The sequence below is a fragment of the Pistacia vera genome, unplaced genomic scaffold (assembly GCF_008641045.1).
Source record: "Pistacia vera cultivar Batoury unplaced genomic scaffold, PisVer_v2 Contig402, whole genome shotgun sequence".
NCBI lineage: Eukaryota > Viridiplantae > Streptophyta > Magnoliopsida > Sapindales > Anacardiaceae > Pistacia > Pistacia vera.
The window spans coordinates 342,425-403,372 of record NW_022196227.1 but is presented as its reverse complement, the minus strand read 5'-3'; the positions used below and the strand labels follow the sequence as shown (position 1 = coordinate 403,372).

Here is a 60,948-nt window from a genome sequence, read left to right as displayed (position 1 = left end):
GATTGAAGGACCTTGGCTGCTATCCTAATTCCTCCAAAATGACCACCCACTTCCTTCTCATGGCAATGTCGTAGAATACTTTCCATTTCCTCTTCCAGGACACACCTACGTATCATCTGATCAACACAGTGTTTATACAGAAATAGCTCTTCCCATAAATAATACTTCAAGTCTGAGAAAAACTTCCTCTTTTGCTGGAATGTCATGCCAATTGGGAGCACTCTCGATGACAAGTAGTTTGTAATATCTGCATACCAAGGTGCTTCCTCAATTCTCATCAATTTCTTATCCGGGAAGGTTTCCTTGATTTGGGTTTCCTCTTCACTTCCTTGGGTTGGTCGTTCAATCCTTGACAAATGATCCGCCACCACATTTTCTAACCCATTTTTATCTTAGATCTCCAACTCAAACTCTTGTAGTAATAGGATCCATCTAATCAACCGAGGTATCGCTTCTTGCTTTGCCAACAGGTGCTTGAGTGCCGAATGATCCGTGTAGACTATCACCTTAGCACCTAGCAAATAAGAACGAAATTTGTCAAATGCAAAAGCCACAGCTAACAACTCTTTTTCAGTAGTGGTGTAATTCAACTGTGCATCAGTGAGTGTTTTGCTAGCATACTGAATTACATGTAACACTTTGTTCTTTCTTTGTCTTAGAACTACTCCTAGTGCAAAATCACTAGCATCACACATCAATTCAAACGGTAGTCCCTAATCGAGAACTGCAATAATAGGTGCAGACACTAACAATTTCTTAAGAGTTTGAAAAGCATGCATGCATTCATCATTAAAATCAAAAGGAACATCCTTAATCAGTAAATTGCAAAGGGGTTTAGAGATTTTAGAGAAATCCTTGATAAACCGTCTATAGAACCCCGCATGCCCCAAGAAACTTCGAACTGCCTTAACATTTGCAGGTGGTGGCAGCTTCTCATCACTTTTGTTTTCGCTCGATCCACTTCGATGCCGTTCTTTGAAATTCTGTGACCGAGCATTATTCCTTCCTATACCATGAAGTGGCATTTCTCCCAGTTGAGCACCAAATTCGTCTCCTGACATCGTTACAAAACTAATGAAAGATTAGATAAGCAATTGTCAAAAGACGAACCAAAAATAGAGAAGTCATCCATGAAGACTTCTATAAACCACTCCACCATGTCACCAAAGATCGACATCATGCATCGTTGAAATGTGGCTGGTGCATTGCATAACCCGAAAGGCATCCTTTTATACGCAAATGTGCCACAGGGACAAGTGAATGTTGTCTTTTCTTAATCTTCAGGCGCAATGGCAATTTGATTATATCCTGAAAAACCATCCAAGAAACAATAGTAAGCATGCCCTACCAATCTCTCCAACATTTGATCGATGAAAGAAAGTGGAAAATGATCCTTCCTTATCGTTTCATTCAATTTCCAGTAGTCAATGCACACTCTCCAACCTGTGACTGTCCCAGTTGGTATTAATTCATTGCTTTCATTCTTTATCACAGTGATACCTCCTTTCTTTGGAACCACTTACACAGGGCTCACCCATGAACTATCAGAAATAGGATAAATTATGCTCGCATCTAGGAGTTTCACCACTTCCTTCATCGAAGGATTCAATCTCCATTGTGGTTGTACCCTAGGCTTGACATCATCTTCCATGAGTATCTTATGCATACAAAATAATGGAGAGATGCCTCTAATGTCCGAAATAGTCCATCCAATTGCTGACTTATGCTCCCTTAACACCCGAATCAACCTCTCTTCTTCCAATTTACTTAACCTTGAATAGATGATCACTGGAAAGGTTTCTAATTCACCAAGATACACATATTTGAGATGAGAAGGTAAAGGTTTCAGTTCAAGTTTTGGAGGTTCTTCCTTTCTTACCTTTTCCTTCTCTATCTCAATATCAAACTCTTCAAATTATGGATCTTGGCTTGCATTTATCGGCTCAAGTGCTTCCAAAAATCTAGCACACTCATTCTTCACCGGTTCATCTACTTCTATTATTTTTTATTAGGTAATACATGCTTCTAGAGGTAGTTAAGGGGTGTTCTCTTCAATAGCCTCTACTACTAGTTTATCCACCACATCTACACTAAAACACGAATCCGACTCTGATAGAAATTTCATGGCTTCAAAAACATTGAACGTGACTGTTTCATCTTGAACCCTTAGCAGCAACTTTCCCTCTTGCACATCAATGAGAGCTCTTCCAGTGGCCAAAAATGGTTGCCCCAAGATGAGAGGCATTTCCTTGTCCTCTTCCATGTCCAACACAATAAAGTCCATAGGAAAGATAACTTTGTCCACCTTCACCAAAACATCTTTAACTATGCCCCTCGGATGCTTGATGGATCTATCTGCAAGCTGCAAAGATATGGTTGTTGGCTTCACTTCACCAATCCCTAATCTCCTGAAAACAGAAAAAGGCATTAGATTTATGCTTGCATCTAAATCACATAAAACTCTATCAAAAGTAATGTCTCCTATAACACAAGGAATAGTAAAACTCCCTAGGTCTTTAAGTTTCGGGGGTAGCTTCTTCTGTAGAATGGCACTGCACTCCTCTGTAAGCATCACGGTTTCCTCATCTTCTAACTTCCTTTTGTTTGATAAAATCTCCTTGAGAAATTTCGCGTAGCTCGGCATTTGTTGCAATGCATCTGCAAAAGGAATTTTAATATGCAGTTTTTTAAATATTTCAATGAATTTGGTAAACTGTTTATCCTGATTTTTCTTCTCTAGTCTCTGAGGAAAAGGCACATGAGGGGTGTGGTATACCAACTCTGGTGGTATCTCGGGAAATGGCAATTTCTCTTTCTTTTGCCTTTGCCTCTCTTCCCGCTTTTGTTTATCTTCCCTAAGACTGGTTGGTTTCTCTTCAGCAATTATCTCTTCATTAACTTCCTCATTGGACTCTTCCTTTTCTTTTGGTGGGCTTCCTTATTTCCTTGATTGTTCCACCTCTTCCAAGACTGTCCCATTCCGTAGTGTTATTGCATTTGCTTGTTCACTAGGGTTTGGCACTATATTGCTTGGTAGGGAACCCTGTGGTCTCTCATTGAGCTTATTGGCCAATTAACCTACATGTACCTCCAAGTTTCGAATGGATGCCCCTTGGTTTCTGAAATTCGATCTCGTCTCATTCACGAAGCCAACCCCGCGTTATTATTCCAATGCCTTAAGGTATGAAATTTACCTTTTCAAGTAATTTTCTTTTTTGAATGGAAGGGTAAAATGGTCAATTTACATGTATTTCGAGATGTGGCCATTATAAAGTGTAAAGGATGATGTCATTGAAGAGAAATGAGGGTAGAATGGTTATAAAGTTGATTGATAAGGTTAAATGGCATAAACGGTAACCAAGGGTATAATGGTCTTTTCATACAAAACCATATGATTTAAGTGTCCATAAAAGTGCACCAAGGGTAAATTAGTCATTTACCTAGTAGAATTACTTAATGGTTAAGTGTTTTAAAGAAGTCAAATGGCATTAAATGAGTACTTATCTTTATGTTGTGGTAGAAATGACCAAAACGCCCTTATATGAAAAATTTATGCCAAATGACCTTTATATCTAACTTTTATTGACCAATCACATTAGAGTATCAATGGAATGAATATTTACAAGGTTTAAAGAGAGAGTAGTCGGCCTTGGAGACCCCAAATATATCATCTTCTTCTTCATCTCTCAAATCCACCATAAAAGCCACTAATCCAAGCTTTTATTCTCAAATTTTCTTAGGATTTCAAGTTGATTTTCAAAGGAGATCACCATCCACCCTTAAAGAACTTCAATTTCAGGGTTAAAGGTGAGTTTCAAAACCCTAGTTTTTCTGAATTTTTTAGTTAAAAGAGAAATTCATAAGTGGTTATGTGTGTAAGGTAGAAAGGTGAAACTTTGGAGCCAAGGAGGAGTACCTTTGTGCTTTGAATACTAAGGTAAGGAAAAAATCTCCCTTATGACTACAATTGATAACACCTAGGGTTTATGAAACTTACATTTATTTATGTTAATATGAGTGTGATGCTATGTTTTGGTTATGGATTGTTTAAATGGGTGTGTTGATTGGTGTATGTGTGCATATGGAGGATGATTATGCCAATTAAGAGATTTGTAGTTGGACGATGTTTTGGCACTTTTTGGTTCTGTAAAAAGGGAGGTTTTTATGGCCTTTTATACTTAGAATGATATGGCAAATAATATGAATGTGCAAATGAAGGTGACATGGTTAAAATGAATAGAATTCGGATTTGGCTGTTTTAAGACTTATACTGTACATGCTTCACTGAATCAGTCATAACTGAAGTTATAGAAGTCCGATTGAGTTGATTCTTGAAGTGTTAAAAAGTTGAGAAACAGACCTAAAACGTTTATGTTTTAGCCAAAAATAAATTCGAATTAGAAGATAATGGAAAAATTGCTTGAAAGTAACGAACTGTATGGCATCCACCTTCTTAATGGAAATTCCCATTTGTTTCTAATTCTAGTAAACCCCTGAATAATCTTACTACTGAAATTCTTTGTATTGTATGAGAAATTGAATGAATTAAGTTAAGAAGTTTAGTAGGAGAATATAGTATGATTGAGCATGGAATATGTTAGTCCATATGTTTGCATTCATAATGGTAATGCATATAGCTTATTTAGTTGTCTTATGAAAAATTTATAAAATGTTAAAGAATGAATTCCATGAGTCTCTTGAGGTATAAACCAAGATCAGAGGAATGGAATTCTTATGGAAACCATGAGTCCTTTGAGGTGACGACCAAGAACAAGGTAATGGTTCAAATGAATCCGATCGGATAACAAAGACTAATGAAATCGTCAAGTATATAGACAAAACAAATAAGCATGCCATGTACATGAATATTTCATAAGTCATTTATGTTCTATGTTATATTATGTATGGTTATGTTATGACTTATGTTTATGAGAAAAGTCCAAAATGTATGATATGTTTTATGAACTTGTTATGTCAAAGAATGAAGGTCATGTTTTGTAGGTAGGTAAAGTCCTAAGTAATTTACTTGTATAATGAACCTTAATAGTTTATAAATGGCCATATTCCTTACTGAGCGATTAGCGCTCACCCCACGAAATGTTTTAAAATGTTTTGCAGGTACGGATTAAGGCATGAAGCTGGGAGAGGATTCCAAGGGACGCTATGAGCATGAGGGGATGCTTTAATGATGACTATTGAATGGTTTTGCTAATATTTAGTGTAGTAATTATGTTCATATCTCATAATGTAGTAATTATGTCCATGTTCTATAATGGAGTAAATATGTTGTATTAATAAAGGAAATCAAATTGCTAGTAAATTTTATAAAAGTGTGTATGTTCTAGTAAGTATTACTATGGATTTCATAATTTACTCCAAGAAAGGAAATTATATTTTTTGATTATACAATGAACTTATTATAAAAAAAAAAAAAAAAATTTAAACACATATATCTATATATATGTTTTAAACTACAAGTTTATTCTTTAAATAGGATTTTAAAATAAACTTCTTTCCTAGGCGTGCGTTTTCTAGGTTCTCAATGGCCAAGGGATACTTAGGAAATACCCGGCTAGGGAGGGGTTTTACACCTGTGGTCTCTTGCATAAATTTTTCGAACATATCTTTCAATTTTGTCAATCTTTGCTCCCATAGTTGATTGTTCATCCCTGCTTGGTTGTTCGGCATCGCTCTTTGGTCCCATTGGTTGTTCTGCTGATTATGTTAATTCTGATTGCCCCAAGACAAGTTCGGATGATTCCTCCAACTAGGATTATACGTGTTGGAGTACGGATTATTCTGTTGCCTCTGATTTCCTACCAAGTATTTAACTTGTTCTAATGATGAAAACGTTGAAGCAAACGTGTTCACCACTTGACATTCATTGCTCACATGAATACCTGCGCAAAGATCACAAGTTAGTTGAGGTGCTTGAATAGAATTTACTTGTATACTTCCCAACTATTTCTGAAGTACTGTAAGTTGGGCTGAAATAGTCGTGTATGCATCAACTTCATGAAGACCCATAGATTTCTTTGATTGTATCCTCTCATTAGGTCTTTGATAGTTGTTACTTGCCAAAACCTCAAGCAACTCATGAGCTTCTTCAAGTGTCTTATTTTGCAATGCTCCTCCCGATGTTGCATCCACCATTGTTTGCACATTAACCATCAATCCATTATAAAACGTTTGGACTTGCATCCAAACTAGCAAACCATGGTGTGGACACCTCCTTAGTAGTTCCTTATATCTTTCCCAAGCCTCATATAATGATTCAGACTCTTCTTGGAGAAACAATATGATATCATTTCTCATCTTCGCAGATTTAGCTGGAGGAAAGAATTTGGTCAGGAACTTCTATGCTAATTCATTCCATGTAGTGATTGTTCCTGGTGGTAGTACCATTAACCATCCCTTTGCTTTATCCTTTAATGAAAAAGGGAACAATCTCAATCTGATGGCGTCATCTGACACTCCGTTTGACTTGAAAGTATCACAAATCTCTAAAAAGTTTGCAATATGCTGATTTGGATCTTCCTTCAAATCTCCCTTAAACTGTACCGACTGCTGGATCATCTGGATGATTGCCGGCTTTATTTCAAAGATGTTGGCTTGTACTGCTGGTCTAGTTATACTTGACCCACTGCCATCAACCGTGGGAACTGAGAATTCCCTCAATGTTCTATTTTCTGCCATCTCAACAGCTATGGCCTCTCCTTCTCTTCTCTCTCTGTTAAGTCTTCTTACGGTTCTTTCAATCTCTAGATCTACAAGAACCACTAGCTGACGTCTCGCACTTCGCATAAACTACACAGAACGAGAGAAAATGTCAGATCATTAGCTAACAGAAAAGAAATACAAAAATTAACTAATAAACAATTAAAACAAAAATAAAACTCCAATCTAGCTAACTCAAGAAAATTTCAATGTTAACACAAAAGTCAATCCTCGGCAATGACGCCAAAAACTTGATGCGTTGTTACTATAACATGCAATATAACAAGTGCACTAGTCACACAAAGTAATAAAGTGATGAGTGAGTATCGTTCCCACGAGGATTGGTTGCTAAGCACTGATTTTCCTATTTGTTTTCAAGTTGGAGAAACCGAAAGTGTTTGGATTTATGGGAGACTCTAAACTAAATTGAAAGCAAAATTTACTATGTAATTAAAAAGCTAATTAATGAAAGCAATATTAAAGTAAGAGTAATATCAATTTAAGCAAACGGGTGGGGTTTTGACTTCATTAGGACTCTATGAATTAATTCCACGAATTATGCTACTTCTACACTCACATGCACGGATTGTAACTCGAATTCCCTAAATTGTAAAACATACCTTCTCAGGCTATGAATTCCTACTTTTCCCTATTAAGCTTCCACACCCAACAATTTAAAGATTAATAGATCCAAGTTCATTAAGCTAATGAAATCTTAGATTGAATTCATTGATTCTCAAACCTATCTCTAACTTTCAATACAACAATGGTGATTACCCAAGAAGCTCAACATGATTCATTTCTCAATCTCATCATGTTCAACAATTAAAATCAATAAAAATCAGAATAATCACACAATCCATGCAATATAATGTAAAAGTAACAATAATCTATTGATTACCCATAGAAATCCGAATTACATCAAAACCCTAACCCAAAGTGAGTTAGTTCATAATGAAATTAACGCAAATAGCAAGAAAAACAGTAAACACAGCAATCAACATGTTGAAACAAAGAGAAAAGAGTAAAAAGATCTCCCCTAATTGATGAATCCACAAGGTTAAATTTCCAATCTTCTCTTCTTTTCTCCCAAGATGTCAAAGCTCTCTCAAACAAGATGAACATAATGCGTTGTTACTACAACATGCAATGATTGCAAGTGCACTAGTCGCACAAAGTAATAAAGTGATGAGTGAGTATCGTTCCCACAAGGATTGGTTGCTAAGCACTGATTTTCCTAAGTGTTTTTCAAGTTGGAGGAACTGAATTTGTTTGGATTAATGGGAGAGATTAAAACTAAAACTAAAACAAAACTTACTAAGTATTAAAAACTAATTAATAAAGGCAAGAATTAAAACGCAAGAGTAATATCAATTTAACAAAAGGTTAGGGTTTTGACTTCATTCAGACTTTATGGATGAATTCTACGGACTATGTTAATTCCACACTCACATGCACAGATTGTAAATCGAATTCTCTAAGTTGTCAAACATACCTTCTCAGGCTATGAATTCCTACTTTTCCCTATTAAACTTTCGCACCCAACAAATTGAAGAATAATAGATCCAAGTTCATTAAGCTAATGGAATCCTAGATTGATTTCATTGATTCTCAAATCTATCTCTAGCATTCAATACTACAATGGTGATTACCCAAGAAGCTCAACATGATTCATTTCTCAATCTCATCATATTCATCAAATAAATTCCATTAAAAACAGAATAACCACACAATCTATGCACTAGAATATGGAAATAGCAATAATCAATTCATTAACCCATAGAAATCCGAACTTAATCAAAACCCTAACCCAAAATGAGTTATTTCATAACTAAATCAAAATACACACCAAGAAAAACAATAAACACAAAGTTCAACATATTGAAATGCATAGAAAAGAGTAGAGATCTCCCCTAGTTGAAGAATCCACAAGATTCAAGCTCACATCTTCTCTCTAAATATCAAATCTATTCAAAACTCAATGAGAACTGATGAAAACTGGACGACCCCCATGAAAATGGTAAAGTTTTTCTTTCATACCTCGCCCAAAGACCTAAAACTTTCCTAAAAAAATAATGTGTGTTTTGGAGAAACTAAAATTCGCAGACTTCGCCATGGCAAAGAAAGACTTTCGTTGCGGCGACGAGGTAAGTTAGAATCTCGTGCTTCACTTCTTTCGCCACAGCAAACCTTCATGAAGAATTCTGAAATTACATAATTGCCTTCCGCTTGCTTCTTTGCTTGAATCTTTGATCTCCGATGCTTTCTCATTGGAACAAGCTCTATAGTGCTTCAATCTGCTTCAGAACTCCTCCAAATTCTAAAATCCGCTCACTTCTAGGTCCAGAAACTCCAATTCGCTCATTATTTGCTCAAAATGTCCATTTTGGCCTGAAACACAAAATGTAAAGAATTAAGCAGCAATTCAGGCAAAAATGAACTAAGAAGTATCTAAAATCCGACCAAAAAGCCTAATAAAAACAGTATAATTCTCGGATTATCAAATACCCCCAAACTAAAGACATGCTCATCCTCGAGCATCAGGTACAAAACACAAAGAAAGAAAAACAACAAATGCCCAAAACAACTCAAAACTGCAAAACTGAAAATAAAATATAATAAAAACATTAGACTCAACTCAACACAATGAAATGCCTAGAATTTAAACAAGTCTCATAGATCGTTGAAAAATTATTACTAGAAAAATGTTCAACACTCCAAGAAGTTATAAGTTGCATCGACTATCTTCTCTATTGGTCCCCCGAGTAAGTGATCCCCACTTCAATCCACATTCCGACTTCCCGGATTATTTTTATGCAGAAAAACAAAGTTTATCAAATGGCGGCAGACTCCATAGGCCTAAATATCAAACTACTCTCCACTAATGAGGATTAGACATTACTAAATATCAGAAGGTCTTTACAGGCTTGTACCGTTAGGCTTGGTTAGTGGGCTTCAAAGAAATGAACAGGATTAACAAAGCAAGAGAACTCAATTTTCTTTAAGCAAACATCAAGACTCAAATCAACTTCCACTTTCTTCCTCAACCACCACTACAAAGTCAACCAATTTATAATCCTCAAGCATGTGCATTTCTCATTTTTTTTTTTTTCAACTGCATTGCAATTCTTAATTCTCAAATTTTGTTTTTTTTTTTGTTTTGGAAAAGACAATAATCATTTTATTGAGGTTAATTACCCCTTTTATTCTTCTTGCCCTTCTCACAACCCCCAAACTAATCTTTTAGTTCATTCACACAACTCTCCAAGCTCTTTATGTTTGCATTAGGTTTAGAATTCTCTTAAAGGTTGCGGACGTGTTTAGGGTGAAAGGTTTGGGCATTATTGGTTGCACAAGAACACAAAAAGGGACAACGATGATTTCATAAGGTTCAAATGGGTAACTAGGGATAGAATTCATGGTCGGCTGGAAAGGCTCTAACGTTCCGAAAAATCGCCTAAATCACTTCCTCAATAATGTCTATTCCTAGAATTTCGCCTCAAGCATTTCTAAACTAGGTTCTAGAGTCTACCAACATTATCAAGACTTTACCTAACCACATAAAATGAATCTAAGCATGCCGAAATAAATGAAAATGGTGGTTGAACCACTCAAAGAACCTTAAGCAAAATTCAGTCAATCAACATAAACTTGAAGCAATGTTTAACATTTCTCAATAATAAAATCCCAACAACCCTATTCTCATCATAGACTTATACAATTCATCATTGGCATACACAACAAAACATGAAAATAAAATAAACACAAATAAAAAAATTTCAAATTTTTCCTACCCCCAAACTAAAGATGACATTGTCTCCAATGTCACATTATGCACAATTTAAGAATAGAAAAACAGAAATCTACAAAGGTACGAGCTAGTTCCCTGATTAATTCGTGAAGTTGAAGTTTCGCTCAACAGCATGCGGCAAAGTTTGGGACTTTTCGACTTCCAATTCTTGCAAAATGTAGTTCGCCACGGTGAAAATTGGAAAATTTCCATTTTTCGCCTGATTCGATAATTCACTTGAAACACCCAAAACACACAAATTAAACTTCATCTAAAAATCATAAGAAAACTAAACAACTTCAAAACAATAAATAAACAACAACAAATGAAAACACTTGGGTTGCCTCCCAAGGAGCGCTTGTTTATAGTCGAAAGCTTGGCTTTCTCAAGTCTTTATGTTAATCCGGACTATCTAGATACATCAACTCCCGAGCATTGTCCTTGCATCGAGGCTTCAATTGTTGATGATTTTTGTTACATGGGGCCTTTGTTGAGAGCTTAGCCACCCATTCCCATTCCTTGGTCATTCCTTTCATGGCTCAAACATTCTCATCGACAGCTTTCCGCTTTCTTGACTTTCCCTCACCCTTTTTGAGTTAAGGAATCCATCCCTTGTGAAGACACATGCTCGGTTGTGGTCCGTCTCGGAATGGTGTAAACAATTCTGGGTTGTGGTCCTCATCCTTGAATTGCCTTGACTTGACCGTGCATCTTTCAATTGACGAATTAGGATCATTCAGTTGGGAAGGTTCAATTGTTGATTGACCCACCGAGTCAATTTTGAAACACGACTCTCGCTTAGGTGGAACTTTCAGAGACTTGAGGACATTGAATGTCACTTCCTCATCTTGTATCCTCATGATCAACTTCCCCTCTTGAACATTAATTAAAGCTCTTTCGGTAGCCAGAAATGGTCGTCCCAGGATGAGAGGAATCTCTTTATCTTCTTCCATATCCAACACAAAGAAATCTTCCGAAAAAATAAATTTGTCCACCTTGATTAGCACATCTTCAACAATGCCCCTCGGATGCTTTATGGATCTATCTGCAAGCTGCAAACATATGGTTGTCGGCTTCACTTCACTAATTCCTAATTTCTCGAAAACAGAAAAAGGCATAAGGTTTATGCTTGCACCCAAATCACACAAAACCTTATCAAATGTAATGTTCCTTATGACACAGGGATAGTGAAACTCCTTGGATCTTTAAGTTTTGATGGCAACTTCTTCTATAGAATGGCACTGCATTCCTAGGTGAGCATCACTGTTTCCTCTTCATCCAACTTTCTTTTATTCGACAGAATGTCCTTGGGGAATTTTGCGTAACTTGGCATCTGTTGCAAAGCATCTACGAAAGGAATATTAATGTGCAGTTTTTTAAATACATCAAGAAATTTAATGAACTGCTTATCCTGTTTTTCCTTTCTGAGCCTCTGAGGGAAAGGCACCAGAGGTGTGTGATGTGCCAACTCTGGTGGTATCTTGGGAAATGGCAATTTCTCCTTCTTTTGCCTTCGCTTCTTTTTCCTCTTTGGTTCATCTTCCTTAAAACTAGTTGGTTTCTCTTCAACAATTATCTTTTCATCTAGTTCCTCATCGGAATCTTCCTTTTCTTTTGGTGGGTTCCCTTCTTTCCCTGATTGTTCCACCTTTTCTAAAACTGTTCCACTTCTCAAAGTTATTGCATTCACTTGCTCACATGGGTTAGTTACCATGTTGCTTGGCAGGGAACCCAGTGGTCTCTCATTTAGCTTTTCAACCAATTGCCCCACCTGTACCTCCAAGTTCTGAATGGATGCCCTTTGATTTTTGAAATTCGTCCTCGTCTCATTCATAAAACTTGTGGTCTCTTGCATAAACTTTCCAAACATGTCCTCCAATTTTGTCACTCTTTGCTCTCCTGATTGATTGTTCACCCCTGTTTGGTTGTTTGGCAAAGCTCTTTGGTTCCATTGATTGTTCTACTGATTCTGTTGATTCTGATTGCCCTAAGATAGGTTCGGATGATTCCTCCAACCAGGATTATATGTGTTAGAGTATGAATTGTTCGGTTGCCTTTGATTTCCTACCAAGTAGTTAACCTGCTCCAATGATGAAGATGCTGAAGCAAACGTGTTCTCCACTTGACATTCACTGCTCACATGACCACCTGCACAAAATGCACAAGTTAGTTGAGGTGCTTAAATGGAATTTACTTGCATACTTCCGAACTGCTTCTGAAATGCTGTTAGTTGGGCTGAAATGGCTATATATGCATCAACTACATGAAGGCCCATAGATTTATTATGTTGCACCCTCTCATTAGGTCTTTGATAATTGTTGCTTGCCAAAACTTCAAGCATTTGCAGTGCTCCTCCCAATGCTGCATCCACCATAGTTTGCACTGTAAACCCCGCGTTATTATTCCGATGTCCTAAGGTATGAAATTTACCTTTTTAAGTAATTTTCTTTTTTGAATGGAAGGGTAAAATGGTCAATTTACATGTATTTCGAGATGTGGCCATTATAAAGTGTAAAGGGTGATGTCATTGAAGAGAAATGAGGATAGAATGGTCATAAAGTTGACTGATAAGGTTAAATGGCATAAACGGTAACCAAGGGTATAATGGTCTTTTCATACAAAACCATATGATTAAGTGTCCATAAAAGTGCACCAAGGGTAAATTAGTCATTCACCTAATGGGATTGCTTAATGGTTAAGTGTTTTAAAGAAGTCAAATGGCATTAAATGAGTACTTATCTTTATGTTGTGGTAGAAATGACCAAAACGCCCTTATATGAAAAATTTATGCCAAATGACCTTTATATCTAACTTTTATTGACCAATCACATTAGAGTATCAATGGAATGAATATTTACAAGGTTTAAAGAGAGAGTAGTCGGCCTTGGAGACCCCAAATATATCATCTTCTTCTTCATCTCTCAAATCCACCATAAAAGCCACTAATCCAAGCTTTTATTCTCAAATTTTCTTAGGATTTCAAGTTGATTTTCAAAGGAGATCACCATCCACCCTTAAAGAACTTCAATTTCAGGGTTAAAGGTGAGTTTCAAAACCCTAGTTTTTCTGAATTTTTTAGTTAAAAGAGAAATTCATAAGTGGTTGTGTGTGTAAGGTAGAAAGGTGAAACTTTGGAGCCAAGGAGGAGTACCTTTGTGCTTTGAATACTAAGGTAAGGAAAAAATCTCCCTTATGACTACAATTGATAACACCTAGGGTTTATGAAACTTACATTTATTTATGTTAATATGAGTGTGATGCTATGTTTTGGTTATGGATTGTTTAAATGGGTGTGTTGATTGGTGTATGTGTGCATGTGGAGGATGATTATGCCAATTAAGAGATTTGTAGTTGGACGATGTTTTGGCACTTTTTGGTTCTGTAAAAAGGGAGGTTTTTATGGCCTTTTATACTAAGAATGATATGGCAAATGATATGAATGTGCAAATGAAGGTGACATGGTTAAAATGAATAGAATTCGGATTTGGCTTTTTGAGACTTATACTGTACATGCTTCACTGAATCAGTCATAACTGAAGTTATAGAAGTCTGATTGAGTTGATTCTTGAAGTGTTAAAAAGTTGAGAAACAGACCTAAAACGTTTATGTTTTAGCCAAAAATAAATTCGAATTAGAAGATAATGGAAAAATTGCTTGAAAGTAACGAACTGTATGGCATCCACCTTCTTAATGGAAATTCCCATTTGTTTCTAATTCTAATAAACCCCTGAATAATCTTACTACTGAAATTCCTTGTATTGTATGAGAAATTGAATGAATTAAGTTAAGAAGTTTAGTAGGAGAATATAGTATGATTGAGCATGGAATATGTTAGTCCATATGTTTGCATTCATAATGGTAATGCATATAGCTTATTTAGTTGTCTTATGAAAAATTTATGAAATGTTAAAGAATGAATTCCATGAGTCTCTTGAGGTATAAACCAAGATCAGAGGAATGGAATTCTTATGGAAACCATGAGTCCTTTGAGGTGACGACCAAGAACAAGGTAATGGTTCAAATGAATCCGATCGGATAACAAAGACTAATGAAACCATCAAGTATAAAGACAAAAGAAATAAGCATGCCATGTACATGAATATTTCATAAGTCATATATGTTCTATGTTATATTATGTATGATTATGTTATGACTTATGTTTATGAGAAAAGTCCAAAATGTATGATATGTTTTATGAACTTGTTATGTCAAAGAATGAAGGTCATGTTTTGTAGGTAGGTAAAGTCCTAAGTAATTTACTTGTTTAATGAACCTTAATAGTTTATAAATGGCCATATTCCTTACTGAGCGATTAGCGCTCACCCCACGAAATGTTTTAAAATGTTTTGCAGGTACGGATTAAGGCATGAAGCTGGGAGAGGATTCCAAGGGACGCTATGAGCATGAGGGGATGCTTTAATGATGACTATTGAATGGTTTTGCTAATATTTAGTGTAGTAATTATGTTCATACCTCATAATGTAGTAATTATGTCCATGTTCTATAATGGAGTAAATATGTTGTATTAATAAAGGAAATCAAATTGCTAGTAAATTTTATAAAAGTGTGTATGTTCTAGTAAGTATTACTATGGATTTCATAATTTACTCCAAGAAAGGAAATTATATTTTTTGATTATACAATGAACTTATTATAGTTAAAAAAAAATTTAAACACATATATCTATATATATGTTTTAAACTACAAGTTTATTCTTTAAATAGGATTTTAAAATAAACTTCTTTCCTAGGCGTGCGTTTTCTAGGTTCTCAATGGCCAAGGGATACTTAGGAAATACCCGGCTAGGGAGGGGTTTTACACCTGTGGTCTCTTGCATAAATTTTTCGAACATATCTTTCAATTTTGTCAATCTTTGCTCCCATAGTTGATTGTTCATCCCTGCTTGGTTGTTCGGCATCGCTCTTTGGTCCCATTGGTTGTTCTGCTGATTATGTTAATTCTGATTGCCCCAAGACAAGTTCGGATGATTCCTCCAACTAGGATTATACGTGTTGGAGTACGGATTATTCTGTTGCCTCTGATTTCCTACCAAGTATTTAACTTGTTCTAATGATGAAAACGTTGAAGCAAACGTGTTCACCACTTGACATTCATTGCTCACATGAATACCTGCGCAAAGATCACAAGTTAGTTGAGGTGCTTGAATAGAATTTACTTGTATACTTCCCAACTATTTCTGAAGTACTGTAAGTTGGGCTGAAATAGTCGTGTATGCATCAACTTCATGAAGACCCATAGATTTCTTTGATTGTATCCTCTCATTAGGTCTTTGATAGTTGTTACTTGCCAAAACCTCAAGCAACTCATGAGCTTCTTCAAGTGTCTTATTTTGCAATGCTCCTCCCGATGTTGCATCCACCATTGTTTGCACATTAACCATCAATCCATTATAAAACGTTTGGACTTGCATCCAAACTAGCAAACCATGGTGTGGACACCTCCTTAGTAGTTCCTTATATCTTTCCCAAGCCTCATATAATGATTCAGACTCTTCTTGGAGAAACAATATGATATCATTTCTCATCTTCGCAGATTTAGCTGGAGGAAAGAATTTGGTCAGGAACTTCTATGCTAATTCATTCCATGTAGTGATTGTTCCTGGTGGTAGTACCATTAACCATCCCTTTGCTTTATCCTTTAATGAAAAAGGGAACAATCTCAATCTGATGGCGTCATCTGACACTCCGTTTGACTTGAAAGTATCACAAATCTCTAAAAAGTTTGCAATATGCTGATTTGGATCTTCCTTCAAATCTCCCTTAAACTGTACCGACTGCTGGATCATCTGGATGATTGCCGGCTTTATTTCAAAGATGTTGGCTTGTACTGCTGGTCTAGTTATACTTGACCCACTGCCATCAACCGTGGGAACTGAGAATTCCCTCAATGTTCTATTTTCTGCCATCTCAACAGCTATGGCCTCTCCTTCTCTTCTCTCTCTGTTAAGTCTTCTTACGGTTCTTTCAATCTCTAGATCTACAAGAACCACTAGCTGACGTCTCGCACTTCGCATAAACTACACAGAACGAGAGAAAATGTCAGATCATTAGCTAACAGAAAAGAAATACAAAAATTAACTAATAAACAATTAAAACAAAAATAAAACTCCAATCTAGCTAACTCAAGAAAATTTCAATGTTAACACAAAAGTCAATCCTCGGCAATGACGCCAAAAACTTGATGCGTTGTTACTATAACATGCAATATAACAAGTGCACTAGTCACACAAAGTAATAAAGTGATGAGTGAGTATCGTTCCCACGAGGATTGGTTGCTAAGCACTGATTTTCCTATTTGTTTTCAAGTTGGAGAAACCGAAAGTGTTTGGATTTATGGGAGACTCTAAACTAAATTGAAAGCAAAATTTACTATGTAATTAAAAAGCTAATTAATGAAAGCAATATTAAAGTAAGAGTAATATCAATTTAAGCAAACGGGTGGGGTTTTGACTTCATTAGGACTCTATGAATTAATTCCACGAATTATGCTACTTCTACACTCACATGCACGGATTGTAACTCGAATTCCCTAAATTGTAAAACATACCTTCTCAGGCTATGAATTCCTACTTTTCCCTATTAAGCTTCCACACCCAACAATTTAAAGATTAATAGATCCAAGTTCATTAAGCTAATGAAATCTTAGATTGAATTCATTGATTCTCAAACCTATCTCTAACTTTCAATACAACAATGGTGATTACCCAAGAAGCTCAACATGATTCATTTCTCAATCTCATCATGTTCAACAATTAAAATCAATAAAAATCAGAATAATCACACAATCCATGCAATATAATGTAAAAGTAACAATAATCTATTGATTACCCATAGAAATCCGAATTACATCAAAACCCTAACCCAAAGTGAGTTAGTTCATAATGAAATTAACGCAAATAGCAAGAAAAACAGTAAACACAGCAATCAACATGTTGAAACAAAGAGAAAAGAGTAAAAAGATCTCCCCTAATTGATGAATCCACAAGGTTAAATTTCCAATCTTCTCTTCTTTTCTCCCAAGATGTCAAAGCTCTCTCAAACAAGATGAACATAATGCGTTGTTACTACAACATGCAATGATTGCAAGTGCACTAGTCGCACAAAGTAATAAAGTGATGAGTGAGTATCGTTCCCACAAGGATTGGTTGCTAAGCACTGATTTTCCTAAGTGTTTTTCAAGTTGGAGGAACTGAATTTGTTTGGATTAATGGGAGAGATTAAAACTAAAACTAAAACAAAACTTACTAAGTATTAAAAACTAATTAATAAAGGCAAGAATTAAAACGCAAGAGTAATATCAATTTAACAAAAGGTTAGGGTTTTGACTTCATTCAGACTTTATGGATGAATTCTACGGACTATGTTAATTCCACACTCACATGCACAGATTGTAAATCGAATTCTCTAAGTTGTCAAACATACCTTCTCAGGCTATGAATTCCTACTTTTTCCTATTAAACTTCTGCACCCAACAAATTGAAGAATAATAGATCCAAGTTCATTAAGCTAATAGAATCCTAGATTGATTTCATTGATTCTCAAATCTATCTCTAGCATTCAATACTACAATGGTGATTACCCAAGAAGCTCAACATGATTCCTTTCTCAATCTCATCATATTCATCAAATAAATTCCATTAAAAACAGAATAACCACACAATCTATGCACTAGAATATGGAAATAGCAATAATCAATTCATTAACCCATAGAAATCCGAACTTAATCAAAACCCTAACCCAAAATGGGTTAGTTCATAACTAAATCAAAATACACACCAAGAAAAACAATAAACACAATGTTCAACATATTGAAATGCAGAGAAAAGAGTAGAGATCTCCCCTAGTTGAAGAATCCACAAGATTCAAGCTCAAATCTTCTCTCTAAATATCAAATCTATTCAAAACTCAATGAGAACAAACGAAAACTGGATGACCCCCCACGACAATGGTAAAGTTTTTCTTTTATATCTCGCCCAAAGACCTAAAACTTTCCTAAAAAAAATACTGTGCGTTTTGGAGAAACTAAAATTCGCAGACTTCGCCGCGGCGAAGAAAGACTTTCGCTGCAGTGATGAGGTAAGTTAGAATCTCGTGTTTCACTTCCTTCGCCGTGGCGAAGAACAGAACTTCGCCGCGGCAAACCTTCATGAAGAATTCTAAAATTACAAAATTGCCCTCCGCTTGCTTCTTTGCTTGAATCTTCGATCTCCGATGCTTTCTCATTGGAACAAGCTTCATAGTGCTTCAATTTGCTTCAGAACTCCTCCAAATTCTGAAATTCGCTCACTTCTGGGTCTAGAAACTCCAATTCGCTCATTATTTGCTCAAAATGTCCATTTTGGCCTAAAACACAAAATGTAAAGAATTAAGTAGCAATTCAGGCAAAAATGAACTAAGAAGTATCTAAAATCCGGCCAAAACGCCTAATAAAAACAGTATAATTCTTGAATTATCAGAACCCCTCTCGAAATGTCTAAGTTTTTCTTATTTAGTCCGTCCAAAAACCTAAAAACTTTCCTAAAATAAAACTGTGTTTTAATGAAAAACAGAAAATCGAAGACTTTGCAGCGGCGAAGAAAAAGCTTCGCCGCGACAATGAATTCCCAAGAGTTTATCACTGCTGCAAAGAAAGAACTTCGCCGGGACGATGTTAGTAAACGACCCGTTAACGCAGCGGAAAACAAAACAATAATTTCCAGGATCGTTCCCATTGAGCCAAGATCAAAGGTATAAATTTTACAGTTTATAAAATACAAGAATCTGCAAAAAATAAATCTGGATTTAGAAACCATACCACGTTGGAGGCTCCTCCAATTTTGTCTCTGATCGTGTTTTGCTACCGATCCAAGTGTAAGATCGAACCCACGAAGACAATCACAAGGAACTAAGGAGGGATTTGCTAGATCCTCCTTAGCCTTAAGAATCAAGAAGAAGAAATCAAAGGAATTTTGAGTTTGGCAAAAACCAAATCTGGCATGAGAGAGTGTTTAAGGGGCTACTGTGTTTGTTCTTTTTCAAAGAAAAATAACTAACGAAATCTCTTATCTTTTACAAATAATCATTTTCTTTTATAGTAAAACTTTAATGCCCTATTCCTATATGGAATAGCCTTGGGCTCCAACCCAAACACCCCATGTTACCAAACACTCCGAAATTAGATATTTTATTTATTTCATCATTATCTCAATTAAACTCAATTAATATATATTTAATCTATATATTAACATTTAACAATAATGATGATTTAATTAAATATATGCGAACACATATTTAAACGTAATTTCACTTATTTAATTTTTCTAATAAATTAAATAAAGGCTACNTTGCCCTTCTCACTACCCCCAAACTATTCTTTTAGTTCATTCACACAACTCTTTTCTTTGTGTTTGCATTAGGTCCAAGATTCTCCTAAAGGGTATGATAAAGTGTTTAGGGTAATTGGGTTGGACAATTTTTGGTTTGCAAGGAAAATAAAGCAGTGATGATCTCATAAGGCTCAAATGGGTGACTAGGGAAAGATTCATTCATAGGTCAGCTGGAAAGGCTCAAACGTTCCAAAAAATGCCTAAATCATTTCCTCAACAATGTCTATTCCTAGAATTTCGCCTCAAGCATTTCTTTACTAGGTTCTAGAGTCCACCAACATTGTCAAAACTTTACCTAACCACATAAAATGAATCTAAGCATGCCGAAATAAATGAAAATGGTGGTTGTACCACTCAACAAACCTCAATCAAAATTTAGTCAATCAACATAAACTTGAAGCAATGCTTAGCATTTTTCAACAATAAAATCCCAGTAACCCTATTCTCATCATCGATTTATACAATTAATCATTGGCATACACAACAAAACATGAAAATAAAATAAACACAAATAAAAAAATTTGAAATTTTTCCTACCCCCAAACTAAAGATGACATTGTCCCCAATGTCACATTATGCGCAATTTAAGAATAGAAAAATAGAAATCTACAAAGGTACGAGATAGTTCCCTTATTAATCCGTGAAGTTGAAGTTCCGCTCAATAGCATGCACACCCGGTCCTTGACTTTTTCATCACCAAAATCCTGTAAAAACAATTGAAAAACTATGGTGGCCACTATGCTAGAAAAGTTCATTGACTAATGTGAAAATATTATAACCCTAATCTCGCCTTTTCAACTGCTAGGAAACTAAAACAAAATTTAAACAATCCAAAACAAAAAGCAAATTAGTTCACTGTTCGAAATGAAAATACAAAAACAACTAAAACAAACAAAAGTAAAATACAAAATAGCTGTTCAGGTTCATTCTTCGGCATCCTCGTCTCCCTTGGTGTTGTCCTCTTCTAAGTCTGAACCCATCCATTCATCTGAATCCCAGTCAGCCCATTGGAATTCCAAAGTATCAACGTTGAGCTTGGTGAAGCAACTGTTTTGCATGTCATCCATCATCTGGGTCTGCTCTGCCAGCCAATCCTGACGTTTTGCCATCCGTTTCATCTGACCCATCATCTGCTGCATCATTTCCCTCATAGTGGATGTGGAACTGGATGATGTGGCAGTGCCTTGTGTGGTTCTCTGTCGTTTTGTCCCAACGCTGGGTTGCTCACTATTTGGACGTTCAAGATCCTTGTGATAATAGTCTGGGTCGAGAACTGGGGCAGCATGGATAAGTGGCTCATCATCAGCTGCCTCGACGCCTGCTCAAGTGCACAACTCTGTAATAAGATGTGGGAAAAGGTAACTCCCTCGCCCTGGTTTGGCTGCATGCTGAATGTTGTTCAGGATGATTTGTCCCACATCCATTCTCTTTCCTGTGGCAATAGAATAGAGCAATAATGCCTTCTCATAAGTCACCGCGTTATAGTGCATCTCCAGCATCATCCTCGCAGAAATAAAGTACTGCCACAATCGAGCTACCGGTGTCAAATTAGTTCCCTTGATGCTCCCCTGCCCTTTTTTGAAATCTCCCAAGTGGTATCCGGTTTTGTAATGATCGGAAGAATAATATCATCCTTAAACTGTGTCTTCCTAAAATCCTCATAATCATTACGATCAATTTTAGGCAGGTTATAAAAATCATTGATGACCTTCGCATTAAATGCCACATCAGTACCCCTCACAAACACAGCACTAGATTCACACTCCGGGAGGTTGGCATAAAACTCTCACAATATTGGCTCTACAATCGCATGTGTAGGTACACTCATAAATAATTCCCAACGTCTCCCTCGACTCCAATCCATAGCCTGGCTCGCGGTCAATCCATGCTCAGGAATAAATCCTTTATCTTTCCTTTGGATTGCCCCTTCATATCGTTTCCGAGCCTTGTCATTCACAAATCGGTTGTGCACTTTTTTTCCTTTTCCTTTCCCCTTGGACAACACTTTGAGCATTCTCAAACTACCAATCAACTTAACAATTCAACCCAAAATTTCAACCCAAAATTTCAACCCTAAACGCCTTACAAACAACCACAATCAATCCTGCAATAAAACAATGCTTCCAAAATTTTGCAACTAGACCCCCAAACTTTGATTCTTCCAAACTCAACCAAACACTCCAAAATTCAAAACCCAAACTCCTCAATATCACACAATTCACGATCCACACTTCCTTAATCACAATCAAAACAAAAACTTCACGAAAATCCCAAAACTCAACTCAACAATCAAATCTCAGATTCAACTCTAAAAATCGAAATTGGTTAAGTTAAAGTTTGGAGGGCTTGAAATCTTACCAATCCCAAGATGCTTTCATCACCAATTTCACCGATTTCAGCCTAGATCGCTAGATCCCCAAATTTTGTAAACCAAGGGTTTCCAAAAAAAATTCACAATTTTTCGCAGAAATCCTTGCTAAAATGAGTTGATTTTGTGTTTGGGTGAGTTTAGGAGTTAGAACAAGTGATTGAAGTTCACTGGAAAGGCTCAAGATTGAAGGTGGGAAAATTTGCTCTCAAAAGTGTTTGAAGTTTTTGCGTTGAATATGAAAAGTTGCGTGGGTATTTATAAAAAGCAGACTTCGCCGCCGCGAAGAACAAGCTTCATCGCAGCGAAGTTCTTCAATTCAAAAACCCTAATTTTTAACCCAGTCGATGCCGCGGCGAAGACAAATTCTTCGCCGCGGTGAAAAATTATAGAAGCTCATTGCCTCAGCGAAGAACAATCTTCACCGCGGCGAATTTTCCTTAGTGAATTTCGCCCAACTTTCTTCACTGCGATGGAAAAATACAGAGGCTCATCGCCTTGGTGAAAAAAGTTTCTTCGCCACGGCAAACTCTGGGACTTTCCGACTTCCAATTTTTGCAAAATGTGCTTCACCAAGGCGAATAAACTTCTTCGTCACGGCGAAAACTAGAAGAATTCCATTTTTTTTTTCCTAGATTCAATAATTCACCTGAAACACCAAAAACACACAAATTAGATTTCATCTAAAAATCATAAGAAAACTAACAACTTCAAAATAGTAATTAAACAACAACAAATGGAAACACTTGGGTTGCCTCCCAATGAGCGCTTGTTTATAGTCAGAAAGCTCGACTTTCTCCAATTCTCATGTCGGAATGTCAAGCCGGAGGGGAATTGACTTGCAACTCATCACTTCATCGATGTATGGCTTCAACATCTGGCCATTGACCTTAAATGTGCCTTTTTCTTCATGTGACACCTCCATCGCTCCGAATGGGTAAACTCTTGTAACTATGAAGGGTCCGGACCATCCAGACCTAAGTTTTCCAGGGAAAAGCCTAAGTCTAGAATTAAACAACAACACTTTCTGACCCACTTCAAAGTTCTTCTTCCTGCTATGCTTGTCATGCCACTTCTTGGTCTTTTCCTTGTACATCCTAGCATTCTCATAAGCTTCGTGATGGAACTCATCGAGTTCATTCAAAGTCAGCATCCTTTCTTCCCCAGCAGCTCGTAAATCCATGTTGAGCTGTTTCACTGCCCAATAGGCCTTATGCTCGAGTTCTACCAGCAAATGACATGCCTTCCCATAGACCATCCTAAATGGAGACATACCAATCGGAGTCTTAAATGCAGTGTGGTAGGCCCATAATGCATCATCCAACTTCCGTGACCAATCCTTCCTCAATGCATTGACTGTCTTCTCTAAGATTCCCATTAGTTCTCTATTTGACAATTCCACTTGTCTGCTAGTCTGTAAATGGTAAGGTGTCACAACTCTATGTTTCACCCCATATTTCCCCAACAGTGCATCCAATTGCCTGTTGCAAAAATGCAATCCTCCATCACTAATGATTGCCCGTGGTACTCTAAACCTTGAGAAAATGTTCTTTCTCACAAAATTAACCACCACCCGAACATCATTGGATGGCAATGCAACTGCTTCCACCCATTTTGATACGTAGTCCACCGCTACCAAAATGTACATATTCCCATAAGAATTTGAGAAAGGACCCATGAAGTCAATTCCCCATACATCGAACAGCTCAACAACTAGGATATTGTTCAGTGGCATCTCATCTCACTTTGAAATATTCCCACTTCGTTGGCATTGGTCGCATTCCTGAACCATCCGGAAAGAATCCTTGAAAAGGGTTGGCCAGTAAAACCCAGATTGAAGAACCTTGGCTGTTGTCCTAGCTCCTCTAAAATGGCCACCTACTTCCCTCTCATGACAGTGTCTTAGAATACTCTCCATTTCCTCTTCTGGAACGCACCTACGTATCATCTTATCAGCACATTGTTTATAAAGAAATGGCTCTTCCCAGAAGTAGTATTTCAAATCTGAGAAAAACTTCCTCTTTTGTTAGAAGGTCATGCCGATGGGGAGCACTCTTGCTGACAAGTAGTTTGCAAAATCTGCATACCACGGTGCTTCCTCCACTCTCATCAATTTCTCATCAGGGAAAGTTTCTCTGATTTGGGTTTCTTCTTCATTTCCCTGAATTGGTCGTTCAATCCTTGACAGATGGTCCGCCACCACATTTTTCATCCCTTTCCTATCTCGTATCTCCAACTCAAACTCTTGTAGCAATAGGATCCATCTTAGGGTTTAGGGTGTAGACTATCACCTTGGCACCTAGCAAATATGAACAAAATTTATCAAAAGCAAAAACTACAGCCAACAATTCTTTTTCAATGGTGGTGTAATTCAATTGTGCATTAGTGAGTGTTTTGCTCGCATACTGAATTACATGCAACACTTTGTTTTTCCTCTGTCCTAACACTACCTCTAGTGTAAAATCACTAGCATCACACATCAATTCAAATGGTAGTCCCCAATCGGGAACTGCAATAATAGGTGCAGACACTAATAATTTTTTTAGAGTTTGAAAGGCATGCATGCATTCATCATTAAAATCAAAAGCAACATCTTTAATCAATAAATTTCAAAGGGGTTTAGAGATCTTAGAAAAATCCTTAATGAACCATCTATAAAACCCCGCATGCCCCAAGAAACTTCGAACTGCTTTAACATTGGAGGGTGGTGGCAGCTTCTCAATCACGTCCGTCTTTGCTCGATCCATTTCTATTCCATCCTTTGAAATTCTATGACCAAGCACTATTCCTTTCTGGACCATGAAGTGGCACTTCTCCCAATTGAGCACCAAGTTCGTCTCCTGACATCGCTGCAAAACAAAAGAGAGATTAGATAAGCAATTATCAAAGGACGAACCAAAAACAGAGAAGTCATCCATGAAGACTTCTATAAACCGCTCCATCATATCTCCAAAGATCGACATCATACATCTCTGAAATGTGGCTGGTGCATTACACAACCCAAAGGGCATCCTTCGGTAAGCAAAAGTGCCATAGGGACAAGTGAAGGTCATCTTCTCTTGATCTTTAGGAGTGATAGCAATCTGATTATATCCTAAATAACCATCCAAGAAACAGTAATAAGCATGCTCTGCTAATCTCTCCAACATCTGATCAATGAAAGGAAGTGGAAAATGATCCTTCCTTGTCGCTTCATTTAATTTCCGTTAGTCAATGCACACTCTCTAGCTTGTGACCGTCCTAGTTGGTATCAATTCATTGCTCTCATTCTTTACCACTGTGATACCTCCCTTTTTCAGAACCACTTGCACCGGACTCACCCATGGACTATAAAAAATGGGTAAATTATTCCCGCATCTAGAAGTTTCACCACCTCATTTCTCACCACTTCCTTCATCGAAGGATTCAATCTTCGTTGTGGTTGAACTCTAGGCTTGATATCATCCTCCATGAGTATTTTATGCATGCAAAAAGATGGAGAGATGCCCCTAATATCCAAAATAGTCCATCCAATTGCCGATCTGTGTTCCTTTAACACCCGAATTAACCGCTCTTCTTCCATTTTGCTCAACCTTGAACTGATTATTACTAAGAAGGTTTCTGATTCCCTAAGATACACATATTTGAGTGGGAAGGTAAAGGTTTTAGCTCAAGCTTTGGAGGTTCTTCCTTTCTTTCCTTTTCCTTCTCCTTTTCAAAATCAAATTCCTCAAATTTTAGATCTTGGCTCTTATCAATCGATTGAAGTGCTTCCAACAATCTAGCATATTCGTTCCTTGCCGACTCATCTATCTCTATTGTTCTTGATTGGGCAATACACGCTTCTAAAGGTAGTTGTGGGGTGTTCTCTTCAATGATCTCCGCTACTTGTTTATCCACCACATCAACACTAAAGCACGAATCCGACTCGGATGGAAACTTCATAGCTTCAAACACATTGAACGTTACTGTTTCATCTTGAACTCTTAACAATAACTTTCCTTCTTGCACATCAATGAGTGCTCTTCCCTGTGGCCAAAAATGGTCGGCCCAAAATAAGAGGCATTTCCTTATCCTCCTCCATGTCCAATACAACAAAATCTACCGGAAAGATAATCTTTTCCACCTTCACCAACACATCTTCGACTATACCCCTTGGATGTTTGATAGATCTATCTGCAAGTTGCAACGACATGGTCGTTGGCTTAACTTCACCAATTCCCAATCTCCTGAAAACAAAAAAAGGCATTAAATTGATGCTAGCACCTAAATCACATAAAACTCGATCAAAGGTAATGTCTCCTATAATGTAAGGAATAGTAAAACTCCTTGGATCTTTGAGTTTCGGGGGTAGCTTCTTCTGGAGAATGGCGCTGCACTCCTCCATGAGCATCACTGTTTTCTCATCCTCTAACTTCCTTTTGTTGGATAAAATCTCCTTGAGAAATTTCGCGTAGCTCAACATCTGTTACAATGCATCTGCAAAAGGAATGTTAATATGCAATTTTCTAAATATTTCAATGAATTTGGAAAACTACTTATCCTGATTCTTTTTCTCTAGTCTCTAAAGAAACAGCACAGGAGGAGTGTGATGTGCCAATTCCAGTGGTATCTCGGGAAATAGCAATTTCTCTTTTCATTGTCTTTGCCTCACTTCCCGTTTTTGTTCTTCTTCCCTAGAACTAGATGGTTTCTCTTCAGCAACTATCTCTTCATCAACCTCCTCATCAAAGTCTTTCTTTTTCTCACCCTTTGATGGATTTCTTCTTCTCTTGATTTTTCCACCTCTTCCAACACTGTCCCACTTCTCAAGGTTATCGTATTCGCTTGCTCACGTGGGTTAGTCACTGTATTGCTTGGTAGTGAGCCCTATGGTCTCTCATTTAACTTATTAGCCAATTGACCCACTTGTACCTCAAAGTTCCGAATGGACACCCCTTGATTTCTGAAATTCGTTCTCGTCTCATTCATAAAACCTGTGGTCTCTTGGATAAACTTTCCAAACATGTCCTCCAATTTTGTCACTCTTTGCTCTCCTGATTGATTGTTCACCCCTGTTTGGTTGTTTGGCAATGCTTTTTGGTTCCATTGATTGTTCTGCTGATTCTGTTGATTCTGATTGCCCCAAGACAGGTTAGGATGATTCCTCCAACCAGGATTATATGTGTTGGAGTACAGATTGTTCGGTTGCCTTTGATTTTCTACCAAGTAGTTAACCTGCTCCGATGATGATGCTGAAGCAAAAGTGTTCCCTACTTGACATTTCCTGCTCACGTGATTACCTGCAAAAAATTCACAAGTTAGTTGAGGTGCTTGAATGGAATTTACCTACATACTTCCCAACTATTTCTAAAGTGTTGTCAGTTGGGCTAAAATGGTTGTATATGCATCAACTTCATGAAGACCCATAGATTTCTTCAGTTGCGCCCTTTCATTAGGTCTTTGATAATTGTTGCTTGCCAGAACTTCAAGCAACCCATGAGCTTCTTCCGGAGTCTTATTTTGCAGTGCTCCTCCTGATGCTGCATCCACCATAGTTTGCACATTCACCATCAATTCGTTATAAAATGTTTGAACTTGCATCCAAACTGGCAACCCATGATGTGGACACCTTCTCAGTAATTCTTTGTATCTCTCCCAAGCCTCATACAATGATTCCGACTCTTCCTGTAGAAATGATGTGATATCATTTCTTAGCTTTGCCAACTTTGTTGGAGGAAAGAATTTGGTCAGGAACTTTTGTGCTAAATCGTTCTATGTTGTAATCGTTCCTGTTGGTAATGCCATTAACCATCCCTTAGCCTTATCCTTCAATGAAAACAGAAACAGTCTCAATCTAATGGCGTCATCTGACACTCCGTTTGACTTGAAAGTATCACAAATCTCCAAAAAATTGGCAATGTGTAGATTTGGGTCTTCTTTCAAATCTCCCCTAAACTGTACCGACTACTGGATCATCTAGATGATTGCCAGCTTTATCTCAAAGTTGTTGGCTTGTACTGCTGGTCTAGTAATAGTCGACCCACTACCATCAACTGAGGGAACTGAAAACTCCCTTAGTGTTCTATTTTCTACCATCTCAACAACTATAACCTTTGGTTCCACTATAGCCTCTCTTTCTCTTCTTTCTTTGTTAAGTCTGCTAGTGGTTCTTTCAATCTCAGGATCAACAGGAACCACTGGCTGACGTCTTAGTCTTCGTATAAACTACACAGAAAAATAGAAAGAGTGAGATCACAAACCAACCTAAAAGAATACAAAAATTAAACAAACAACAATTAAGCGAAAAGAAAGCTCCAATCTAGCTAACACAAGAAAAATTTAATGTTAACACAAAACTCAATCCCTGGCAACGGCACCAAAAACTAGATGCGTTGTAACTACAACATGCAATGTATAGCAAGTGCACTAGTCGCATAAAGTAATAAAGTGATGAGTGAGTATCGTTCCCACGAGGATTGGTTGCTAAGCAGTAAGTTTTCTATTGTTTTCAAGTTGGAGCAATCGAAATCGTTTGGATTAATGGGAGAAAATTAAACTAAAACTAAACAAAATTTGCTAAGTATTCAAAACTAAATTGTGAAAGCAAGATTAAAAACAAGGGTAAAATCAATTCAAACAAACGGGTAGGGTTTTGACTTCATTTGGACTCTATAGATTAAACCTACGGATTATGTTGTTTCCATATTCGCATGCATTGATTGTAAATCGAATTCTCTAAGTTGTGAAACATACCTTCTCAGACTATGTTTTCCTACTTTTCCCTATTACACTTCCGCACCCAACAATTTGAAGATTAATAGTTCTAAGCTCATTAAGCACATGGAATCCTAGATTGATTTCATTGATTCTCAAATCTATCTCTAGCATTCAGTACTACAATGGTGATTATCTAAGAAGCTTAACATGACTCATTTCTCAATCTCGTCATGTTCATCAAATAAAAGCAATAAAATCAGAACAACCACACAATCCATGCAATAGCATATGAAAATAACAAAAATCAATTACTCAATCCATGGAAATCTGAATTACATCAAAACCCTAACCCAAAATGGGTTAGTTCATAGCTAAATCGACACAAGAAGCAAGAAAATTGAATAACCCTTCAATCAACATATTGAAATGAGAGAAAAAACAAGAGATCTCCCCTAGTTGAAGAATCCACAAGATTCAGCCCCAAATCTTCTCACTTTTCAACCCAAAATTCGTCAAATCTAAAACTAAGGAAAATAAGAATAAGTTGCTCTAGACTAAAAACGACCAACCCTCTCAAAATGGCAAAGTTTTGCTTTTATAGTTCGCCCAAAAACCTAAGACTTTACCTAATATGAAACTGTGCGTTTTAGAGAAAACTGGAATTCGCAAACTTCGTTGCGGCAAATTAGGAATCTCACTGCGACGACGAAGTAATAATTGACTCTTGTGCGTAAATCCTTTCACTGCGGCGAAGAACAAACTTCACCGCGATGAATCTTCATGAAGAATTTTGAAATTACAAAATTACCCTCCGCTTTCTTCTTTCCTTGAATCTTCGATCTTCGATACTCTCCCATGGGAACAAGCTTCATAGTGCTTCACTCTACTTCAGAACTCTCCCAACTTCTAAGATCCGCTTACTTCTGAGTCCAGAAACTCCAATTCGCTCATTATTTGCTCAAAATGTCCATTTTGGCTTGAAACACAAAATGTAAAGAATTAAGTAGTAATTCAGGCATAAATGAACAAAGAAGTATCTAAAATCCGGCCTAAAAGCCTAAATAAAATAGTATAATCCTCAAATTATCACTCTACCAGTGGTGGTTCAGAGGACGAGCCGAATCGGCCGGTAACAGGATACTTAATATAGATTATCCGCCTTTACTAAAGGAGAATGATGTGCTTAGAATCAGGACACTGTATCATATTCCTAAGTCGGTCGAAATAAGGTACCTTAGTCATACGAGAGGGTCAATTGGGAAGCAAAATGCTAGGTTAGTGTTTATGAGAAGTGGTTCCATGACGAGCCGAGACTTCCAATACCCCATCTTGACTGGGAAGTGTTGAACCACTTTATGATTGCGCCAACCCAAATTATGTCAAACGGGTGGACGCTGCTGGTGGCTTTGGAAGTTCTTTGTGTGTAGAACCAAGTCATGTTTGGGTTGCATGAGTTGTTGCACTCGTATTTTTTGAAGGAGTGGGAGAAGGATAAGGGTAGATACACGGTGACTCTCAAGCACGATCGAATCCACCTTGTAACCAACCTACGATCCAGTGATAAAAACTTGAAGGAGCGCTTCTTCTTAAGGGGATAAAAACTGGAAGGAGTGCTTCTTCTTAAGGGGCGAAGCAGTCATTGGAGAGAGAAGCCAAGGCGAGATCCCCTATACTTGGCGAGCAACCGGTGAGAAACTTATTCTTTACTAGTACTTTGATTACTAAAGTCTTATTCTGTTTTTCCTTTGCAGATCCTGATGCCAACTAAGCTGGTCATAGTGGATACAACTTAGAAGTGCCGACTAGAGAGGTTCTTACCATACGAATGAGCAAAGAGACTGGCAAGTGGTGTTGCAGCCAATTTGAGGGCAAGTCACCTGTGGGCTAGTATTGGGGCGATTTAGCGAGGTATCCCCTTTCCTTTATTGAAGCAGACGTGGCACATGCTGCTCACTTGCTACTACAATCATATTTTGTTTGATAAGTCACAACTGAACCCGCTAACTATTGAGGAATTTACGATTTCAAGACTTATGAAGAAGCTAACTATCTCGAGTACAAGTGAGTCCATCGCGAGGCGTCGCGAGAAGAGGAAGAGGGACTCTTTATCTAGGGAAGAGAAGAGGGTGAAGGATGTGGTTTTGACTCCTCCCAGCCGACCGGTTGTGATTGAGGCCAGGTCGTCTAAGATGGTAGTCTTGGACAAGGAGAGTGAGATGTTGACCTTCAGTGTCCCCGCTTCAGCATCAACATATTCTGATATAGCTTCGATAAGTAAGTTGGCTAACTCATTCATGTTTCCTGGGGACGAGAGTCGGTTGAATCAGATAGGGGTGGCCGCAACTACTAATTAGGGGGTTTCTTGTGCCTTCCAGGTATGAACCGGGCTTTTTATTTGATTATGTTTGCTATGTGACTTAACACTGATTAAGTGATTTTGTGTAGGCTTTCATAAGCAGTTTGCATCTTAGGAAGTCCGCTATGGTGCAGGAGAAGAAGATACAAGAAATCTCCAAGTCGAACACCAACCTGTGAATGAGAGAGGCGATGGTCCAAAAGGCCGAGAGGGAGAGCCAACAGCGAGTAAAGGAATTCGAAGCTAAGTTGGAGCGACTGAAAAACGAGTTGGCCAAGAAGGATGTAAAGATTGACTCGCTAAAGGGTCAATGCCTCACCCTTGTCGATGAAGCAATCATCAGGGCCAGAGGAGAGTTGATGTTGGATTACAAATCCAAAAACAGTACCCATTGGAATCCGGATGAGGACATCCAACTCTGGCCCGAGATGGAGGAGGAGGAGGAGGCGGCTGGGCAAGGCGATCATACGGAATAGCAGGTCGAGGACTAGATCCTTGATTTTGCTAGTCAGTTAGGGCAGACGACTACCGAGTCCAAGGATGGAGCTTATGGCAATGACCAAGCTAGAGGAGCGACTTCCAGGGGAGATGACACTCAGACCGAGTTAGTGATGGATGAGATGACTCGTACTGATGACATGGGGCGTGATGCTCCTTAGACTTGTATTTGTTTTTTCTTTTTTGTATTTGGAGGCCTGAGTTGGAAAGTGTTCAATTGGAACATGAAAACGTGACTGAATTGGTCCTAGTTACTCTACTTGGCCATTTGAGGCTTTATGTGATTCAACATGTGTTTCCATTTTGTTTCCTTCATTGTGGGCGACTAAGTTGATTGATAGTTGATGTTTGAGGGTTTGACCCTCTTTTCTTTATATTGCTTTGTAGATGTAATTTGTTTGGATAAGTCATTGCAGCTGAGTAGGTGTAGGTTGACCGAGTGTATGCCTTGCTGAGTCGATCTGAGCCGACTAATTGTGTTTTTATAGAGTAAAAGCCAAATAGCTGAGTTGACAATGTCATTTGAAGGTGATCATAGAAGCCTTAGAATGTTGTGGTCTGGTGATCAAGTTAGTTTGACTCATTTGAAGGTGAAAGCATATGTGCCGAGTCGATATGAGCCGACTGAAGGTGAAAGTAACTTCTTGTTGAATATTTCTTTAATTGAACCAGGTCATGAGGCCGACTAAAGGTGAATTGAGTGGCCATGTGGCCAAGTCGATGTAAACAGAAAGTGAATGCAATCTTTTTGCTGAATAGTACTTTTATTGAATCCAGGCCATGAGGCCGACTGAAGGTGAAGGAAGAGGACAAGCCCACTCATCCTTTTTGAACAAAAACAAAAATGAAACTGAGACAAATCTTACTAGAAGTAGTAGCGTTTGAGGTGGATTGCATTCCAACTATTACTGATGTCCTTGGCTTCAGGGGATTGGAGTTTGTAAGCACCATTTCCTACCTCTTTTGTGATCTTGTAAAGCCCCTCCCTAGTAGGGCCAAGTTTATAAGAGTTGATCTCCTTGGTGTTTTGAAAGACTTTGCGGAAGACCCAGTCACCTTCTTTGAAAGTTCTCATTCTAACATTATGATTATAGTGTCGAGAGGCCTACTGTTGGTAGATGGCATTACATATGTTGGCTTGCTCATGGAGATCATCGACTGTGTCCAGGTTGCGGCAAAGGTTTTGGTTGTTGGCTTCATCTAACCATTGAAGTCTTATGGAATGGATTGATACTTCGGCTGGGATGACTACCTCAGATCCGTATGTAAGGGAGAAAGGAGTTTGGCCAATGGATGAGCGGGTTGTTGTTCGATAAGACCAAAGGACCCCTGATAGTTCATCTGCCCATGTGCTCTTGCGCCCTTAGCTTGCTGTAGACGCTTCTTTAAAGTCTACATGATCGTTTTGTTGGATAATTCAACCTGACCATTCGACTTAGGGTTGCGAGGGGTAAAGAAGCTGAGCTTGATTCCCCACATGTCACAGAAGTCTCTGAAACCTGAGCTAATAAACTAAGACCCATTGCCGATGACTATTTCCTTCGGTATTCCAAATCGATAGATAACATGTTTCCAAATGAAGGCTTTTACCTCTCTGTCTCTGACTTAGGTGAGTGCCTCGGCTTCAATCCACTTAGTAAAATAGTCGATGACTGCCAACATGTAGACTCACTACCCGAGTGCGATTGGGAGTTTTTCAACTATGTTCATCCCCCACTTCATGAATGGCCAAGGTGTGAGGATGGAATTGAGTCGTTCCAGCGGGAGGTGTGAGACATAGGCAAACCTTTAACGACTATCACATTTCTTTACATAGGATGTTGAGTCAAAGCATATTGTGGGCCAATAGTATCCAACGGTGATCACCCGGTGGCCAAGGCTATGTCCCCTACATAGTTCCCACATTCGCCTTCATAAAGTTCGACGAGAAACATACGTGGCTTCCTTTGGAGTTATACATTTGAGGTAGGGGTCGGAGAATGACTTCTTCAAGAGTTGGCCTTCGTAGATGGTGAATCTTGCAGCTTTGGCCCTTAGACAACGTGTTTCATTCTTGTCGGCTAAGAGCTCATCTTGTTCCCAGTACCTGATTATGGGGGTCATCCATGAATCGTCTAGTTCAACATCCATTACTTATATAGGTTCTTGAGGATTGGGCGACTCGTTGGTTGCGGATTCTTTCTGGTCGGCTAGCCATTGGAGGAACAAGAGTGGGATGGATAACTCGAAGGAGCCTTGAAGGGCTAAGCCAATGTTGGCAAGTGCATCGGCATGAGTGTTTTTTGTTCTTGGAACTTGGGTGATTGAGAATTCTTTGAAGGCTTACTGGAGTTCTTTGACCAGGTTTAGGTAAGTTGTCATTTTTTAGTCTCAAGCCTAGTAAATACCTTGTAGTTGGTTGACTACAAGTTGAGAATCAAATTTCACCTCTAACATTTTTACTCCAATCTCCTTGGCCAAGGATAGACTAGCAATCAAGGCTTCAAATTCAGCTTCGTTGTTTGTGCACTTGAACCCACACCTAATGGCCCGCTTGATAATATCCCCTTTTAGTGTGATCAGTACGATAGCCAATCCACTTCCATTCACATTGCTTGAGCTATCCACCGAGAGAGTCCACTTCGAAGATGTCCCGCTAGTCATGCAGAGTAGCTCTCTCTCCGCCTAAATGGAAGTGTTAGGAGTGAAGTCTATGATGAAGTCTGCTAACACTTGAGACTTGATGACGGTGCGTGGTTGGAAGGATACATCGAACTCACTAAGCTCCACTGTCCATTGCGTGAGTCGTCCATATAATTCTGGCTTATGCAGTATCTTTTTGAGCAGGAAGGAGGTGAGGATGACTATGGAATGGCACTGGAAATAAGGCCTGAGCTTCCTGGATGCATAAATGAGAGCGAGTGTCAATTTCTCCAACTGGCTGTACCAAGTCTCAATGTCAAAGAGTGATTTACTTACATAATATACTGGTAGCTACTTCGTATTATCTTCTCGGACTAACATTACTAAGATGGTCATCTCCGAGACTACCAAATAGGTGTAAAGCTTTTCTCCATTTAAAGGCTTGAAGATAAGTGGGGAGATGTCAAATGCCTCTTCAGTTGCTGTAGGGCTTCTTTGCAGGTTGGGGTTCACTCAAACTTCTTGGATTTCCTGAGTGCGACGAATAAGAGGTGGCACTTGTTAATAGATTGAGAGATGAAATGGCTCAGGGCAACCACTCGACGCTGGACATCTTTGATGCAAGTCGATGATGGTATATTCAGGACCACCCAGATCTGATCAGGATTGACTTCTATCCCGTATTGAGTCACCATTTATCCCAAGAATTTATCGGATTAGACCTCGACCGAACACTTGGCCGGGTTAAGTTTCTTGTTGTATTTTCTGAGGACAACAAAAGCTTGGCTGAGGTGATCGAGGTACTGCTCGGCTATGAGAGATTTGACGAGGATGTCATCAATATACACTTCCATGGTATTTCCTAGGTGTTCAACAAACATTTTGTTGACCAGCCACTTGTAAGTGGCTCCGGCATTCTTAAGACCAAAGGCCATCACTTTGTAACAATAGGTTCCCTTCTCTACGACGAAGGCTGATGCAAATATGCCCACCAATACAAGCCAAGTCAAGTCCAAGGAGAAATTAACCCAAACTTGTGATGTAGGTTCGGCCCAAGCCAAGGGAACAACCCGCATTGCGTCCCACATTGATAAAAACCTACAAAAAGAGTTAAACCATTCGACCCAACTCAAATTGACCACTCAAGGTGGGCCTGCGTGGTCCAAGGCAAGCCTAGTCCAATTCCTAAACCCTAATCCAACCTTTGGGTATAATATTCTATCATGGGAACCAATGAGTCAAAATAAGGGGAAAATTCAAACTTGGGAGAAAGTTCAAGTACATGGGGTCAAGAATTCAAGGAGACAACCTATGACAAAGGCAACTCAAGACTTTCCCTTTCGAGAAAGGACAATCCATGACAAGCGTTGGCTCCTTGTCCCCCTTCCTCATTTGGAAAGTCAAAGATTTTCTCAAATCAACTTTTGTTTTGTTTAAGGAAGACTTAGACTAGCATTTAAAGCACCCATGTGCTCTTGTAAACATGTGAATGATTCTCTTTTCTTGGGACGTCACATGTAGCCTTTATTTTATTATTTTATGTCTTTTAGTTTTTATTGTGAGCACAATTTGTAAGGCTATTTAAAGCCAACTTTGCATTGTAATGGGAGCTTTTGATGAATGAAAATTGAACTCTTGACGAGTCTTCCCATATCCTTTATCCAAGCTTTGGCCGAACTTAGTGGTGGAATATCCAAACCGGTGGCTTTGCCTTTACATTTGGATCTCTTAGCGGGTGGCTTTGCCTTTAAGCCTTGAGGTTGGCTATTTGCTTTCTTTGTTAATTTATTGTTGTTATGAATTATTGAGGCTCGAATGAACTTGTTCTTGCTTGTTTTGTGTTGATTTTTTGCTGGAGTTTGGACTTGAAGTTTGATAATGATTGTTGTGTAGAACCGTGGGTGGAGATGTTTTTGTGTTGGTTGATTTGAACTAGCTTGACTCACTCACACTTAATACAATCAAATCAAAGGTTGTTATCTCTTGGTCTCCTAGATGCATCAGAATCTGGTTGTAGCCCAAGAGGGCATTCATAAAGCTCAAGCGCTCATGTCCTGTTGTCGCATCGACCATCATGTCTGATGCATGCAATGCAACACCTAATTTTACCTCACTAAATTCTAGTGCAAAGTCGTGTAGTAGCAAAGAGCAAGTAAGGGTCTTTCCCGCAGAGGATTTTTGAACTTAATTAATTATGTACTTCTAATGGAGTTTGTCACGAATTATAAAATCTCAACAAAAGCTAAAAAGAACTCAAAGCAAACAAAGTAAATCAAGCAATTAATGACGATAGAGAAATCAATGAGATAAATGAGATCGAAGGTTTATTCGCCACCACTAGACACGGATTGCATATAATAAAAGCATTCTTTAACTTTCTACCCTGTTGATCACATCAGCTCAGAAAATACCAAACATTGATGAGTCTCATCTCTCCTTATTGAGTCGTTGGACTAGACATGGTCATAACCCAATTCCCTATTTATTAAATAACCTAGGATACGATCTCTAGATTCAAAGTAATAAAAGCATTAAGTTGCAAGAGACCTACTGAATCAAGGCTAAACTCATATGGTCAGTTTAGTTATCTTGAGTGATTACCCCCCATGTATGCAGGCATACGCTTTACCACTAGTTATTTTGGTTAATAAAGAGATTCCGTACTAAACAACCTAAATTGGCATTAATAGATTAATCCTAATGATTTAATTGGCCACTTAAACAATTAGAAAAATCTAGTTAGACCCTATTTTCAGAGAAATAATCACATAACCAAGAAGGATCAAAAGATAAAAAGATGCAGACTTTATTAATCACAAGACATGTCTAGGGTATCACAAAAGAATTAGTTCTTCATGAATAAATATGAGAATATCATTGTATTATTCATAACAAATAATAATAACAAAGAAGAAGAAAAACTTAGTGAAACTTGGTTGGATTAATGAAGTTGATGATGATCTCCTCCAATTCTTCTTTTCCAAGCCTTCTTTAATCTCCCTTTTTCTTCAGTTCTTGAATAATCTTTGTTCTCTCTTTTTCTTTCTCTAAAATAATTCCCCTCAAATAATGCTAAAAGACTTCTATTTATATTCCACAAGGGTTAGGGTTTTGTTTTCCTTAATTCTAGTCAGTTTAGGACTCTTAAAACCTTATTTTCCTAGTCAAAAATGGAGAAAAAGTTCCCAGCTGTTGTGACTGTGCCGCGGCACTGTGCTGCAGCACAGTAGCTACTGGAAAAAGTGTGTCGCGGCATAGTAGCTACTAGTCTTCTTCCCGCATCATTCCACTATTCTTCAAAGATGGTGATTTTTGAACTTGATAACGATGAAATTTGGAAAAGTGATAAACATATGAAATGTAGCCCTTTGAATCAGCTTTCCAACAGTTTAAGAATAGTCTTAATCCAAGTTCTACAGCCCAAGATATTATCAAAATATCGAGGTATGCTCAAGCTGGAATGTAATCTAGAATCTTCTCTTTACTTCAATTTCCATAACTTCTTCAATTCAACTCCGATTCTAGATCCGTTTGTTTCCAGTCGTCATAAATTATCTCGCCAACATTATCTCTCATCCGAATATAATTTTTGAGCCTTATTTCCTGAAAACACAACAAAAATACCCGTGATCCCGAAAAGTGCGTTTATGAAACAATTAAGTTAATTCATGCGAATTAATCCTAATTTCCCACAAATGATACCTATAAACCACTAAGTATAAGTGTATTTTCAAGCACTTATCACAACCCCCAACCAACTTCTTGCTAGTCCCTAGCAAGCTAAGCGATAAAAATATGTCTTCTAGCTTGAAAATTAAAATAAAATAAACATAAATCTAATCTACCCCAAATCACTTCCGTAGATTGTCACGGTTGCATTTAGCGTATGCAACAAGCCTTTAAACCCCTAGGTGGCCCTAGTTGGATGAGTTGTAGTCTCGTGAGGGTTTCCAGCGATGATAACCACAAACATCCATACTAAACCTAACCTAGACTCGAAAATTAAAAACAAACAAACAAAACATTAGTCTCTGGATATACATTCGTCTCAAAAATTGCATACAACACATAACATAAAGAATAGTTAAACATCACCCAAGCCCAAAGGTAACTCAAAAATCAATTTCATTTTCATTATCAACTCTCACACATCAATCATTCCACAAACCCGTTAATCTCAAAACCCGGATGATCACATGTACAAACTTCACAAACAAGAATTGATCTCAAAATTTTAAAAATATAATATAATGTATAGAATCAAATTCCATAGGCTCACTTTTCAAACTACTCTCCGCTAATGTAGAATGATCACACTATCTCGGATCAATAGGTCTATATTAACTTGTTACGTTAGGCTAGGTTATAAGGTTATGAAAGAATGGAAAAGATAAGCAAAAATAAGAGACTCAATCCTTTCTTTCAAACACTTTCATTCAAGCACCACCATTCTTCTTTACACCCCACTTTTTCCACCCTTATCAAAATAATTTAATTGCATCATTTATACTTTGCAATGTTTCTCAATAAATTTCGTTTTTCTTTCTTTCTTTCTTCTCTATTTTTCTTTTCTTCTTTTTTTTTTTCAATTTTTTTTTTTTTTTCATTCAGAAGAAAGAAAAGAAAGCTAAAAATGCTACCCCAACTCTTGATTAAAAAGCACTCCACAATCCCCAACCTATTCTTTTGAGCACATTTGGAATAAATTGACAATTTTCACAAACCTTCATCCTCACTTCTTAATTGCTCTCACCAATCTTGTACTTAGATTAAGTCTCTTAAAAATTAAAGGGTAGGAATGTGTTTTTGGCTCACAATAATGGTGGGTTAATGTAGGTTCATGAAAGAAAATCAAGGCTAAATGTATTTAATAATGGCTCAAAGGGGTAACTAGCGATAATTAAATAAAGGGTTGGCTTGAAAGGCTCAAATATCCAAAGATAGCCTAAATCATATCCTAAGTAATGTGCATTCCAGGATTTCGCCTCAAGTAGTTATTAAGTGAGTTCTAGAATTTGTTGAGATCGCAAAAATGTCTATGAAATTCATTCAAACGAACATCACTAAGCCTTAAGACTAACCAACCAAATCATACCACATAGCATGAGAGTCTCAAACTAGATGAAACTAATTATTCAAAATTACCCCTAAACCTAAGCAACATTTAACATCTTCTAAAACTCACATGGTATCACAATTATAATCATATCATTGACACATAAATTAATCCAAAAACTAAAAAAAAAAAAAAAATTAATCCTAAAAACATGCAAACACAAAAAAAAAAAAACTACAGCAACAACAATGCAAACACACAAATGTAAACACATACTTAGACATACCAAAGAATTAATATTTCTATGTCCCACCCCCACCTAAATTGGGCAATGTCCTCATTGCTCTATTAATCGGTATTAAAAAAATAAGTAGGAAAAACGAAAACTAACACACCAATGGGTTCCTCCCATGTAGCGCTTTGTTTAACGTCGTTAGCTTGACATTGTTCTTTGCTTAACCATCCATGTCCGTTGGTTCATGGAGAGGTACTTCACATTGTTCCATGAATAGCTCATAGTATGGCTTTAGACGATGGTCATTGACCTTGAAGTCTTCCCAGTCTTCATGCTCTTAATTTCCACTACACCATTGGGAAAAACACTTATAATCACAAAAGGACCAACCCAACGGGAACGTAACTTACTAGAAAAAGTTTAAGATGTGAATGGAATAGATAACTTTTATCCAGCTTCAAAATGCTTTCGCTGGATCATTCTATCATGGAAGGCCTTTGTTTTGTCCTTGTAAATGCGTGAACTTTCATAAGCTTCATTCTGTATCTCCTCAAGTTCATTCAATTGCAATTTTCGTTGTTCTCCCGCTGCATCTAGTTTCATATTGCATTGCTTAATTTCCCAATAGGCTCTATGCTCTAATTCAACGGGAAGGTGACATGGTTTACCATAAACCATTCTAAATGGGGACTTCTAATTGGTGTCTTATATGTTGTCCTATACGCCCACAATGCGTTGTCAAGTCGCAAGCTCCAATTCTTCCTATTTGGATTCACGGTTTTCTCTAAGATGGACTGATTTCCCGATTAGAGACTTCGGCTTGTCCACTCGTTGTGGGTGGTATGGCGTAAGAGATCTTATGGGTGACGTTGTATTTCTTCAAGGTAGCCCAAAATGTACGGTTGCAAAAATGAGTGCCCCCGTCACTAATTATGGCTCTAGGTGTTCCAAACCTTGCAAAAATGTTAGATTTTACAAAATCTACAACAACTTTAGAATCATTAGTCCGGGTGGCCTTTGCTTCTACCCATTTAGACACATAATCAACAGCAAGTAAGATATAAAAGTAACCATAAGAAGACGAAAAGGGTCCCATGAAATCAATACCCCATACATCAAAAATCTCAACAAATAAAATCAGATTTTGGGGCATTTGATTTCTTGGGCCTAAATTACCTAAGTGTTGACATCTATCACATGTTTTGCAAAAACAATATGCGTCTTTAAAGAGTGTAGGCCAATAGAATCCACTCTCAAGAACCTTGAGAGCTGTCCTCTTTGCTCCGAAGTGTCCTCCACATGCATAGGAATGGCAAAAAGTTAAAATTGAATTAAATTCACTATTGGAAACGCACCTTCTTATGATTTGGTCAGGGCTATATTTCCAAAGATATGGATCATCCTACACGTATTGCTTGGCAATCTTCTTCAGTTTGTCCTTGCTAGCACGCGGCATGTTGGGTGGGGTTCTCTTGGTTACTATGTAATTTACTATATCTGCATACCATGGTCCCGAGGATGTCATTGCAAGTAATTGTTCATCCGGAAAATCATCTTTCAATGGAAGAGCATCTTCTTGGTTTATCAACCTACTTAAATGGTCTGCTACAACATTCTCACTCCCTCTTTTGTCTTTGATTGTTAGGTTGAACTCTTGTAGCAATAGAATCCACCGTATAAGCCTTGGTTTAGCCTCCTTCTTCGTAAGCAAATATCGAAAAGCTGCATGGTCAGAAAAAATAGTAACTTTAGTGCCAATTAGATAGGAACGAAACTTTTCTAATGCAAAAATAACCGCCAAAAGTTCTTTCTCAGTTGTGGAGTAGTTAAGTTGAGCGTCATTCAATGTTCTTGAAGCGTAATAAATGGCATGTGGTAACTTTCCAACTCATTGTCCTAACACGGCTCCAATGGCATAATCGCTTGCGTCGCACATCAACTCGAATGGAAGACTCCAATCGGGTGGCTGAATAATTGGGGCTGTGGTTAGGAGTTCCTTTAGTTTCTCAAACGCCTTTATACACTCTTCATTGAACTCAAACGCTACTTCTTTTTGTAACAAACAGCATAAAGGCCTTGCGATCTTGGAGAAATCCTTGATAAATCTCCTATAAAATCCTGCATGTCTGATAATCCGAGGATTATACTAGTTTATTTAAGCTTTTAGGCCAGATTTTAGATACTTCTTAGTTTATTTATGCTTGAATTGCTACTTAATTCCTTACATTTCGTGTTTCAGGTTAAAATGGATATTTTGATCGAATAAAGACAGATTTGGAGTTTCTGGACTCAGAAGCAAGCGGAGGGTGATTCTGTAATTTTAGAATTCTTCTGGAAGCTTCGTTGCGGCGAAGGTTGTTCTTCGCCGTGGCGAAATGAGCCAATCACGCACCAGATTCAGCTCATTTGTCGCTGCGGCAAGATTCCTTCTTCGCCGCGGTGAAGTCTGCATTTTCCAATTTTTGTAAAACACACAGTTTTACTTTTTAGTGTTTTCTTAGGATTTTGGACGAGGTATAAAAGAAAAACTTAGTCTTTTTGTCAGGGTTCGTCTTCAAGTAGGGTTTTGAGCTATGTACATTTTCTGAGATTCATTTTTGAGTGATTTTGGATTAAACAAAGTGTGAAGATTCGAGGTGAAACCAGTGGATTCGTCAATTGGGGAGATTCTTTTCCTTTTCTCTTGTTTCCATGATGTTGAACTTGGAATTTTTTTCTTTTAATTGTATTATTGATTTAGACATGAACTAACCTAATTTGGGTTAGGGTTTTGATTGTAGTTCGGAATTTCATGGGTTAATTGATTGAATGATTTTNGTCGGTAGTCACTAAGAATGGGTTGGTGCTGTGTGAATTCCACCCGATAGTCATAAAGAGTGAGATGGTGCTGTGTGAACGCCATCCGGCCGTACCTCCAGTAAGATGACGCCATGAAGTTTAGTAAGAAACAACAGAAAGTGTGAGCAAAGAATTAAGAGTAATACATACGGGGATAGACAGATAGAGGGTTTTACTTACTGAGCATTATTTTGTGCTCACCCCGTTATTTTCCTTTGTGGATGCAGGATCTAGGTGATGATGCAGTTGGAGGGCGTCGGCAAGCGAGGAGCAATAGCTACACTGTTTTTCCTGTTTTGTCCTTTAAAATGGCATTTTTGTAAATGACGTTCTTTGTGTATAAAAGATGTATGACTTATAATGAAAAGAAAGTTTTTGGGCCCAATTTTCTATTGTTATTATGCATGCATTGTCTTAGTTTACAGTAGTTGTTACAAACATCTAACAGCTTGATTATTTCCTTCTTCACTACTTCCATCATTGGTGGATTCAACCATTTTTGCGTTTCTCTTGTAGGCTTTGATCCTTCCTCTAATAATATGCGGTGCATGCACATGGAAGGACTTATTCCTTTAATGTCAGCAATTGTCCAACCAATTGCCATTTTGTACTCTCTCAACACACAAACAAGTTTCTCTTCTTGCCCCTTTGAAAGTTTGGCCGCTACAATCACGGGTAATGTGTCTCCTTCTCTTAAGTATAAATACTTGAGATGACTTGGTAAAGGCTTAAGCTCCAAGGTAGGGGCCTACACAATGGAAGGTAAACGTTTCTCATTAGATATGGGAAGAGAAATATAGGAGATTTCATACCTTGGGTTTTTCTTTGGAAGCTCATCCAACATTGCTATAGTTTCATTTAGCTCTTCTCCCAACTCTACGTCTTCATTAAAACTTTGAGGTTCCTTAGTTGACAACCTATTCCATATTGCCACTTCCAATGGATCTTTACTCTTAAGCTTGAACATTTGCTGCGTTAAAGAGTCAAGTACATCAATGGAAAAGCAATCATTGTCATCATTAGGATACCTCATTGCGTCAAAGATGTTAAATTGAATGACTTCCCCATCAAACTCCATTATCAACGTCCCATTATGCACATCTATTTTCGTACGGGCTGTTTTCATGAATGGTCTCCTCAAAAGCAATGGTGTTGTTTTCACAATTGTTTCATCTTTCATGTCAAGCACATAGAAATCCATTGGAAAAACAAGCTCGTTTACTTGCACCAAAACATCTTCCATAACTCCCTTTGGATAGGCATTAGATCAATCAGCGAGTTGAATAACTACGTTGGTCTCTTTAAGAGTACCAAGATTCAAATCAAGATAAATTGAATAAGGCATGACATTAATAGAAGCACCTAAGTCTAACATTGCTTTCTCAAACCTTGTGTTGCCTATGACGCATGGTATGGTGAAACTGCCCGGATCTTTGCACTTTGTTGGAAGCTTCCTTTGCAAAACCGCTGAGACATCTTATCCCACGCTCACCACTCGTTTCCCTTAAGTTTTCTCTTGTTGGTGCATAGTTCTTTTAGAAATTTCGCATAACGCAGCACTTGCTTTATTGCATCCAACAAAGGAATGTTGACTTGTACTTTTCTAAAAGTGTCCAAAATTTCTTGTTCATGTTCCTCCTTCTTTGATGTGGAAAACCTGCTAGCAAAAGACAAAGGAGGTTCGTAGGTATTAATAGGAACTTTAGATTGTACCTTAGGTGGATGTTTTGCATTGGAAGAATCAGTTGGCGAATTTTTTGCACTTTTGGGCTGCTTTGTTCTACCATGAATCAACTCATCTCCAACTTCTTTCTCATCATGTGGCTTCTTGTGAGTCTTCTCAAGTTGTCTACCACTTCTCAAAGTAATGGCACTAGCATTCTCCCTAGGGTTAACCAAAGGTTAGGAAGGAAGTTTTCCGGACCCATGTGCCTCTAATCTTCCAAGAGTAGTAGCCAATTGACTAACTTGGCTTTCCAAATTCTTGATTGACATTTTTGTTTCTTGTTGGAACTTGAGATTCTCTTGCTGAAATTGAAGAGAGCTAGTTATTAATGAGTTTACCAAGTCCTCCAAAGACTTACCTTGAGGTTGGGAAACATTTTGGGGTCTTGCTTGGTACGGTTGTAGAGCTCGTGGGTAAAGGAAACCAGGTGGATTATTAGTGATAGCAACTTGTTGATTTCCTCCATAGCTAAGATTAGGGTGATCCCTCCATCCTAGATTATAGGTATTAGAAAATGGATCATACCTTTGCCTTTGTTGTCCTTGGTATCCTCCCATGGCATTTACTTGTTTTGCATTTGTCTCTTGAAAGGTAGGACACATATCGGTAGGATGTCGCACATTGGAGCAAATTCCACATGTCTTCACTTGTCCAATTGCAATTTGTTGCACAAGTGCAGTCAAATTATTCAATTGTTGCTCAAGATCATTGGATATCCCCACTTCATTTACCTTCCTTGGTGGTGGATCGGATTAAGTACCAAATTGTTGAGAGTTTGCCACCATGGTTACAATTAAGTTCCTTGCTTCTGTAGGAGTTTTATCAACTAACTCTCCTCCACTTGCTACATCTATCATACTCCTCTCCATTGGCATCAATCCCTCATAAAAATATTGGAGAAGTAATTGCTCACTTATTTGATGATGCGGACAGCTAGCACACAATTTCTTAAACCTTTCCCAATATTCATATAAGTTTTCCCCATTGTATTGCCGAATCCCACAAATTTCTTTCCTAATGAGTGTGGCTCAAGATGCTGGAAAATACTTCTTCAAGAACAACCTCTTCATCTCATTCCAAGTAGTTATGGTCCCGGATGGTAGGTAATAAAGCCATTCCTTAGCGCTATCTGCTAAAGAAAATGGGAACGCCCTTAACTTCGCTTGTTCCTCCATTGTTCCATTTGGTTTCATACTCGAGCACACCACATGGAACTCCTTAAGGTGCTTGTTTGGATCCTCTCCCGCTAAACCTCTAAAAATTTGGTAGAAGATTAATTAGCATGGATTTAAGCTCAAAAGCTCCCCCTACCGTATCATTGTATCGAGAGTTGATCTCTTTGAGAGTTAGATTAGCCATCTCCTCTTGATCAGAAAAATCAGAAGAATCACTTGGGAGTGGAAGATCTGTATGGATTGCTTGATCGAGAGTTGATCTATGCAAAGGTTGTTTTGAATGAGTAATAGGTGGAATTCGATCAGAATGCGGATTCGATCTCAAATTGTATCGCGAGCTCATTCACCAAAAACACCTACAACTCAAAAACAAAGAACAAATAAGATTGAAAAATAAACAAGAAGTAAACAAATAATTAAGTTAATAAAATCCTCGGCGACACGACGCCAAAAATTGATGCGTGCAAATGCAACACCTAATTTTACCTCACTAAATATGCAAAGTCGTGTAGTAGCAAAGAGCAAGTAAAGGTCTTTCCCGCATAGGATTTTTAAACTTAATTAATTATTTACTTCTAACGGGGTTTGTCACGAATTATAAAATCTCAACAAAAACTAAAAAGAACTCAAAGCAAACAATGTAAATCAAGCAATTAATGACGATAGAGAAATCAATGAGATAAATGAGATTGAAGGTTTATTCACCACCACTAGACACGGGATTGCATATAATAAAAGCACTCTTTAACTTTCTACCCTCTTGATCACATCAGCTCAGAAAATACCAAACGTTGATAAGTCCCACCTCTCCTTACTGAGTCGTTGGACTAGACACGGTCATAACCCAATTCCTTATTTATTAAATAACCTAGGATACGATCGCTAGATTCAAAGTAATAAAAGCATTAAGTTGCGAGAGACCTACTAAATCAAGGCTAAACTCATATGGTCGGTTTAGTTATCTTGAGTGATTACCCCCATGTATGCAGGCATACACTTTACCACTAGTTATTTAGGTTAATAAAGCGATTCCGTACTAAACAACCTAAATTGGCATTAATAGATTAATCCTAACGATTTAATTGGCAACTTAAACAATTAGAAAAATCTAGTTAGACCCTATTTTCAGATTAATAATCACATAACCAAGAGGGATCAAAAGATAAAAAGATGCAGATTTTATTAATCACAAGACATGTCCAGGGTTTTGAAATCACCCTCAATAACAAAAGAATTAGTTCTTCATGAATAAATATGAGAACATCATTGTATTATTCATAACAAATAATAATAACAAAGAAGAAGAAAAACTTAGTGAAACTTGGTTGGATTAATGAAGTTGATGATGATCTCCTCCAATTCTTCTTCTCCAAGCCTTCTTTAATCTCGCACTTATCAGTTTACTCACCTTGAATGTGTGTTCCTTTTGCTAAAAACTCTCTTCCTCTGGGACTTAGATCATATAAAAACCATAAGAATTTAAAACTTTAATGTTTAATCACACTCTTTTTGCTAGAATCTTACCTTAGGATGCTTTAGGATTGAAAATCTCCAGAAATCCAAGCCCAATCCTATGATTTCCCTTTGAAATTTAGTGAAGAAAATTGAGAGAAAATGGGGTAAAGGTGGCATGAACAAGGGCTGAAGGTATGTTAGGGTTTCTTCAAATGAAGCCTTATATCAAATAATATAAGCATGTATTCCCATTTTGCCCTTGCACTTTCTATGAAATTCCATCTATGTCCTTTAATCAATTACTAAAATACCATCTTTTTTATCATCTTCTTCACATTATTTTGCTTCCTTTCACTTCCCACTTTTTCATGTAATTATGAGTGAAAAGACGATTTTACCCTTAATGAAGTTTTAAGGAATTTTCTTCACATTTGTCTAAGGTAACTTCAAAGAAATGCAACTAAGGGTATTAGGGCATAAATAAAATTACATACCTTAATGTGGGTGTTACAAAACCTTGCCACTGGAAGAAACATTGCAAGACCTTCCTAGCGAGTAAGAAGAAGAAATATGCATCTTCTAAAGGTATGTATATGATTGAAATAAATATTTCTCCTATTACATCTTAGGTCATTGACACTAGATGTGGTTATCATATTTGCACTTCTATACAAGGGTTGCGCCAGAGTAGATTACTCAGTCGAGGAGAGGTAGACCTACAAGTTGGAAATGGAGCGCCGTAGGAAATTATTATTTGTCTTTACCTTCGGGACTTGTTTTGGAACTTGCTAATTGTTTTTATGTTCCTTCAGTTTCAAAGAATATTATTTATGTGTCCGCTTTAGACAATAGTGGATATCAATTTATAATAACTAAAGTATTGATGACTATTAGTTTATATGGTATTCATTATGGAACTGCAAGCTTACATAATGGTTTGTATATTCTAGATTTAAATAATAATGAAATTTTCAATCTTGAGAATAAGAAAGCCAAAATTGATGGCTTTAATCGAAATATCTTTGGCATTGTAGGCTTGGTCATGTGAACCAGACTCGCATTGCAAAACTTCACAAGGATAAAGTTTAGGCATCATCTATAATGATGTATGTGGACCTCTAATAGTACAAGCCAGAGGTGATTATTCTTACTTCATGACATTTTCTGATGATTTCTGTAAATTTGGTTATGTCTATTTAATGAGACATAAATCAGAATCCTTTGAAAAGTTCAAAGAATTCAAGAATGAAGTACAAAATCAACTAGGCAAGAATATCAAGGTTCTCTGATCCGACAGGGGAGGAGAATACTTCAGCTCAGAGTTTGATGCATACCTAAAGGACTATGGGCTAGTATCTTAACTTACACTTCCTTATACACCTTAACATAATGGAGTGTCTGAAAGGAGAAACCACACCTTGTTGGATATGGTTCAGTCTATGATGAGTTTTACAGATCTACCCACACCGTTCTGGGGATATGCCCTAGAAGTTGCGACTTATACACTGAATCGTGTATCATCTAAATTAGTAGATAAGACTCCATATAAACTATGGAATGGGCAAAACCTGTTTTGTCTCATCTAAGAGTTTTGGATTGCAATGCTTATGTCAAGAAATTAACTTCAAACAAGTTGGCCTCAAAGTCTGAAAAATGTAATTTTGTGGGGTATCCAAAAGAAACTATAGGATACTATTTCTAAAATCCAGTTCAGTGAAAACTTTTCGTTGGATGAACTTGATTTTTCTTGGAGAAGAATTTCCTTCTAAAAGGAGATGGTATAACAAAGGTAGAACTTAAAGAAGTTCAAGATAGATTAAAAGACGGACAGGATGATGGGCCAAAAAAAATGGTTGGACATCATTATAAAGTCACTCTACAGAGAGTGGAACAAAGTGAACGACCTCAAACAACACAAGAGCCACGTAGGCCTAGGCGAATACGTTGTGAGCCCGAGAGATATGGTTTTCTCATGACTCAGGACGACAACATATTAGTCTATCAAGACAATGAGCCTAGAACCTACAATGATGCTTTGTCGGATCCAGATTCTACAAAATGGTTAGAAGCCATGAAATATGAGATGGACTCCATGTACCAGAACCAAGTATGGGATCTGGTGGATCCACCCGAAGGGGTAAAACCTATAAGGTATAAATGGGTCTTCAAGAAAAAGACTGACATGAATGGTAACGTGCAATCCTATAAAGCATGACCGGTTGCTAAAGGTTTCAAACAAAAGCATGGCATTGACTATGACGAAACCTTTTCTCCAGTAACGATGTTGAAGTCCATCTGGATTATGCTAGCAATTATTGCATACCATGATTATGAAATTTGGCAGATGGATGTCAAAACTGCTTTCCTAAATGAAAACCTTGAAGAGGACGTCTACATGATGCAATCCGATGGTTTTGTTCTTGATGGACAAACACAAAGAGTATGCAAGTTGAAGAGATCCATTTATGGACTCAAGCAAGCATCAAGTAGCTGGAATATTCATTTTGATAAATCCATAAAGGAATTCGTTTTTATAAAAAAACAAAGATGAGTCTTGTGTATATAAGAAATTCAGTAGGAGCACAGTAGCATTCCTAGTATTGTATGTCAATGACATACTAATCGTTGGGAATGACATACCCAACTTGTATACGATAAAGACTTGGTTATCCAAGTGCTTCTCCGTGAAGGACTTAGGAGAAGTAACCTACATCCTCGGTGTAAAGATCTATCGTGATAGATCTTATAGGTTGCTAGGCCTAAGTCAAAGTATATGCATAGACAAAGTACTAAAAAGATTCAGTACGAAAGAATCCAAGAAAGGATTTCTTCTAATGTAACATGGCATACATCTCTCAAAGCATATGTGTCTACGGACACAAGAAGAGAGAGATAAGATAGGTCATACTCCTTATGCCTCGGCAATAGGATCCATCATGTTATGTACTAGGATTGATGTCTCATGCACCTTGAGTATTTGTAGTAGATATCAATCGGATCTAGGTGAACAATAGTGGACGACAGTCAAGAATATCCTTAAGTACCTTAAAAAGACTAAGGATATGTTCTTGGTTTATGGAAGGGAAGATGAACTCACTGGAAGAGGATACAGTGATGCTAGTTTTCAAACTGACAAAGATGATTATCGATCACAGTTAGGATATGTGTTTTGTCTAAATAGGGTTGCAGTGAGTTGGAAGAGTTCTAAATAGAGCATTGTAGTAGATTCTACAATAGAAACTGAGTACATAGCATTGAATGATGCAGCCAAAGAGGCAATTTGGATCAAAAAGTTCATATTAGAACTTGATGTGGTTCTGAGCATTGTTGATCCAGTTGGGCTTTACCATGACAACAATGGTGTCATAGCTCAGGCTAAGGAGCCATGATCTCACCAGCCATCCAAACATATACTCAGACGATACCATCTGATCATAGAAATTATGAAGAAAGGTGACACAAATTTGCAAAGTACCTGATGAGTGGTGAAATGATATATATATTCCGTGATTTTATTGGTAGATTGTAGGGAATTCACAACTTTAATAGATTCTTTTTATGTAAGTTTCTTTATATATTTCTATTTTCAAGAATCACGGGTATGTGTATGAGTTTCGGGTTTTTAGGCAGAAAAGTGATGATTTTATGCTCGCACGATGGTTGGAGGCCTTGGACATGCTGAGAAAGAGAAACCAGATTGTCAAGAGGAGGAAAAATGTGAAATTGATGGATGGCGTCACAACGCGAAAGTGTGATTTGGGTAAAAGGTTGATGTCGCGGCGTGACAGGGTTTTTAGCGATTGTGGATTATGGGAGAATTATGTGCTGCAGCGCCATACAATCATGCCATGGCATGGATTGCAAAGAAAGGAAAAACATTTACCTTTTCCAACTCCGACATGAACTTGTACATTCCCAAAAAAACCCCTAGCAAAGAAAAAGTATAAATAGGTCATTGTAAATTATTTGAGGGATTCTTTTTTACCTAAATTGAGAGTTACTTTTTAGGAAAAAAGAGAAGGACAATCTTCCTAGGGTTTGGATTATTCATGGTTTTGGGGGAATTGAGGTTTGCTTTCTTTTATGTCAATGTGTAACTAAATTCTTCTCTAGCGATCCAATGTAGCCTAATTGGAAGGCTCTATGTTTAAGCATATATTTATTGTTATCACTTTAATGGAAATCTTGATTCATTCATGGTATTTATTAGATCTTTAATTTTCATTATTGTGTGATGACACTTAGTGTGAATTATTAGGTTGTATGTATTGAGATTAGACATATTATGTTTTAGTTTTGAAGAGCTCATGTGAATGGATGATTAGAATTCTGTGCATATGCCCTGACAGACTATTAGTTGGTTCATGATTTCTTGAATGATTAGTGTTTGTTCATACGCCCTTATAGATGCGCCTCTACTCTTGATTGTAAGTGCTCTTGTGTTTAATGGATTTTTAATTCATAGGCTAAACTATACGCCAGAGCTTGTCTCGTGTTAAAGATACTAGGTTAATCCCAAAAGCCTTATGGTAATACCTTGATTTAGTAAGTGCAAACCTTAGAGAGTGTATTGATAAACAATAGATAGATGGTTGACATAAAGCTGGATAGTTATGGTGAAATTGGAACCCTAAGTTTTGGTCAATTGGGATAATTTTTATAGTGGTCTAATTTTAGCTTTAATCAGTTGTTACTTTTCAAGTGATTTTCCATAAGTCTTTTATATTAATTCTAGTTGTTAGTTTTAGTTGAAGCAAAGTTATTAGGATTAGTAAATTGCTTACAAATCTCTGTTGGATCGACCCTTGCTTTTGCACACTAGACTACGATAGCAATTCATGCACTTGCGAGGTTGTAAAATTGTTCATCAAGTTTTTGGCAATGTTGCCAGGGATTTGACTTAAGTTATTTAGTTTTCTTGATAACGTGTGCTTTAATTACTGTTATTTTTGTTATTTAATTTAATTTGTATTATTTTTATTTGGGTTATTTTTTCTTGTTTGTATTCTTCTTTGGTGTGTTAGTTTTTGAATGCAAGGTCGTCGATCACTGGATAAAGAATTAGTTCCTTACGTGGATAGAGTAGATTTGATCAGTAGAAAGAGGATGGAACTAGAAATTCCAAAAATTTATCAGATTCAAGCTCAGAACTAGAGATAATGGCTAAATTACCTTGTCCTATGAAAGAGTATGCACGTCCTACTATAAGAACGTCACCATCTTGCATAGCTCTGAATGGTGTTGCAAGGAATTAGAAGTTGAAGAACATTCACTTTTAGATGTTATCTTCATTCCTTGGCATAGCCACAGAGGACCCCTTAATGTTAAGGTATTGTGGTAAAATGTTGCACTTGCATAATAACAAATCTGCTCATCTTCATGCACTGATGTAACTTTTGTCTCCATTTTTAGTCATTCTCTAGGTTGAATGGGATCACGATAAAACAGTAATTTTTATCCCTGTATCTTAGCTTTACAACGCCACCAAAATCAGGTCAACCGGAGTTGTGTAGATCAAGTTATGCCTATTTTAGTGCAGCATGTTCTGGCAGAAAAAATTCCTGAACATAAAATTCACGCATTGCGCCGTGACATAATTTTGTGGCGCCATAGCGCCAATTTTCCACAAAATCTCCTCCGCTAAAAATCTAATCACATTGCAGCACAGGAATAGTTGTGCTGTGGCATGAAGTTTTTGTCCACTTTGCAACCTCTTTACACTGCGGCATGGGAATAGTTCTACTGTGGCGAACAATCTTCAAAACTTCTTCGTTTGAGCTCCGATTCTCAAATTGTTTGTTCCCACATGATTTTGATTCTTTACTCTTCAACTTGCATACTTTAGATCCTCATTTCTCAGCACTTAAATACCTGAAAATTCATAAAACATACCTATGATTCTAGAAAACAAAAGAGATACAGAAATTAAGTAAAATAAACTAATTAAACCTAATTCACACACAAAATACCCTTAATATCACTAAGTATAAGTGCACTTCCAAGCACTCATCATACTCTTATGAATGTGGTTTGTCTGGTGGGTTAGTTTTAGCATTTAGGAATGATTGGTATGTGCATATCCTAAGGCATAATTGAGATCTCCAAACTGTAGAACCTATTTGATGACCACTTGATGCGAAATCCTAGATAATACATGACTAAAGAAATGACTTAGGCCATATTTGGACCGTTTGAGCCTTTCAAGTCAACCCTGTATTTTATGATTATCACTAGGCCTTTGAGCCAATATTGAATTTAAGTTAGCCTTGAATTTTTTTATTGACCCCACAATAACATACCCTTTTTAACCCTAAACACATCACTCCACCTATGATTTTAAGAGGATTGAATTTAAACATTATTCAAAGTGAAAGTGGGAATGTGTGGCTGAGAGCGTGTTCTTCAAAATTGTGTATTTTGAGAGTATTTAAAAGAATGGGTTGGGGGCTATGGGGTTTTGAAAATAGCAAGGTGGAGAGGGAAATAATGTAATATCAATATCCATGCTTCCATTCATTTGATTCATTCATAGTAAAAAGAAAAAAAAATGAAAATTGAATCAGAGAAGTATGGAAAGCATGTAAATGCGAATGTGATTGGGAAGAGAGACGCAACAAAGTTTTTGGGGAGTTAGAGAGAAGGTGATATGTTTCGAGCGAGTGTGTAACAAATAAGTAAGACTGATCCTCTTAATTTTTTGATTCCTTACATTTCTTTCATAGCCCAATACCCTAGCCTAACGTACAAGCTTAATAAGGTCCTGATGATCTAAAGTTATGTCATTTTCTACATTAGTGGAAAGTGGTTTGAAAAGTAGGCCTATGGTGTTTGTCTCTACAGAGTTTTACTCTTATTTCATTTTGATTGGGATCAATTTTAGTTATGGATGTTGCATACATAATTATTCCTGGTGTTAGAATTGATGGATTGTGGACTATTGAAAGATAGAGAGTTGATAATGAAAGTGAGATTGATGTTAGGATGTTCTTAGAATTGAAGTAATGTTTGGTTGTTTTCACTGCTCAATGTTTATGAAATTTTTGAGACTTTTTGATGTATTGATCCGGAATTGTTGGTTTACTAGTTAGGAGTCTTGGTAGAACTTGTAGGATGTTTGTGGGTAACATCGTTGTAAACCCTCACGAGACTAAACTCGTCCACTAGGGGCACCTAAGGGTTTAAAGATTTATTGCATACGCTAAATGCAATCGTGTCAACCTACAAAAAGAGTTTAGTTTACATTTGTTATAGTAGGGTTAGGATATTCTCGATCGCTTTGATTGCTAGAGTCTAGTAAGATGCTGGTTGGGGGTTGTGATGATTGGTGAAATGATATATATATTCTGTGATTTTATGGGTAGGGTGTAGGAAAATAATGACTTTAATGAATTATTTTTATGAAAGTTTCTTTATATATTTCTATTTTCAAGAATCACGGGTATGTGTATGAGTTTTAGGTCTTTAGGTGGAAAAGTGATGATTTTATGCTCGCACGATGGTTGGAGGCCTTGGATGTGCTAAGAAGGAGAAACTAGAACATCAAGAGGAAGAAAAATGTGAAATTACTGGATGGCACCATGGCAGGGTTTGGCTGCGCTGTGGCACGAAAGTGTGATCCAGGCAGAAGGTTGATGCCGCGGCATGAAGAATTCATCACCGCGGCATGACAAGGTTTTTAGCGATTGTGGATTACGGGAGAATTCTATGCCATGGCACCATAAAATCATGTCACGGCGTGGATAACAAAAGAAAGGAAAAATCTTACCTTTTCCAACTCCGACTTGAACTTGTACTTTCCCAAAAACACCCGTAGTAAAGAAAAAGTATAAATAGACCATTGTAAATTATTTTAGGGATTCTTTTTTACCTAAATTGAGAATTACTTTTTAGCAAGAAAGAGATGGAGATTCTTCCTAGGGTTTGGATTATTCATGATTTAGGGGGAACTGAGGTTTGCTTGCTTTTATGTCAAAGTGTAACTAAATTCTTCTCTAGGGATCCAATGTAGCCTAATTGGAAGGCTTTGTGTTTAAACATATATTTATTGTAATCAATTTAATGGAAATATTGATTCATTCATGGTATTTATTCGATCTTTAATTTTCATTATTGTGTGACGACACTTAGTGTGAATTATTGGGTTGTATGTGTTAAGATTAGACATATATTACGTTTTAGTCTTGGAGAGCTAATGTGAATGAACTTTAAGTAATTGATCTACCATATGCAGTGGAAAACAAAAATTTAATTGGTAAATCAATTACCTTTCTTTGCCTAGATCCGAGTATAGATTATACCATTTACATGTTTATAAACAAAAATATGTATAAAGTAAATCCATTTGAGGATTAAAATACTTACGTACATTTGGAGGCTCCTTCGAATATCTCTGATTTTAGACAGGAACACTATTCATAGTACTGTTTACTGTACACTGTTCATGATACTGTTCATCATATACTATTCACCGTCTACTGTTCACGTGATTTTTTGCCAATCGATCCAAAGTAGGATCAAACTCACAGAAGTCCACTCGAAGATAATCCGCAGAACTCTTAATTATTTTTGCTAGAACAATCAAAGGCTTCAAGAATCAAGAAAGATGAACAAGAAAAGTTTTTTTCTTTAAAGAGAGAGAGAGAGATAGGGTGTGTAAAACCCCCCTCCAGTCAGGTATCCTCTGAATATCCCTCAATGAGAATCCCGAGGATACATGTCTGGAGAACGAGTTGTATTTAGAAAACATCTGTATAAGGATAATAATAATAATATCCAAAACATGCATATAAAATATCACGCAGGATCTAAACTTATAATTTACAAACTTTAAGAAATTACACAATCAAAACATATTTATAGGGTGGAAGCTTCCAAATGTATTTCAAAAATATTTATCATTTACATATTTACATCAAGATAAAAACGTCGAGATGATAATAAATCATCTCCCCTCACGTGTAGTCTCGCTGTCTCTAGCATCCCTCGCTTCTAGTCTACCTGCAAAGCAATCAACAATGAAAGGGTGAGCGCTAATCGCTCAGTAAGGAATGATCCGTTTCATTCTAAATGTACTATTTGATCTTTATTTAAACATATCTGTTAACACATCACTTATCTTTTACATCTAGGGATACTTCCCCTTTTATTACTAATTCATATGCTTTTCATCATTTTATCCCATGGCTATATAAACATCAATGTGTACACACACATCACATATCATGACATAACATCTAAAATCATCTAACATGAGTATAAATCATCTCATGATGTAAATAACATCATAACTCATGTAATGCAACTAAATGCATATGAAACATTTAACGTCTAGCCGATCGGACCTTTCTTAGCATCTTAAGCACTTCATATCATCTAGCCTCAAATTTCATCTAGAGCTCATATCATCGGGAGGCGTGCTTACGCGTTATTTAGCATCTAAAGCATATATTCATCTTTCCTCAACCGGTATACGAGGATATGCTTACGCGTTTTCCATCATGTCTATATGCATCTCTATCATGTCTATTTGCATCTCTAACATCTTATGGCATGTAAATACATATTTTGGTGAGCTTAATACTTTTAATTCATCTATGGATTATCAATCCATTTACATTACCTCTTGCTCACATACATCATCTTAAAACATGTATTATATTGCATCTTCATGCCATTTCATAACATTAATCATGTATTAACATCATGACCATGTATATCTTTCAAATATCATCTAACTAATGGGTAAACATTAGTACATGGCATACTTACAATAATACATTAATAATCAATTCATAATCATAAGAATTGATTATGTTAAATCTTAAACTTTAATAACCAGTTTATGCTTCAGGCCATTTTCCATCCTTTTCTCAAACGAATTGGCTCTTGGCATAAACATAAAAGTTATAGGTCTGTGTCTTAGCTTTCTAATGCTTCAAGAATCATCTCATTTCGATTTTTATAACTCAAGTTATGGTCGAAATACTGAAGCAGGGTTAACAAAACCCCTAAGCCCACTAAATCCGAATTTTCATATTAACTATGCCACATCAATTCCTATTGACATTAACCAATAGGTTAACTTATGGATCAAATAAACCTCCCCTTAATAGTCTTTAACATCTTAAAGGAAGTGTAAAATCTCATTCCCATAATCATCCATTATTGCTATAACATTGTAAGCTAATGCAAACAACACATCAACACTTCTAATAGCAACCATTCAACACCATGTGGCCTCCAATACTACAATTTTTGCCACAATCAGTATCCACACTTCATTTTCTTCAATCAAACATAACAACTCATAAAACATAAATAGCCATAACTTCATGTATAATGAATTCAAGGCAATAAGTAGAATAAATAAGTTCAACTACACTTGCCATCAACTAATTCTATGCCTTAAAGCTTTAATTTAAGGTTTCATAAAAATCTACAAACCCTAGCATAAACCCTAAAGTCATGGGAGGTTCTTCCTTACCTTTTTAAAGACTTCCTCCAACAAATCCTTTGCCTTTGACTTCTTTTACACCTTAATCCTACATATATAACATTATACCTCAACATCTACTTCAAATCTTCAAATCACATCAAAACTAAAGTTTTTAATCCTTACCTTAAACCCTTCAAATTGAAGATCCAAGGCTCCTATCTTGTTCTCCTTGAAAAATTAAGCAAAACTCCTTTAAAACTTAGAGAAAGAAAGCTTGTTTCATGGAAGATTTGAGAGAAAATGGAAGAAATGTTGAAGAAAGGCTCTCTCCTTTGGCTTGAACGAAATTCATCTCATTTATAGGAAAATATTTCATTTATTTTCCAAAATTATGCAATTGGCCCAATTATTTTAATTGTATAACTCATAAGTCCTTAATTCTTCATATAAGGGCATTTTGGTCATTTCACACTAGACATAATTATTACTTAATTAATGCCATTAAATGCAATGAAGCCTACTCATCCTTGACTTTTTCAATGCTTATCCATAGGCAAAATAACCATTTTGCCCCTAAGCCTCTTTATGGATAATTGATTCATACCGTTCCAAATGAATTGACTATTTTGCCCTCAGTTAGATTTTATGCTTTTTAACATAAAATAAACATTTAAAGGACTATTTTGAGTTAGGAACATACCTTTGACATCTTGGGTATTACAGGGTGGCTAAGGTTTTAATTGAATGAATAATTCCTTCATGTTTTAATTTTAAGTTGCACTTATATAGTGCAACAATTAAAACCGTATTCCACTTAGGAATAGCCATGAGCTCTAACCCTAGTTTACCCTTACAACCAAACACACCCATTATGATATTTTAATTAATTATTATTATTATAATAAAAATAAATTAATATATAATAATATATTAATATTTAATTAATAATAATAATTCATTTAAATATATACATAGATATATTTAAATATAATCTCACTAATTTAATTTTAATATTAAAATTAAATACAAGTAATAACCTCAACAAATTTAATTGCATTGTAAGATTACCAAAATACATTTTCGTCATAGAAGGCGAAAATACCCTTCTCACAAATAAATTCTTAAATTATCTTCTAAGTGTGTGACTTGTAGACTCCTTATCATATCAGCAGTGAATAGTATTGTGATTAATAGAAATTAATCGTCTCACTATACATAAACCAAGATTGGCCCCTAGAAGGGCATTATGGCCACCCGATAGATTCAGATTCAGCAACACCGCAGCCTGTCAACGATATGGTTACCATGTAATCAAATCCTTTCATCAACTATTACTCATCGAGACTGAGGTATAGAAATAGTGTCAACCTCAGATATCCTCGACATGTTTGTATTTAGTTACTGGACCAATGACAAGAATATTAAATTAGATTGAGCATCAACTCAATCCCAATGTGGCCACAGATTTAGTGTCACTGTCATTTACTGAATTACCCAGTGAGATAACTTCTCCCGTACCCAGGAGTGATGAATCCTTTGTCGATCCACCATAGTCTCGATACACTTCTTAATGTAGCCAATCACTACCGTATTGATAGCTCCGAATAGAACTATGTTGGACTAGTGTCAAACTACACCAATTGGTGCACAAGGCGCTCTGGTGATCTCAAGTCTAAGGATCACATGCACCACCATTCGTTTGAGGATTTATTCCATAGACGTTGAGGTTACCATCCATATGGAATCCTCTCGTGGGTCTGTCCAGTGAACTTGCCTCTAGCAAGCACCCATGCATTGCGCTAGGTTGTCGGCAAACAACCTTGACAAGTGAGATCAGTCACTGCCTTTCAACAAGGTCATTCAACACTATGATAGCCTTACCGTATTATCTGTGTCCTTCTTGGTCAGAATAATACTGAGACTACAGACATTTCTAGAATGGCCACCATATGTGATCATAGGGTTCTCACTATCAGGATTTGAACACTTGATACATTCGTCACAGTTCTATCATCCTAAGGACATATATCATTACATACATGATATAGAAGAATATGCCTTTTATTGATAAATAAACATTTATTACAAAGTCAATTTTACAATAATTGATTGGCTCTAGGGCACCTACTCTAACAATCTCCCACTTGCACTATAGCCAATCATTCATGTATTTAATACTGAATGACCGTAAGTGTTTTTCATGCTTCTGCTGTGACTAAGTCTTCATCAATGGATAGGCAAGATTGTCATCAGTATGCACTTTACTGATCTGTACATCTTTCCTCTCAACCATTTCTCTAATGAGATGAAAATGTCTGAGTATGTGTCTGGACTTCTGGTAAGATTGTGGTTCCTTTGCCTGAGCAATTGCTCCATTGTTTTCATAATAGACATCTATCGGATCAACAATCATGGAAACCACACCAAGTTCGGTGACGAACTTCTTAATCTAGACTACCTCCTTAGCTGCATTGGATAATGCAATATATTCAGCCTCCATTGTAGAGTCTGCTACAGTGCTTTGCTTAGAGCTCTTCCAGCTCACTGCACCCCCATGGAGACAAAATACAAACCCTGATTGCGGTCGATAATCATCTTTATCCGTTTGGAAACTAGCATCACTGTATCCTCTTACAGTGAGCTCATCTTCCCTTTCATTAACCAAGAACATGCCCTTAGTCCTCTTCAGGTACTTAAGGATGTTCTTGACAGCTATCCAGTGATGCTCACCTGGATTCGATTGATATCTACTACAAGTGCTTAACGCACATGAGACATCAATTCGAGTACATAACATTGCATACATGATGGATCCAATTGCCGACACATATGGGATCCTCTTCATTCTATCTCTCTCATCGTGTGTTTTAGGACACATAGCCTTAGAGAGATAAACACCATGTGACATCGGAAGAAATCCCTTCTTGGATTCTTCAATACTGAATCTCTTCAGTACCTTGTCAATGTTTGTACTCTGACTTAGGCCAAGCAACCTATATGATCTATCTTAGTAGATCTTTATTCCGAGGATATAGGCCACTTCTCCTAAGTCTTTCATAGAGAAGCACTTGGATAACCAAGTCTTTACCGATCGCAAGTTTAGTATATCATTCTCGATCAGAAGTATGTTGTCAACATACAACACTAAGAATGTCACTACGCTCCCACTCACTTTCTTGTAAGCACAGGGCTCATCTTCGTTCTTGATAAAACCGAATTCTTTTATGGCGTCATCAATACGAATGTTCCAACTCCTTGAAACTTACTTGAGTCCATAAATGGATCTCTGCAACTTGCATACCTTCTCAGTTTGCCCATCAAGAATGAAACCATCGGGTTGTGTCATATACACATCCTCTTCAAGGTTTCTGTTTAAGAAAGCTGTTTTGACATCCATTTGCCAAATCTCATAATCATGATATGCAACAATCGCAAGCATAATCCAGATGGATTTAATCATGGCAACTAGCGAAAAGGTTCCTCATAGTCAATACCATGAATTTGTTTGAAACCTTTGGCAACCAGTCGTGCTTTATAAGTGTGCACCTTGCCATCCACGCCAGTCTTTTTCTTGAAGACCCATTTACACCCTATGGCTTTTACCCTTTCAGGTG

General features: G+C 37.2%; 2 non-coding genes and 1 pseudogene across 2 annotated transcripts; 2 read left to right on the top strand and 1 right to left on the bottom strand.

Moving 5' to 3' along the window:
- Positions 1-392: 392 nt before the first annotated feature.
- LOC116141981 lies at positions 393-43,786 on the bottom strand (annotated as a pseudogene).
- Positions 27,833-27,939, top strand: LOC116141992. The gene has a single exon (XR_004129928.1). It is a non-coding gene; the product is annotated as a small nucleolar RNA R71 (small nucleolar RNA).
- Positions 43,787-45,184: 1,398 nt separating the features above from the next.
- On the top strand, positions 45,185-45,292 carry LOC116141989. The gene has a single exon (XR_004129925.1). It is a non-coding gene; the product is annotated as a small nucleolar RNA R71 (small nucleolar RNA).
- Positions 45,293-60,948: the final 15,656 nt, after the last annotated feature.